This window comes from Vicia villosa, linkage group LG5, assembly GCF_029867415.1.
Source record: "Vicia villosa cultivar HV-30 ecotype Madison, WI linkage group LG5, Vvil1.0, whole genome shotgun sequence".
Lineage (NCBI taxonomy): Eukaryota > Viridiplantae > Streptophyta > Magnoliopsida > Fabales > Fabaceae > Vicia > Vicia villosa.
In genome coordinates, this window is record NC_081184.1 from 45,750,443 (window position 1) to 45,822,531 (window position 72,089).

The following is a 72,089-nucleotide window of genomic DNA, read 5'->3' on the forward strand; positions in this document are numbered from 1 at the left end:
ATTGCATCTTTGTTGGAAGAAATAGATGTTGCTTTCTCCTTACTATTTTCCTTGTCCAGGAAAAGTGCTTGGAATTTAGTTCCAGCAACTTCTTTTGGTTCTATGTCGAAGGATGATGACAGACCACTAATGATCAGAGCTCGTTCTCCACATATGGTTACCAATTTGTCATTTTGTATGAATTTCAATTTCTGATGGAGGGTTGAAGTAATTGCCCCAGCTTCATGAATCCATGGGCGACCTAGCAAACAACTGTATGCTGTTTGGATAACCATAACTTGGAAAGTGATTTGGAAAGTGTGAGGCCCAATAGCTATGGGAAGATCGACCTCTCCAAAAACTGACTTTTTAGATCCATCGAACGCCTTGACGATGACGTTACTGTCTCTTAATGGGAAATCTTTGAAGGATGACCTTAACAAGGTTGATTTGGGCATGATGTTGAGAGAGGATCCATTGTCTATCACGACTCCTCTGAGAACATCACCCATGCAGCTGACTGAGATATTGAGTGGCAGGTTATGGCACACTCCTTCTTCAGGAAGATCTTCTCACAGAAACCAAGATTAGTTCCCGCGGACATGTTGGCAACGATGTTGTTTAATTGCCATATGGTAACACCAGGTTCTATGAAAGCTTGTTCCAAAACTTTCTGTAGAGCTTCCCTATAAGCCTCAGAACTTAATAGTAGGGAAAGTACAGATATCCTTTTAGTTTTATATAATTATTTGTAGTTTTATAATTTCAGCTTTTGTTTCATGTTAATATGTTTTTAAGTTATGATTTTGCAGGTCTTGGCAATTTTTGGAAGCTTTGAGCTCGATTTGGCAGGGATTGAAGTTTGGCTGGCAGAGCTTTGCGCGCGTCGCGCGGTATAAGGGCGCGTCGCGTCCTGTCTTAGATATTTTGTGAGGGTTCCAGCAGAGAAGCGCGCTAGAGGGCGCGACGCGCCCTTGACAGAAAAGAGAAATGCTATATAAGGATCAAATCAGATATTTTGTGGGAGATTCCAACTTTTGAGAGCTCAATACACCATTGTTTACTGTAGCAACTGAGAAAGTGAAGATTCGAAGCTTTGATCGTCGATTAATCGCCGTTGATGCATGTTATTCTTCATCCTTTCCTTGTTGAGCAAGCTACCATGTCTATGGATAGCTAAATCTCTTTTGTATCAAGATAAGATGTAATCTTCCTTTACTTTTGTATGTTTTTCTTGTGAATGTAATGTATGAACAAGTGATGATCAATATAGATGGTTTAGTTTGTTAATTAAAGCTTTTCTATGGTATTAATGTTTGAGACATCAATGTTTGTGCCTTGACCTAATTTCATCATCTATCAAACTATAAATTGCAGACATGGATTTAACGTTTGATATTTACTTTGTATCGGTTTATAAAACGTTATTTGTATTGTTTAAGCGGTGGAGAAATTGGCGGTTAAACAATACGGTAAATCTAGCTATATCGTTGCGGACACGGAAGGTATAGAAGTCGATATGTAATTATATTGATCGTTAACAAGTTCATATATATATATGTATATATTTATAGGTTGACATACAAAGTTAGGTCGGTGAAATCGAATCTTGATACATTCTTTTAAACTTAGAACTTTCCTAATTTTACTCTTTGCTACTAAATCGTTGAATGATCTTAAACCAAACCCAAAGTAACTTTAACTCAAAAACAACATAAACTATAGAACGGCGGTGATATCGCAATAATCCCTGTGGAAACGATAATCTAAAAGTACTCCAAAATAATTTCAACAAAAATGGCGCCGTTTCTAGGGATTGTTGTTTAGATATTGCAAGCATTGCAATAGTTTTTTTGTATTGAGTCTTATAATTAATCTCTTGTTTCTAAATTCTTATTCCTTGTGTTTGTTAATTTGCTTGGTTAGTTTTTCAGAATACAGTTTATGCGAGGACGTGTACCTGCAGATCAACTCCTTTTTGATCCTGAGATTGAGAGGACTGCACGTAGACAAAATAGCAAAACTCGTAGACGAAGACAACTAGCTAGGGAAAGAAGACAACAACAAGAAGCTTCTTCTTCTTCAACTCCGGTTGAAAACTTAGTTGAGGGAGAAATGGCAGGAGAGATCCCTAATGTTCCACCTCGAGCGCCTTGTGTTAATAGCCCTCGTTTGAATGCTCAATTTGCTCGTGATTAAAACAATGGAAGGAACTCCGAGATGAAAACGGGGTTACTTCAATTTTTATATCAAAATCCTTTCACGGGATTAGATCACGAGGATCCTTTTACTCATCTCACGAAGTTCTATGAGATAGCCGGAACCATTGGTGCTCCGAAGGCCGAAGAAAAACAACTGTTCAAGAGACTATTTCCTCATTCCTTGATAGGAAAAGCTAAGGAATGGTATCTTGATCAACCAAACAATGTCATGACTAATTGGAATGAGTTAGAGGAGAAATTTATTGATCGGTTCTTTCCACACAATAGGTTCATGGAAGCGAAAACTTCCATTTCGGTGTTCTCTCAAGGTCCTAATGAAGCTCTCGATGAAGCGTGGGAGAGGTTCAAATCTATGGTTCGAAAATGCAAAGGGCATGGATTTGATGAATTGACTCAAATCCATATATTTAGAAATGGACTTCAACCACAACCGAAAACACTTTTAAATGCTACCGCGGGTGGGTCTTTGATGTCAAAAAGTGCTGAAGAAGCAATTGCTATCATAGATAGAATGGCCTTGAATGATCATCAAGGGCAACACAACCGTAGTACATTGCAAAGAAAGCCGGGAGTTCTTGAGTTGAATAGGAGTGATGCAATACTTGCTCAAAACAAGTTATTGACACAACAAGTAGAATTGCTTAGTCAACAAATGACGAAACTCCCTCAACAAATAAAATAGATACATGGGATCCCTACTAAAAATCACCAAGTGATGTGTTGTGAATTGTGTAGGGGTGATCATCAAACTGGTTTTTGTCCTCCACCCGGTGAAGAAGTGAATTATGTTTCAAATCCTAATCAAGGCTATGCTGGGCGACAACAACAACCTTACAACAATAACCAAGGTTACCAACAAAGAGGTAATCAAGGTTATCAACAAGGATGGAGGCCGAATGCGTGTCCTTCAAATCGTCAAAATCCTTATCTAGGTGGTTACAATCAACAACCTCAGCAAACAAAGCTTTCAATGGAGGACACTCTTAGTCAATTCATGCAATTTTCAATTGCGAACAACAAGAGTACGGATGCAGCCATTAAGAACCTTGAGACACAAGTCGGGCAATGGTCAAAACAACTTGCCGAACAAAACAAAGGTCCTTTTTCGGCCACTACTCAAGAGAATCCTCGAGAACGTTGTAACTCCATTCTAACTCGTAGCGGTAGAACTATTGATATGGGGGTAGGAGAGGAAATTGAGGAAGATATTGTTGTAGGTGAAAAAGATAAAGTGATTGAAGTAGAAAAAAATGTTGAGGGTGACTTAGTTGAAAATGAGAAAGAGAAAGAATTAGTTGAGAAACAAAATCTAGAGATAGAAAAGAAAAAGAAAAAATTGAGTGAGAGTGAGAAAGGGAAGAAGAGAGAGGATTCAATTCATGTAAAAAATTGCCTTACCCTCCTGGTCTGTCAAAGAAAGATGATGCCAAACACTATGCTCAGTTCTTGGACATTTTCAGTAAATTGCAAATAAATGTTCCTTTTTCCGAGGCATTAGAGCAAATGCCGATGTATGCTAAATTTATCAAAGACATCATCACCAAAAAGAGGAGATTCTTAGATCTTGAGGTAGTAACGGTGAGCTCTTGTTGTAATGCGTTAATTCAACGCACTACACCGATTAAATCAAATGATCCTGGACGGGTAACGTTGCCGGTGTCTATTGGCAATGTTCGAATAGGCAAAGGGTTGGTGGATACCGGTTCTAGTATTAATTTGATTCCATTGACTACGGTGAGAAGGTTAGGAATTAATAATTTGAAGAAAACTCGAATGACGTTATCATTAGCTGATAAATCTACAGCTCATCCTCATGGAGTTGCGGAAGACTTGCTTGTCAAGGTAGACAAATTTTGGTTTCCTGTTGATTTTGTTGTCATAGACATGGAGGAAGATCCAGATATACCGTTGATCCTAGGAAGGCCTTTCATGAAGACGGCCCGAATGATGATAGACATTGACGATGGCTTAATGAAATTGCGATACCAATACGAGGAATTATGTCTTGATCTCTGTTGAAAGTATTTTTGGGTAAATATTTTCGGTAATATATCGTATCCACAGGGATTGGTTAATATCACTGTCGTTCTATAGTTGTTTATTTTGAGTTAGGAAAATTGAGTTTGGTTTGTTTTATACTTCTAATATCAAAAACAAATAATAAAATAAAAGCAAGTAAAGGACTTTGTGTTAACAATTAAAGAAAGATGTTGAGCCTTTAGGGTTCATCAACCTAATCCTATACAATTATTAATTATTCACAATAGAACAATCCTTTGAATCATTATCTTCACTTATCCTCAAATAAGATTCCATGTCTGCAAATCAAATTAGATAACTTTTACCGGTATGAGATTCGATCTCTCCAAATATCAATAACGATAATAGTAATTAAGAACGATAATTATGAAAACCCAATTACAATTCCATCTCTGCAAATTGCAATTGAATCAATATAGTAACCTAGGGCAAAAGTTAAATCCTTTCTTTCGATCAAAGATTCAACGATAATTTAAGAATAAAAACAAGGTTTCTTATTGATAATGAATTCAAATAATTGTTCACAGGAATTAATCAATGGTATTGTATATTCATAGGTTAACTATTACCTTAGACTCAACAAGAGGGATTTAGCTCTCCATAGACATGAAGAACACACAAGAATTAATAGAGGGATTCATCTTCATCAATGGAATGTCTTCAATTGGTAAAGAATTGGCCTTCAATTGTTGTTCTTGATTGCAAACTCAGAATGCTCTCCTAATTTCGCTCTTCACAAAGTTCTCTAACCACCCTTTTTCTCTTGGAAACTAGGGCTTTTAAACAGAATTTTTGGGCTTTTAACGCCGAGACCGCGGCGCGGCAACGGACTGGCGCGGCGCGCTCACAAACAGAAACTTTGGCGCGACGCGACCTTTGCATAAACCAACTTTTTCCTTTGCCTTTGAGACTTCAAGCTCTCTATCCTCCTCATGTTCTTCTTAAGTTCCAATTTAGCTCAAAACCTGCAACAATAACACCCACAAGTGATTCGATTTGCTTTATACATGAACTAAACTTATTCAGTTCAATTCTTCATAAAAACCCATGGATTCATCACATTTTGCATTGGTTTGGAGACTAAATCACTTCTATTAACACCTGAATTTACCATTAATTTACTCCTAACAAACTCTCCCCAACTTAGAGTTTTGTTTGTCCCTAAACAAAATTACTTACCTCCAGCAAAGTTTACCGACAATCATGCAACAGGTTTTTCAAAAAGTTTTTCTCAAGTGGTTCAATCCAGTAACCAAGTCAAATACTCTTCTTCTACCTGCAAACTCAGAACATCCACATGAAACAAACGTTGAAAGCAAATTACCTCCAGAAGTTCAAAACACTACACAATTGTAATTGAATCAGCACTAATCACTCTCATAAAAAAGTATGATGAATAAAAGAGGGGTTAAACACTCATCCAAACAATTAAATCAACAAAGATCCATATCATACGTTCACCAAATTGCTCGCATCAAGTCTTGTGGAATCTGAGAATCAAAAGGTCTTTCTATGGTTGTAATGTGGTTTAGATTCAAAGAAAAGAAGATAATCAAGGGTTGTTCCTAATATAGGGAAGCATCCAATTCATAACTTATTTCTTTTTCTCTAAAACTCTACTTCCTTTACCTGTCCATCTTTTTTCATTCGTAGCTTGGTTTTTCTTTTTCACTTTTTTTTTTCAACAACCGTTATATTCTAACGTTGTTACTTCTCTTTTTTTTTTTTTTCAAGCTACGACTTTTTTATCTTTCACCGATTACCATAAGTACTTACTCTTCTTTTGAATGTGACTCTCCCCAACTTGGAGATCAACCTGTATTCAGATTATATGAATGCTCCCCTACTTTCTAAAAAGGTCAAAGAGAAAACACATCACCAAATTTTATGGTTGATGGTCCAAAACAAAACTTTTTATTGAGATCAAACCTCACCAGCTATTTTCTTGGTGCATATTATGATACTTACCTTGACCTCAGGCTCAAAGAATGGTTAGCAAAGGATCACACTCTCACAGAAGAAAATAATTTTTACGGTGGAGTCGGCTCAAAGAACTCTAAAATTCAAACAATTGCCTAAATCACTTCCACAGATTTCCACAGACGATGCAACAACCGGTTTAGCATGATACGAACAAGTCAAAATAATTGATGGTCTCCTGCATATAGTTAACAATGGAAAGCTTTCCTCACAATGGTTAAGGCTAAGCTGATCCAATAAACAATGTACCATAAAGAACTTCTGACAGTATTTACTAACACCTTAAGTTTCATTGCACACATTAGGAGTTTGAGTTCAAAAAATCATACCTGCCTTGTTACTTATTGAAAAAGAGAGTGAAACTGGAAAATTTTGAACATTCACTTCCTACCACTTTCATACATGTTGCTTCATTGTTGATACTTTGCTTGAGATTCTCGTTTTGTTACGGGACTACTTACTCTAACTAGGAGTACATAATTTTAAAAAAAAAAACAGAAACTAGAAACTTTGAACAATTCAAAAATAAATAGCTCCACCCCCCAAACTTGAACTAAACATTGACCTCAATGTTTCGTAACAAGTCCGAGAGGGTGACTTACAGAGAGTAACGCAATATCAATTGCTGCCTCCTAGCTTTCACCAGACGGGTTCCCCGATTTTTTTCTGAAATAAAAACTAAACAAAACAAAACATTAGAAGTGTGGGTTACCTCCCACAAAGTGCTTCGTTTAACGTCGCATGGCTCGACGGTTCATGCTTTCAAGGAACTGAAAATTGTGCATGTTGCTCCACTCCCCCGAAGAAATCTTTTAACCGTTTTCCATTAACGGCGCCAATTTGTTGAAAGTATTTTTGGGTAAATATTTTCGGTAATATATCGTATCCACAGGGATTGGTTAATATCACAGTTCTAGTTGGTATGAGTTCATTCTTGTCATTCCGGATTACCGTCATGCCTCCCTTCTTTGGAACAACTTGTACTGGACTTACCCATGCACTATCAGAAATTGGGTAAATCATTCCTGCTTCTAGGAGTTTGATCACCTCTTTCCTTACTACCTCTTTCATTGTTGGATTTAGCCTTCTTTGTGGTTGGGCCACTGGTTTGAAGTCTTCTTCTAACATAATCTTGTGCATGCAATATGCAGGGCTGATACCTTTCAAATCTGCCAATACCCATCCGATTGCTGCTTTATTCTTTTGAAGGATTTGTATGAGTCTTGCCTCTTCTGTAGCATTTAACTTTGAGCTAATAATGACCGGCTTACTTCCCTCTTCATCTAAAAATACATATTTCAAATGAGTTGGGAGCAATTTTAATTCTAGCTTTGATTCTTTTACTTCTTTGTTTAGCTCCAAATCCTCCACTTTGTCTTCTTTGTTGGATATGTTGCCACCTTTCTCTAATTCTTTTAGAAACAACTCAATTTCTTTTTCTTCTTCTTGAGTGAGTACATTAACTGAATCAACAAGAGACCTCTCTAAAGGGTTAGAGAGATGAATTTGGCTCGCCACTCCTTCGACACTTGCTTCAGTTACATCCATGCGAAAACAATCATTCTTGTCTTTGGGTTGTTTCATAGCATCAAAAAGGTTAAAACATACCTCTTCATCTTGGACTCTTAGCTTCATTATACCGTCGTCGATGTCAATCATCATCCGGGCTGTTCTCATGAATGGTCTTCCAAGGATGATAGGTGAATCTTTATCTTCTTCCATATCAATCACCACAAAATCCACCGGAAACAGAAATTTGTCAACTTTCACTAACATGTCTTGTGCAATTCCATACGGGAGAGTGGTAGATTTATCTGCTAGTTGCAAAGTCATTCTTGTTGCCTTCATTTCAATATTTCCCATCCGCTTTACTATTGATAAAGGAATTAAATTTATGCTTGATCCGAGATCAATCAATCCATTCCCAATATCTTGATTTCCTATTGTGACCGGTAAAGTAACTCTTCCAGGATCTCTCGCCTTTTGAGGGAGGCGTGATATGATAGCACTACATTGTGCATCAAGTATAATAACCTCTTCTTCTTCCGGTCTTTTCTTCTTTGTCAAGATATCTTTCATAAATTTCGCGTATTTTGGCATTTGGGCAATAGCTTCAGAGAATGGGATATTAATTTGTAGTTGCTTAAAAATTTCCATAAACCTGGCATATTGTCTCGCGTTGTCTTTCTTTGAAGGAGCATGAGGATATGGCAAATGTTGACTTGGAATCGTGTTGTTCGCCATCTTATCTTTAGCACTCCTTCTTTTTAATTTCTCCTTCTTGACTTCTCTACTCATATCTTCCTCTTCAGCCCCCTTGTTAATAATTTCGTATTCTTCATCTTCTCCATCATGTTTTTCATCTTCCTTTTCTTTATCGTCTTCGACCTCATTATTTTCCGTCTCATCCTTGCCACCTTTTTGTCCAGACCTTGTTACCACTGCTTTGCAATGTTCCCTTGGGTTCTCTTGAGTGTTGGCCGAGAAAGTTGCATTTGATTGATTAGTTGCAATCTGCTTAGCAAGTTGGCCCACTTGAGTTTCTAAACTCTTTATAGCTGCTTCTTGATTCTTTTGATTTGTCATGGACATTTGCATAAATTGTGTCATAGTTTCTTCTAGCTTTGATTGTCCTCCTTGTTGCGGTGGTGGTTGAGTGTACGGTTGGAATGCTTGTTGTTGATACCCTTGATTCGGTGGCCTTTGTTGGTACCCTTGATTGTTATATCTTGGTGGATAACCTTGTTGGTATGGCTGATTTTGATATTGATTCGGCCTTTGTCCTTGGTTATTATTCATGTAATTCACTTCTTCTTCTTGCACTGGTGGACAGAATCCTGTTTGATGATCTCCCTTGCATAATTCGCACTTAGCAACTTGATATGAATTAGATACCCCGTTCAGCTCCTTGATCTGTTGTGGTAATTTAGACATTTGTTGTGTCAAAAGCTCGACTTGTGAAGTTAGCAATTTGTTCTGAGCAAGTAGAGCATCACTGTTGTTCAACTCTAACATTCCGGGTTTCTTATCTCTTACTGTTCGATCATGATTGCCTTGACGATCATTTAGAGCCATTCGCTCTATTATCTGAGTAGCTTCTTCAGGTGTTTTGGACATGAGAGAACCACCAGCTGTGGCGTCCAAAAGTGTCTTGTTTGTAGCTGTGAGACCGTTACGGAACATATGGATTTGATCGACGTCTGTAAAGCCGTGTCCTTTGCACTTTCTCAACATAGCTTTATACCTTTCCCATGCTTCATTTAAAGATTCATTACTACCTTGAGAAAATACTGCTATTGCTGTTTTTGCTTCGAAGAATCGGTTTTGAGAGTAAAACCTTTCCAGAAATTTTTCTTCCAATGTGTTCCAATTAGTCATCACTGCTTCGGGTTGATCCAGATACCAATCTTTTGCCTTAGATAGCAAAGAGTGTGGGAACAACCTCTTAAATAATGCTTCCTCATCAGCTTGAGCGACACCCGTAGTACCTGCTAACTCATAGAATCGAGTAAGATGCGTGTACGGGTCTTCATGGTCCAATCCGGCGAAAGGACTTGCACAAATCAATTGTATGATACCGGTCTTCAGTTCTGCCGGTCGCCCGTTGGCGGCAGTTCTAGCGAACTGAGGATTGAGTCTTGAACTATTAGCACATGGACCATTAGCAGCCATGTTGACAATAGTAGGTTGTATAAAAACTTCCGGTTCTTCCTCCGTGAATAGTTCGTGAAAGAAGAATCCTTCTTGCGACTCGTCAATCGTTTCAAGTTGTTGTGCCGATGTCGCGGTTGCGTTGTCTCTTGCTTTTGCTATGTTTGCTCTTCTTCGTGCTTTGCTATTTAACCTCCTAGCGGTCCTTTCGATCTCGGGATCAAAAAGAAGTTGATCGCTAGAAACTTTGCTGCGCATACACGATCTTCTGCAAAAACTAGCAAACACGTGAAACAACCAAATAGAGAAAATAAAACTTAAAACTCAAAATAAGAACTATTGCAATGCGTGCAATATTGACACCAATCCCCGGCAACGGCGCCAATTTGTTGAAAGTATTTTTGGGTAAATATTATCGGTAATATATCGTATCCACAAGGATTGGTTAATATCACTGCCGTTCTATAGTTGTTTATTTTGAGTTAGGAAAATTGAGTTTGGTTTGTTTTATACTTCTAATATCAAAAACAAATAATAAAATAAAAGCAAGTAAAGGACTTTGTGTTAACAATTAAAGAAAGATGTTGAGCCTTTAGGGTTCATCAACCTAATCCTATACAATTATTAATTATTCACAATAGAACAATCCTTTGAATCATTATCTTCACTTATCCTCAAATAAGATTCCATGTCTGCAAATCAAATTAGATAACTTTTACCGGTATGAGATTCGATCTCTCCAAATATCAATAACGATAATAGTAATTAAGAACGATAATTATGAAAACCCAATTACAATTCCATCTCTGCAAATTGCAATTGAATCAATATAGTAACCTAGGGCAAAAGTTAAATCCTTTCTTTCGATCAAAGATTCAACGATAATTTAAGAATAAAAACAAGGTTTCTTATTGATAATGAATTCAAATAATTGTTCACAGGAATTAATCAATGGTATTGTATATTCATAGGTTAACTACTACCTTAGACTCAACAAGAGGGATTTAGCTCTCCATAGACATGAAGAACACACAAGTATTAATAGAGGGATTCATCTTCATCAATGGAATGTCTTCAATTGGTAAAGAATTGGCCTTCAATTGTTGTTCTTGATTGCAAACTCAGAATGCTCTCCTAATTTCGCTCTTCACAAAGTTCTCTAACCACCCTTTTTCTCTTGGAAACTAGGGCTTTTAAACAGAATTTTTGGGCTTTTAACGCCGAGACCGCGGCGCGGCAACGGACTGGCGCGGCGCGCTCACAAACAGAAACTTTGGCGCGGCACTGACTAGAACTCTCGCGGCGCGACCTTTGCATAAACCAACTTTTTCCTTTGCCTTTGAGACTTCAAGCTCTCTATCCTCCTCATGTTCTTCTTAAGTTCCAATTTAGCTCAAAACCTGCAACAATAACACCCACAAGTGATTCGATTTGCTTTATACATGAACTAAACTTATTCAGTTCAATTCTTCATAAAAACCCATGGATTCATCACATTTTGCATTGGTTTGGAGACTAAAGCACTTCTATTAACACCTGAATTTACCATTAATTTACTCCTAACAATCTCTTTGAAGCCATCAAGCATCCGAGTGATGAAGATGATTGTATTAGAATTGATGCTATAGAAAAAGCTATTATGAAAGTGGAGAATCAAATTCATTTGTCTAATCCTCTTGAGAAAACTTTGATGGAAGCTCTTGAAGTGCTTACCAAAGATCAAGAGATAGAAATTGAAGAGTGCTTGAGAAATCTTGAGGCATGTGATGAAATAAATCCATTTGAAGCTCAAATTGAAGAATTGAAAGATGAGCCTAAAGTTGAAGAACCAAAGGTGGAGTTGAATGTGTTACCGTCTCATTTGAAATATGTGTTTCTCGGTGACAATTTTACTAAGCCGGTTATCATTAATAGTGGCTTGTCTAGCAAGGAAGAGCATCGATTGAAAGAAATATTGACAAAGAAACAAGGAGCAATAGGATGGGTTTTATCCGATTTGAAGGGTATTAGTCCGGCCTATTTGTATGCATAAAATTATGTTGGAAGATGATTTTCGGCCTGTGGCACAACCTCAAAGGCGATTGAATCCGACAATGATAGAAGTTGTTAGAAAAGAGGTTGTAAAGTTATTAGAGGTCGGGATGATTTATCCTATCTCCGATAGCGAATGAGTGAGTCCGGTGCATGTAGTTCTGAAGAAGGGTGGATTGACGGTTGTTAGAAATGAAAATAATGAATTGATCCCTTTGAGAACGGTGACCGGGTGGCGTATGTGTAATGATTGTTAGAGGTTGAACCAAGCTACAAGAAAAGACCATTTTCCATTACCATTTATGGATCAGATGCTAGAAAGGTTAGCCGGAAGAAATTTCTATTGTTTCCTGGATGGTTATTCCGGATACAATCAAATAATAGTGAATCCGGCGGACCATGAGAAAACTGCTTTTACATGTCCCTTTGGCATTTTTGCTTACCGAAGAATGTCGTTTGGACTATGTAATGCTCCTGCAACATTTCAAAGGTGCATGCAAGCTATTTTCTCAGATTTGATCGAGAAGTGCATCAATGTATTCATGGATGATTTTTCTGTGTACGGGTCGTCTTTTGACTTGTGCTTGAAGAATCTTGACGTGGTGATGGAGCGGTGTATTGAAACAAATTTGGTTCTCAACTGGGAGAAATGTACTTTCATGGTGACAGATGGGATAGTTCTCGGCCACAAGGTATCTTCAAAAGGCCTTGAGGTTGATCCCGCAAAAATCGAAGTTATTGAGAAGCTTCCTCCTCCGGTGAATATGAAAGGCATAAGGAGTTTTTTGGGACACGCTGGGTTCTATAGACGATTCATCAAGGATTTCTCTAAGGTCGCAAAGCCGTTGAATAATCTGCTCAACAAAGGTACGGAATTTATTTTTGATGAATCATGTTTAAAAGCTTTCCTAGAACTCAAAGAAAAGTTGACCACCACACCCATAATTGTCGCTCCAAATTGGTCGCTTGATTTTGAACTCACGTGCGATGCGAGCGATTATGCGGTTGGTGCGATTTTAGGCCAAAGGAAGAACAAAACTTTCCATGCTATACATTATGCGAAGAAAGTTTTGAATGAGGCACAGGTTAACTATACCACTACTGAAAAAGAGTTGCTCGCAATTGTATTTGCATTGAAGAAGTTTCGTTCTTACCTTAATTGTTCTAAAGTGGTGCATTATACTGATCATCCCGCAATCAAATATCTGCTCACCAAGCCTGATTCAAAACAGAGGCTTATACGGTGGATTCTTTTGCTTCAAGAATTTGATCTTGAGGTGAAAGATAAAAAAGGGACAGAAAATTGGATTGCGGATCATTTATCTCTGTTAGTGAATACCGAGGTAACGAAAAATGAAAAAGAAGTGAAGGATGAGTTCCCAGATGAAAAACTGTACATGGTACAAGTTAGATCCTGGTTTGCGGATATGGCTAACCACAAAGTGTCCGGGTGGATACTTGAGGATCTAACTTTGAATCAAAGAAAAAAGTTTTTAAATGATGCAAATTTTTATGTCTGGGATGATCCTCACTTGTTTAAGTTGAGTAGTGACAATCTGTTGATAAGATGTGTCGCTGATGAGGAAACAAAAAGCATTTTGGGGCATTGTCACAATTCGCCGTATGGTGGTCATTATAATGGTTTGTGTAACTGTTAGCTGAAGATTTCGTTTTGCAAACATGGTTCGAAGGATAAAAATTCGAAGGAAGGATGGTTACTGATGACCATCTTTGAAGATAAAAATGGCTCCTGATGGCCATGCTTCGAGAACGAAGATTTCTAAGTTATAACGAAGATAGTGAATGCTGAAGCTAGTAGGAGTATATGTCTTCGAAGACTTAGACAGATTTCGTGAAATATGTTAAGTATTGACACTTAGCGTGCTTTTGTAGTGTTTTAATGTTAAATACACTGCCACGCGTCGAAGAAGGACTTAGGCAGGAGGATTTGAAATTCGAAGACGGTTTCGTAATTGTCTAAAGACAGATGGCGTTCCCGAGGGTCTTATGAGAAACGTGGCATTAGATTAGCGTAGGACCGTTAAGGTCGAAACTAGTATAAATAAGGGTTCTAATGTTAGGATTCAGTGTGTTCATTTTGTACAGATCACTCACATATTACTCAAGTATCAAGTGTTAAAGAGAAAGAATTCGCTGAGAAATGTACGTATGACACCACCATTTAAATACATGTGTATTTTCCCTTTATTTTCAAGTATCTTTCAATATTATTACATTCCATTTACTTCTTGCAATTTAAGTTTTCGTACTCATTATTTTCATGTCATTTATCTTTGAAGTATTTAACATTTCTGCACTTTAAGATTTCTGCACTTTTACAGTTTTGTCTCATATTTTATCTTGACTTACCTTTCGCTGAAGTTATGCTCACGTGTATAACGAAGTGATTGCTAATTTTGTTTGTTTCGTTCGATGTAATTCTTATTGACAAGATGAATCATAGATATGGTTCGAATGACCATCAATAACAATCTTTTTGACTATGTCCTAGGATCAATCTAGTCGATCCTGCGAGTAACCAAATCATATTTATTATAGTTTGGAAGACTAGCGGTTGTTTACCGGAAATCACCGTAAACAAATTGGCACGCCCAGTGGGACAGTGTCAAGCAGATTGTTTTTAATCAATTGTTTTATTTTTGTCTAGACAATATCAAGACCTTGTATGAACCTTAGGAACGGTAAATTAACAAACAGTGCACAACCGATTCCCAAACGAAGGTACAACAGGAAAATGGTCATCACGACCAGTGCAGGGGGAAATCAAGATCCCCCACAAGGCTCAGGATCAGGAGCGGCAAATTCTGCGCACGTTTCGACTTCAACTCAAGGAGCGCGGGATACACCGGGTCCGAATGGATCGAGACCCACCGATAGTTCCCAGGCTGTACCTGAGAATAATACAGAACCATCAGGGACTATTCCAGTTTCAGTGTCGACTACCGCACCTGCATCTACAAGCGCAAATGAGATACCACTTTTCTCGACAAATGCTGCAAATAACTTATTCAACTCAGGGTCAAACTCTGCGTTCGAATGGAGGCCAAACTACCCATACAGAATGCCATATCCATACGGAACAGGCGTACGAGGAGTAGGACCTACATATACTACAACTAACAATGCGACGTTTTCACCAAATGTCGGTTCAGTGGGTCGAAGTGCGCAAAATACTGGCTTCTCTGCCTAAATACCCAATTTCACCATAAGTAATCAAGCAGCATTCCGACAAGAAATGGATGCAAGCAACCATGATATGTTAGGGGTCTTGGCCAAGGAACTGGCTTCAATTTTGAATCCGTTAGCAACAAATATTACTAGTACGAATCGAGAGAATGTGGAGATTTTCCAAAAGATATCATCTCAAATGAATCGAATGGCAGATTTCATGGGAGTTCCACCACCTAGACGAAGAGACAAGCAGCCCTTGTATCGAGAAGAAGGACCCATTCTGGAACGTATTCAAGATGTGGTCCCTCCGTCTAGGACAACTACTAATAATGTAGTTGCCCCACAAAGGACAGCGGCAATCGAAGGGAACCAAGTAATAGATTTGGAGGCTGCGAATCAAAGAGCTGTTCCTGTTCAACAGGAAATGGAGGAAGATTGACCCAGATTAAGGATAGTGGGTAGGAACGAACACCCAGATGAAATCGTCCAGAGAGTCAGAAGAGAAAATCTGGCTACAGAAAATAACCTAACTGCAATGATAGAAAGGGTTATGGCCAATAATGGCCTTAGTACTGGACTTCGACGTCCAAGTTATACATCCCCTATATCAGATTATATCATGCAAACAGAGTTGCCTAGAGGCACTAAGGTACCCAAGTTTACAAAGTTTTCAGGCGAAACTAGCGAGTCGACTGTGGAACATATTGCCAGATACCTGACAGAGGCAGGAGACTTAGCGGGCAACGAGGATTTAAGGATCAAATATTTCCCTAGTTCGCTAACAAAGAATGCTTTCATTTGGTTCACAACTTTTCCACCAAATTCGATAGATGCTTGGGCACACTTAGAAAGGTTGTTCCATGAACAATTCTACATGGGTCAAACCAAGATAAGTCTGAAAGAATTGGCCAGTATTAAGAGGAAGTTTACAGAACCAATTGATGACTACTTAAATAGGTTCCGACTGTTGAAATCAAGGTGTTTCACAACAGTCCCAGGGCATGAACTAGTCGAAATGGCTGCGGGTGGTCTAGATTATTCAATTAGGAAGAAATTGGATACTCAATACCTTAGAGATATGGCCCAGTTGGCAGATAGGGTTCGACAAGTCGAACGCTTGAAGGCAGAAAAGGCTAAGGCAAATAAAAACTATAAAAAGGAAAGGGTAGCGTACGTCGAAGCGGAGGACGCTGATGACGAGTCTTTTAACGACTCATACAACCCTGAAGAAGTCGAAATAGATTTGGCTAAACTGAAGGAAGCACCACCTTATGCCTGCAAACTACTCAACCCTGCAAATGGAAAAAACCCAGTAGAAAGCGATAAGAACGATAGATTCCCTAAGAAAACTTACACATTCGACGTCACCAAGTGTGATGAAATATTTGATTTACTAGTAAAAGATGGCCAAATGATACTGCCTCCAAATTCCAAAGTTCGTCCGTTAGAACAAAGGAAGAAGAGAGGCTTTTGTAAATATCATGGTTTTTTGGGCCATAAAACCTCACAATGTTTTCTTTTCAGGGATCTAATTCAAAATGCTATCAAAGATGGGAGGTTGAAATTTGCTGACAAGACCAAGAGCCACATGAAGGTCGACACAAATCCTCTGAACATTGCTGACACTAGCCTCTGTGAGCCATTGGATATCAACATGGTAGAGGCATCTGAAGTCCAAGTTACGGGAACTAAAACGGTGTTCAATGCAGAGCAGGCCACTGAAAGCCTAAATGATGACGCAATCTTCAATACTGATGTTGAAGAATCTTCCAAGACAGAGATAACTGAAGGTTCGAGGGGAGAGAACAGCGAGGCCACTGAAGACCTCAGGATGAAGCTCCAGAAAATCCAGATCTCTGAAGTTCCCCCAGCAGTTGTTAACATGGTCAGCGCCAGACGTCCAGTGTCTGAATTTGGCGAATTGGAGACATGATTGGCAAGGCAAAAGAGGGGCATTGAAATTTCTCCAAAAGGAGAAAGCCTCAAGGACTACCTCTGGAATTGCCATGAAAGGAATGGCGGAAAACGATGGATGTGTCCAAGATGTTCGATCATGCTGAATCGAAGGGTAGAAGCTAACTTCGAAAGGGTTCGACGCGAAAGATGGGAACACCCTGGGAGAGAACCAAACCCTCTGCTACAAGTGTACCCAAAGATGGAGGAAAGTTTAGTGGGATTTTTGGTCAGATTTCACAAGGAAAACACTGAAGTTGCACTCTGTCCCAGACGTGGGGCAGTCTATGATGAAATGCTGGCACGGTCATTCGAACGTGTGTACTGCTACATGGGTCGAGAAACTCAGGGATTGCGTCCTAGAGCTCGAAGGGTAACATTCAAAGTTCCTGCGGATGTACCCAGGGACAGATGGGTGCAAGCTGGTGCAAGAACCGACAAATGGCGAAGTTGGGACCAAGGAGGAAGGACTGCAATGGCATATAGGAAGCAATTCCAAAAACCAAATCGAGAGATGTATCGATTGGAGAATTACAAAGGAAAAAATCCTATGTCCCGATCCCAATGGAGAAAGCACCAGAAAATGAAAAAAGCTCAAAGGGAATATAGGCCAAGCGAAGCTGGAGAGTCTAGTAGCAACCAAGTCCCACATCAGGGGGCAAAGTCAAGCAAACCTCCGGTGGAACGCAGGCTATTCGAAGCTGAAAAGATCTTGGTTGAAGAAGAAAAGATGCGTTCCAGTTCTTGGAAAGAAGAAGATAGAATGACGAATGATTTCGATTCTGATGGCGTGTCATCTATAAACCTCAACTTCAACGTTGTATCTATGCTCCCTCATGAGTTTAATCAAGAAACTGAAGTCTAAGACTGCGAAGAGGCTGATATCGAAGAAATGGCGAAACACAGACCTGTGTGTTATTATGTGCTGAATAATGGTGCAGTTGAAGAGCAGAACGCTTTCTTCGAGAGGCCCGATGAAGTGAACCTAATGCCCCAATACATTCTGAAAAGAATTGGTATGTTCGATACTGATATAAGGCCACACAACATGGTTTTATCTAACTATGAAGGCAAGATAGGACAAACACTAGGAGTTGTTCAGGTGAATTTAACCGTGGGGTCAGTCACGAGGCCAACTATGTTTATGGTTATACCAGCAAGAGCAAACTATAACCTTTTGCTTGGGAGAGAGTGGATCCATGGAGTTACAGCTGTGCCTTCAACAATGCATCAGAGGGTAACCATTTGGAGAGATGATGGTATAGTAGAGAATATCGAAGGGGATCAGAGTTACTATATGGCTTAAGTTAACCAAGTTAATAGAACTAACTTCGATAGAAACTTGGCAAACATAGGTCCTTGTCATGCTGCGGAGGAGATGTATACCCCAAATAAGAATGCGTTGTACTATTTAACTCTACACCCAAATGGATTCCAGTGGGACAGAGAAATCATGGATGGCCCAAAAGATACAACACCATTGGAGAATTATCCACCAATACGGCCAACAGGCTGGGACGATGACATTAATAATGTCTGAGTCCTCCTTCTTCGAAAAGATTTCGGCTTACGTAGCCGAGAACAAAAGAAAGGTGGCTCTCAGAGCCGAATTATCAAATGTAATGATTAACACAGTTCTAACCAAAAAAGAAGTGACAGATCCAGAGATACATACGAGTTCTAAATCCTTTGGAGATCCGGTTCAAGTCGAAGAGATCATAGGAGAGGAATCGAGTTAGAGGTTAGACGCAATTTACGATGAAGAGCCTCTGGGATTCGAAAAGGACCCAATGGCATCAAACATAAAGATGTTAGCCCAAGATCCACTCGAAGAAGTAAATCTTGGAGACGAAGGTCAAAAGAGGATAACGTACGTCAGCGCGAAACTAAAACCAGCACTAAAAGCAACGGTCATCAAAATGTTAAAAGAAAACAAAGATTGTTTTGCTTGGGATTACGATGAGATGCCTGGGCTAGGAAGAGATTTGGTCGAACTAAAATTACCAATAAAAGAAGGGAAGAAACCTATAAAGCAGACTCCCAGGAGGTTCGCGCCGGATATTCATTCAAAGATTAAAGCAGAGGTCGAAAGGCTTCTACGTTGCAAGTTCATCCAAACTACAAGGTATGTTGAATGAATTGCTAATATAGTACCCGTAATTAAAAAGAATGGTTCATTAAGAGTATGCATAGATTTTCGTGATCTCAATGCAGCCACTCCTAAAGATGAATATCCCATGCCTGTGGCAGAAATGCTAGTAGACTCAGCCGCAGGCTTCGAGTATTTGAGCATGTTGGATGGATATTCTGGATACAATGAGATCTTTATTGCAGAAGATGATGTATCCAAAACAGCGTTTCGTTGCCCAGGGGCAATAGGTACTTACGAATGGATCGTAATGCCTTTTGGTTTAAAAAATGCCGGGGCAACCTATCAAAGAGCAATGAATTCTATATTCCATGACTTTATAGAAACATTCATGCAAGTATATATAGATGACATTGTAGTAAAATGTACCTCAGATATCAGTCATCTCGATCATCTGGGCCAATCATTCGAAAGAATGAGGAAACATGGCCTGAAGAAGAACCCCCTCAAATGTGCCTTCTTTGTGCAGGCAGGTGATTTCTTGGGTTTCGTAGTCCACAAGAAAGGGATAGAAATCAACAAAAATAAGACAAAAGCTATAATGGAAACCAAGTCTCCATCCACGAAGAAAGAACTGCAATCTTTATTGGGGAAGATAAACTTCTTAAGGAGATTTATCTCTAATTTGAGTGGACGCACGCAAGCTTTCTCACCTCTACTACGACTTAAGCAGGGAAGATTTGCTTGGCGTGCTGAACATCAAGAAGCTTTTGATAAAATCAAGCAATACTTAATTCATCCACCAATCCTATCTCCCCCAAATGGGAAGAAACACATGCGCCTATTGTGGACCTCCGTTTTTTATCCCGGGCCATACCTGTGTTCTGGAGAGATACGTGAACTGACTCTTTTTTTATCGCTTAATGCTTTCGCATTTTGAAAATTCACAGAGTCGCCACCGACCTTTTATTTTATCCAATTAAGGAAAGGTTTATAAAAGAAACAGAAAAAAGACCTTTAAGAAATTCTGGGTAAGGGGGTAGGTTATACAAAGGGAAGGTGTTAGCACCCTTTGTATCCATGGTTATCCATGGGCTCTTAAGTTTGCTTAGCTCACTTGTTTTTCGATCACTTTTCAATTGCTTTAGAATGCTCATATGTGGTTTCAAATACTTTTGTAAATTGAATTTTGTAATGATCCGTGTGTGGATGTATACAAAATGCTTGTTTATCTTTCGAAAGATGTTTTGAAAAGAACGTTAACTTTGTAATAATCCGTGTTTGGATGTATACAAAGTATTGTCTTTTTGGAAAGTTTTGTTTTAAAAAACAACAGTGTGTGAGAATTTTGTTTGTTTTGATTTGAGCAAGCAAACTAGGAAGTCTACCCTGAGTTGTAAGGTCTTTATCCTATTTCCTTTAAAAATCTATCCTTTCACCGGATATAAACGCAAGGTTCGATTTTGTACTCAAAATAGTAGAATTTTGACTTTGATTTTGAAAAGAATGAGAAGGGATTACCTTAAGAGGTGCAAGTGTGATTGTGTTTGTATTCAGATATTTTATCTTTGAAGTTAGTGATCTAACGGTTCAATTTTATCTTTGACATACACGCAATTTATATTTGCTGGAAATTAAAATGCGGAAATGTAAAGTGCGGAAAGTAAATCTACGCTATTACATCGATTGTGCAGGAAATGTAAACTAGCCTATTTACATGAATTTGACATCCTATACATTTATCTAGGAATTTAAATTGCAAGAAAAATAAAAGGCATGTTTTTGGATTTTTTTTATGATTGATTTTAATTATAATTAATGCATAATTAATTAAATTAAAATGAAGAAAAAATATGAAAATAGATTTAAACCTAGAAATTAAGTTTAAAATATGTACAAAATATTTGTCAATTAATTTTAAAATAAAACTAATTTTTTTTGGAATTTTTGAAATTGATTTGAAATTAATTAAGTTAATTAATACATAATTATGCAAATAATTACACAAATAATTAAAACTTAAAGAGAAAATTATTCAAAATATGTACAAAATTAGTTTATAATATATAAACAATATTTAACATAAAGAGCAATTTTTTTTATGATTTTTTGATTGGTTAGAATAATTAAAAAGCAAATATATAAATATATACTAATTAATTATACAAAATATTGAAATTTTGAAGGAAAATAAAATATTTTTATTTCAGAAAATAATATATTATTTTAGAAGTCTAAAAATTTTTTTTGTGTATTTTTTGGATTTTTAAAACTATTTTTAATTAATTTAACAAAGAAATTAAAATAAAAATAGAAAATAAAAGGATACTGATCAGGTGTGGAAATTCATGAGGGAACATGATGTAGCTGCATGATCTGGCGCGTTGGATTAGGAGATGGATGGATCGGATGGTGGAAAGCATGAGGGACCATAGCATGTGGAACACCTGCAAAACACTGAATTCAAGGTCAGTTTAAAAATCACGCGCGCGCCTCCCAGCGAATCAGAGGACGCCACGCATCATCTTCAACCTTCAGATGGGCTTTTACACCGTTCATTTGCAGGTGGTGTAAAAACTCCAATCTTTTACACCTGGTGATAATAGCGAATGCAAGCAAACATGAGTATAAATTTGGCGCGATGCCATGGTTGAGTTCGTATTGTTCACGCGAGTTTAATGGTGCTATTTAGAACTTGTAATTTTGCCTAATTTGGAAAGCCCTAATTTTTAGATTATGAACCCTAAAATGGTAACTTCGTATGTAAGCGTCTAAAACTCAATTAAAGTTCCAGAAATGATCTACACACCACACCAAGTTCAAATATATGTCTACATCGTGCTAGATATGCTTGTGTTATGAGATACAAGTCAGTTTTAGTTTGGACAAATCGTGACCTGTGTAGCTCGATTCAGTGAGGTTTAAGACTTGCAATTGATTGGAATAGTTTCAGTGAAGCTCAGAGATGATGTTTGAATGCTTAGTTTGTATTGAAATTGACTGAAATTAAAAACTCGAATTTGAATTTTCTTTGAAATTTTTCAAGTGGTTACAAGTGTATTATGAGTAAGGCTTTGTTTCTGAACTTGTCCCCCCTATTACTGAAGTATTGGAGTCTATTTATAAGCATTGAGGTGCTTAAAATTTAAGCTAGAAAGCAATAAGTGTTTTTGCTAGAATCTTGACTTTTCCACATATGTAGCTTGGCATTTAAGCCACTATGGCTTGATTTTCTTCTCTCCCTCTGCTGTACTTTGCTTTGAGACAGAGTTGAATGAGTCATATTGATGAGTCATGCTTGGAATACAAGCTATCCATTATCCTTTCATTTTTCCTTTTAATTTAATCTTAAAATAAGAAAAAATCAAGCAAAAATGGATGAAAAATGTTATGGGCTTAGTCTTGGTCGTGGGAGGCCCATAATATTATGGAAATGATGTTTGAACCATGAAAACTTGGCCCCATTTGGAAAAAATGCATTTTTGAGCAATGTTGATTTTATGCATTTTCCAAAATTTAGCCAACTTCAACAAGGTGTAAATCCCTCAATTTTTGTCATATGAAGGAGATCTTGCACTTTTTGGAAACCTCAAAGAGTCCTCTAACCAATGTATTTGGTCTCATGTCAAAATGATTTTTGATGCTCCTTGTGTGTCCTTTTGAAAAAAGTGTCTTTTTGTTGACTTTGAAAATGACCTGTAATGTCTTTGATCATATTTTTCAAATGGTGAATCCAATGACCATGGGATCAATGGCATTTGAAAGATAATTGAATTTCCTTCAAAATGAGCTTTGGTTTGAATTTTTTGGATGAAGGATGAGAGAGTTATGATCAGTCAAAGTTGAGTTGACTTTTCAGGCAAAAACCCTAATTTTGAATCTTAGGGTTTTGTTGATTTTTGATCTTTCCTTGATGAATTATGATCATCCAATGATCAAATGATCAATACTTTGACAAAATATGGACTTTGACAAAAAATTTCATTTTTGACTGTCTGTTGACTTTTTGGTCAAACAGGTCGTCTGTTGACTGTTTGAGCTGCTGACGGTGCGTCTGAGTGAATTGAAGTTTGAAAATTTGTATGATGGTACTTTGATATATATGGATGTGTATGAAATCCATTTGAGCTCTCAAAAACTTGTTTCTCCTGTAAAAACAAGAAAACCCTAGTCAGGGACTGTTTGTATAGGAGACAGTTAAGCGTACCTGATTTTTGTGCAGTGCTGAGTTTCTGCTAATCGCGTGATATTCAGAAGAATTCTAGCACAAAAATCTTGGAATTTTGAATTGTGAAAGATTGATTTGATTGATGGTACAAAACACTGAGAATTGTACTGCCAGCAGTTTGGCTGTCAACTGACTGTTCAGGTACTGAAGCAGCAGTTAAAGTGAAAAATCAACAGTCTAAATTTAATTTTCTTTTTTTTTGTTTGTTTTTGTTTTATGTGAAAAATGAAAGTTTATTTACATGACTTGTTAAAAACATAGACATAATAAATAACTAATATATTGTTACCAGTACAGTCTGAGTTTCCTGATTCTGCGCCTGCAAAAAGATTTTAACTCTGTACCAATTGTGTCAGTACTATTTATCTGAAAATAAATAAATAGCATGTGTGAAGTAATAAACAGTATTTGGCGTTTGCGTAAGAATAAATTCAACTGCAAGCCAAATTACTGTATAAGAAAAATTCTAAAAACTAAGTATTTCATATGTCAGGATATTTGTTGAAATAAAAATCCATCATTATATGAGACTCTTAATTTTCAGATTGGAGTTTTCTTGAAAAAAGATGCGGGCAAATTTTGGGGTATAACAGTTGCCCCTATTCAATCTTCTTAAACCTGAAGAGATTGTCTGAAATCTGAAGGTAGAAGATGATTGAATATTTAGATGCCCTGAAAATTTGCACTTACCTTGATCAGAAGAGATGTTGGAAGTTGCATTTGAATGTCGTCTGCGAAACGTTGTTGGCAGATTGAAACATTACCTGAGATGGGCTTTCAGATGCCACCTGGAATGAATTCATTGATTATATCTTGATGAAGGATTTGAAAGTCTTTGTGTTGACTGTTTCGGAACCGTCCAAGGTTACCGCTTTAAGTCTAGGAGGATGATTGCTACGGAACTTGCCCAAAGTTTTTCTGATTTAGCTTTTGGAAGTCGATCATTGTGAACCGCCTGAGGTATCAGCTTTAGATCTTTGATAGCAGATCGTTCTGGAATCGTCTGAGGTATCGCTTTAGATCTTTGATGCTAGATCGTTCTGGAACCGTCTGAGGTATCGCTTTAGATCTTTGATGCTAGATCGTTCTGGAACCGTCTGAGGTATCGCTTTAGATCTGCAATGTTAGATCGTTCTGGAACCGTCTGAGGTATCAACTTTAGATCTGCAATGTTAGATCGTTCTGGAACCGTCTGAGGTATCGCTTTAGATCTGCAATGTTAGATCGTTCTGGAACCGTCTGAGGTATCTCTTTAGATCTGCAATGTTAGATCGTTCTAGAACCGTCCGAGGTATCGCTTTAGATCTGCGATGTTAGATCGTTCTGGAACCGTCTGAGGTATCGCTTTAGATCTGCAATGTTAGATCGTTCTGGAACCGTCTGAGGTATCGCTTTAGATCTGCGATGTCTGTTTTTGAGTTGGTAAGTGATCAGAATGAATCTTCGGCTTGATTATATCTGAGAGAACCGTTCATGGAATTTAGGTGAACACTGCATGTGATTGAGAACATCTTTGTTGAAGATATTCGTCTACCTGAAAAATCAAGTTAGTGATATGCAATGTTTATGATGCATGTAATGTGAGATATTCTCGAGCTAAAGGAGAAATAGGCATGTTATGTTATGTATGAATATGCGTATGAAAATGCGCATGATGCATGATGTATGATGTATGAATATGATGTATGAATGTGATGTATGAATGTGAATATGTGATGTATGAATGTGAGATGTATGAATATGAATGTGAATGTGAATGTGTGATGTATGAATGTGAGATGTATGAATATGAATGTGAATGTGAATGTGTGATGTATGAATGTGAGATGTATGAATATGAGATGTCAAGCTTCTATTTGGGAAAATAAATTTCCGCCAGTCATCTGGATATGACTATATTGTGATCGTTGATGATCTTTTGTCTTGTTTGAGTACCCTCGGCTGGGGAAATTCTTTGAGAACCATGGTACTCTGTTGAAGGATCTTTGACTATCGCTTGGGAATGAAAGGTAACTGGAAGCTCTGATACCCTTTCAAATGGGAATGAGGAAGATGCATAATCCTCTGATGCACTATCTGACCAAGTCCGGGTGCGGGGATCACACCTTATGAAGATAGTAATCTGGAACAACCCTGCTGGGGGATAAGACTTCTTTTGAAGAGAAAATCTTTTTGAGGAATTTGCTGAGAAATGTTTCTCTTGGGGATTTTCTTCTGATGGGATGATGTCCAGATAATTGGGACATTTCCTGAATGCTATTCCTGTTTTTCCTGGTAAACATCAATCATATTCAAATGCACATGTTCATTCAAAAATATCATTGGGACGCTTACGTATTTAAAACAGAAAAAGTGAAAATAGTGATTTTTGAGCCTAAGCTGCATTGATTTTTGAAAAAGAGCCATGATAGGCTGATTAGCACAGGGAGACAACAATCCTAGAAGTAGGAAATTGTCAGAAAGTTTTGGAAAATATTTATAAAGATAAATAGCTATGTGAAAATGATCCAGTCAAGTTTCAACTCTGCTATTGCCAATCTGTCTTCGAGCATCTCATCCCTCACTTGTTGGAAGAAAGTGATTGGACTGATCGGTGTCTTTGAGGTGTTGAATCTTGAGGGTGAGTAGGCAGCTGAACGGAACATAGTTGTATGCTTCATTCCCTAACTTTTGCCTAGGCTGCCTTTTCAGGTTTTCAGCCTACCGGGATAGTATTTGTTTAGTCTCTAATTTTTTCCTGGACCGCCCTTTCGGGTTTTCAATCCACCGAGACGCTCATTTTTTTGCCTAAGTTGCCCTTTCAGGTTTTCAACTTAGCGAGCTGCTTTTTTCCTTTTAAGCGAAGTATTTTTTGACTATGTCAGCATTCACAGGGTGTGGGAAATCCTCGCCATCCATGGTGGTAAGCAACATGGCTCCGCCGGAGAATATTTTCTTGATTATGAATGGTACCTCGTAGGTGGGAGTCCATTTGCCTCTGGGGTCACTGTTGAATAGTATATTCAAGGCAAATATTTTTAAATCGTATCCACAGAGATTGGGTGATATTACCGCCGTTCTATAGTTACTATCGCTTTAAGTTTAAGTTGTAACAAAGTTGGTTTAAGTTGAGTTTCTATTTTTCTATTCAAAAGGTAAAACAAGTAATAAAATAAGATTTGTTCAAAGATAAAAGATTGACAAGATTGGTTTTGGTTTCACTACCCCTATCTTCTATGTGACTTTAACAACAAATGCATAACTTCATTAATGGTGAAATGCTCTAGTATCCTCCCAACAATGTTTATGTCTAAACAAAATTGTGAAAGTTAATATATTAATCTTTAGATGATCTCTCACTCTAACTATCAATATACTAATCTTGATTGTTTGATACAAATAGAAAAGTAGCAAATAAATCTATCTCTAGCATTTATTCACTATTTGATAAAATGTTGTAGACCAAGACTTGAAATATATTTCTCAATCATAAATCAAATCTAAATATAAAAGATAAAACAACAACATTCATCCATTTCAATACCAATGAAGTTCATACAAATGTGCTAGAGAAAATACATAGTTAACAAGGATAGCTACTACCTCTAATCTTGTCAAAGAGGGATTTAGCTACTCATCACCATGGTTGACAACAAGAAGAATGAAGAAGAAGCTATGAGCATCAATCTCTCACAAAGGTGCAAGCTTTTCTCTCCAAAACCCTAGTCTCAATGTGTGGTTTACAATATAATAGAATCCTCTAAATTCCCTTTTTTATCTCCCTAAATAACCCCTAATTCGTACTAACTTTTTATCTTCAAAAGATAAAACCCTATCTCATGACAAGTGGCAACCAAATAAAAGAACAAATTCTGCAGCGCACTATTTGCGGGGCAAACAATGTTTGCGGGGCAAACAGGGAATCTTTTGCCACATCAGTTTCACTTCAAAACTGGACTTGTTCAGCATCTATCAGTTGGCGGGGCAAAGGATGTTTGCGGGGCAAACAGGCTTCATCAGCACTTCTTTTGCTATTCCAAGTCTTCAAGTAATTCCTCTTCGCTTCCATGAGCTTCAAACCTAATTAAAGCACTACAAAACTAACAAACATGTGAAATAACAATTCAAATGAACTAAAACTTAACAAAATTGCAAAATTATTAAATTGTACAAATAAAAGTGTGATTATTGAATGAAAAGTGGTTAAAGGGACCAAAAACAATATATGAAAGTCAGTACTATTTGGTCCCTAACAACACTCCCCAACTTACCATTTTGTTTGTCCCTAAACAAAAATTCACAAGAGTAGCAAGAGCAACGCACAAGAGAATGATGACAAGGTAACCGAACACTCAAATGGCTCAAAAGTATAAGTCTTTCCAAAGTACACTCACCACAATGCTAAAACAAAGCATGAGAAAGAATGATGACAAAGTGCAAATTATTATCAAGAAATTCCAAAAGATACATGTCAAGATTGAATCAAACCTACACACACATCATAGTAATGATGAATACAAGAGGGTTCACTTTCACTCATCCGGGCATTTAAATCAACAACAACTAAAATCATGCTTTCACCATAACAAGTTCAAAATGATGTGCAAAGTGAGAATCAAGAGGGCTTTCATAGGTTGTAATGTGGCTTGGGTTACAAAGAAATGGTTTTATTAGGGGGAAATTAAACAAAAATGCTTATCCTAAGGGAGCATTCCTATCAATTCACTTAACAACAACACTTGCTTGAATCCCCTTTTCTTTCTTTTTCTCTTTTTTTTTTTTCATTATTTTTCAACAACACAAAACGGGAACGATTTTATTTCTTTTTCTTGCCCCATACTTTCAAAATGTGTTGTTCTTTTCTTATTACCACAAAACTCATAAGTACCACTTTTTCATTTGTTTTTCAATCAACTCTCCCCAACTTTAGGATTCAAACCATATTAGATACAACAATGCTCCCTACATAGACATAGGCATAAGGCAAAATTGCAACCATTGCGGTTGAAGGTTTTAATGAAAGAACAAAAAATTAGGATTCACATACAAAATATTTTCAATAATCACATGAATCCTAATAAGCTCAAAGGGGTTGACTAAGATTCACTCCTCACAAGGTTAATTGATCTAACTTTTTGGTCAAGTGGTTTTTCTCAAATTCAAACAATGCCTCTATCACTTTCACACTTTTCACAATCAAGAAATATGCATGGTTTTACATGATAAAAATGAGTTGAAATAAATTCCGGTATCCCGCATTTAGTGTACAATGGAAGGTTTCCTCACTTGGCTAAGTTCTAAATTTTTGATTCAAAAATGACATGCGACTCGAGGAATTTATGCTAAGTAATTTGCACACACCATCAACTAACCATGTTAAGTCTAGAGAGCGATAAAGTGTACCTTAATTTTTCTTGATACCGATTCTCAACATTGCCACTCGAAGTGTTAACAACATTCACTCTTGTCCGTGCCCATTGATTCCTCAAGCTCCCTTTGCAAAAGAACAATTAAACAAAAACACTTTGAAAAGTTGGATAATTACTTTCCACCCAAACACACAATTAATCCACAATAATAAAATTGCAATTTTTAAAGATGTTCAAATGGTGAAACGAGAGCCACCATAAAGTACATAATTAAAAACCAAAAAGTGAAACCATAAATAAATAAAACAAAACAGAATTACGACTAAAATAAAAATAAAAATAAACTAAAAAAAATGCTACAACACCACTTCAATCCTCTTCTTCATCACCACCACCAACTGTCCCGATCACATCCTCCATTGTATCGTCCTCATTTCCGGTACCATTGCCTCCTGCACCCCCCATGAAAAGTGGCCTGCCCACAGGCCAATTTGCGTATGCATCATACTCCGCTTCCAAGAAATGTGGGTGAAGATAGGGTATTAGAATGGGAGATGAGTTTAGTGAGGACGAGAGCGGTAGAGTGAGAGGAGAGAAGTAAAAATAAAAGATAAAAATAAAAAAAACTAGGTTAAATAAAAAAGCTAATTTTTTTTTTTTTTTTTTTTGAAAGTGGAATTTTTTTTTTTACTGAAGTGTTTGCGGGGCAAACACCTGTTCGCGGGGCAAACAAGAAAAATTTTCTTTGTAAAATTGGCTTACTCACTGTTTGTGCTCTGTTTGCGGGGCAAACAGTGTTTGCGGGGCAATCACTGATGAAAATTTCTTTTTCAAAATTGGCTGACCTGTTTGCGGGGCAAACACTTGTTTGCGGGGCAAACAGGAGAAATTTTCTTTGTAAAATTGGCTTACTCACTGTTTGTGCTCTGTTTGCGGGGCAAACACCTGTTTGCGGGGCAAACAGGAGAAATTTTTGAAAAATGCCAATTTTTACACTTAACTTCCACTTCCTTTCAAAAATAGTTACTAAATAAATCTGAAAACAAAAATCAAAAAGCATAATAGAATTTACTTACGACGTTGGGTTGCCTCCCAACAAGCGCTTTGTTTAACGTCGTTTGAGCTCGACGGTTCGATGGTGCACCAAGGCTTGACGAGCGAAATGACACACCATCGCGGTTTGCTTATCCATCGTGGTATCCTTTGATTCTTTGTTCCTTTACAGTCCAGCTTTCTTGTGTTTTAGGGTCCTCCACCACAATGGATCCATAATTTCTCACCTCTCTCACAACAAATGGCCCCGACCACTTTGACTTTAATTTACTAGGAAACACCTTGAGTCTTGAATTGCACACTAACACCATTTGTCCAACTTCAAAGTTTTTGTGATGAGTCTTTCCCTCATGATTTTCCTTCTCCTTGTCCTTGTGAAATTGATTCGCCACCTCAATGATTTCTCCTTTTTCATCATCGATTCGAAAGTTGTCATGTTCATCCTTAGGAGGCTTCGTAGACTCAAAAAGAGTAAAAATTACCTCTTTATCTTGCACCCTTACTTTCATAATCCCATCATCGATATCAATCATCATTCGGGTGGTCTTCATGAATGGTCTTCCAAGTATTAATGGAACATCACAATCCTCCTCCATGTCGACTACCACAAAATCAACCGGGAACAAAAATTTGTCAACCTTTACTAGCATGTCTTGTACAACTCCATATGGTGAAATGATAGACTTATCGGCTAGTTGCAAAGTTATCCTGGTGTGTTTCATCTCAATGTTCCCCAATCTCTTGACAACGGATAAAGGTATTAAATTGATGCTAGACCCCAAATCAACCAAACCATTACTAATGTAGTTACCTCCAATGGTGATCGGTAAAATGACTCGTCCCGGATCGGCTTCCTTTCTTGGGGGAGTTTTTTGAATAATTGCACTACAATGAGCATCAAGCATAACTTTCTCTTCATCCGTGTACTTCTTTTTCTTTGTGAGCATTTGCTTCATGAATTTTGCATACTTGGGCATTTTCTCCAATGCTTCGGAAAATGGAATATTTATGTGAAGTTGTTTAAATATATCCATAAATCGAGCGTAGCGCCTTGCGTCTTCCTTCCTTGATTGCACATGCGGGTAAGGTAGATGTTGGAGAGGAATTGTGCTCACATTCTCATTTCTCTTTTTATTCCTCTTCACTTTTTTGTCATTTTTCTCTCTTCCTTCTTTTTCTTTCCGCTCTTTTTCAACTAATTCTTCCTCCACTTTCTCCTCACTCTTTTCTCCCTCATCTTCAACTACCACCTCACCCTCTTGGTTTTCAACTATTATTTCCTCATCATCTTCCACTATAACACCTCCATCTATTCTACCATTTATCTCTTTACCACTTCTTGTCACAATGGCTTTGCAATGCTCCCTTGGATTTGTTTGAGTGTTGGCGGAAAAAGAAGATCCCGGTTGTTGTTCGGATAATTGCTTTGCAAGTTGGCCCACTTGGTTCTCCAAATTCTTGATGGCAGCTTCATTGCTTTTTTGATTAGCCATGGATGCTTGCATAAATTGTGTGAGAATGTCTTCCAAGTTTGAGCTTCCACCTTGAGATTGTTGATGTTGTGGATTTGGACTTTGATAAGGACTTTGTTGAGGGTAATTGTAATTTTTGAATCTTGATGGTTGATACCCTTGATTGTGTCTTTGATAATGGTTGTTGTGAGGTGGAGGTGTACTTTGATAGCCTTGGTTTGCATTATTCACATAATTCACTTCTTCACCTTCGGGGGGAGGACAAAAACCAGTCCGATGATCTCCATTACAAAGTTCACAAGCTGCCACATGGTGGCTAGTTTGAGATCCTTGAAACTCTTTCATTTGTTGTGGGAGTTTCATCATTTGTTGTGTGAGTAACTCCACTTGCTGTGATAGAAGCTTGTTTTGAGCAAGGATGGCATCATTGGTGTTCAATTCAAGAACTCCCGGTTTCCTTTGGGAAGGACTTCGATCATGTTGACTTTGTCGATCATTGAGTGCCATTCGATCGATGATAGTGATTGCTTCCTCCGCGCTTTTTGACATTAAAGAGCCACCCGCGGTAGCATCCAAAAGTGTCTTGTGCACCGGTTGAAGTCCATTGCGGAAGATGTGAATTTGTGTGAGATCATCAAAACCATGACCCTTGCATTTTCTAAGCATGGATTTGAATCTTTCCCAAGCATCATTTAAGGACTCGTTGCTTCCTTGATTGAAAACCGCAATTGCCGTTTTGGCCTCCATGAATCGGGATTGAGGAAAATATCGTTCTAAAAATTTTTCTTCCAATAGATTCCAATCCGTCATCACATTTGGTAATTGATCAAGATACCATTCTTTGGCTTTCCCAAGTAATGAGTGTGGAAATAGTCTCTTGAACAATGATTCTTCATTGGCTGCATCGACTCCCGTTGAACCCGCAATCTCATAAAATTTGGTGAGATGTGCGAAAGGATCCTCATGATCCATTCCGGTGAATGGATTTGCATAAACAAGTTGGAGGATTCCGGTCTTCATCTCCGTATTTGCTCCACCTTGAGCATTGCGTGCAAATTGGGCGGTACGTCTTGGACTATTGGCGGACATTTCGGTTGGAACAACACCCGCCATGTCTCCTTCAAAAGTCTCTACAACTACTTCTTCAATTTGATTGTTAGAAGAAGTAGATGACTCTTCTCTTTGTTGCTTCTCTTGGGCTAACTTCCTTCTTCTTCGTGTCTTGCTATTGAGCTTTCGGAGTGTTCTTTCAATTTCGGGATCAAAATGAAATTGCTCTTCGGAAGCTTTTTCTCGCATACACAAGAATCTACAAAACTAGCAAACCAAGTGAAACGAAAAAGCAATATTAACAAAGTAACAAAACTTAAAACAATGAACTATTGCAATGCTTGCAATATCAAACGCCAATCCCCGGCAACGGCGCCAATTTGTTGAATAGTATATTCAAGGCAAATATTTTTAAATCGTATCCACAGAGATTGGGTGATATTACCGCCGTTCTATAGTTACTATCGCTTTAAGTTTAAGTTGTAACAAAGTTGGTTTAAGTTGAGTTTCTATTTTTCTATTCAAAAGGTAAAACAAGTAATAAAATAAGATTTGTTCAAAGATAAAAGATTGACAAGATTGGTTTTGGTTTCACTACCCCTATCTTCTATGTGACTTTAACAACAAATGCATAACTTCATTAATGGTGAAATGCTCTAGTATCCTCCCAACAATGTTTATGTCTAAACAAAATTGTGAAAGTTAATATATTAATCTTTAGATGATCTCTCACTCTAACTATCAATATACTAATCTTGATTGTTTGATACAAATAGAAAAGTAGCAAATAAATCTATCTCTAGCATTTATTCACTATTTGATAAAATGTTGTAGACCAAGACTTGAAATATATTTCTCAATCATAAATCAAATCTAAATATAAAAGATAAAACAACAACATTCATCCATTTCAATACCAATGAAGTTCATACAAATGTGCTAGAGAAAATACATAGTTAACAAGGATAGCTACTACCTCTAATCTTGTCAAAGAGGGATTTAGCTACTCATCACCATGGTTGACAACAAGAAGAATGAAGAAGAAGCTATGAGCATCAATCTCTCACAAAGGTGCAAGCTTTTCTCTCCAAAACCCTAGTCTCAATGTGTGGTTTACAATATAATAGAATCCTCTAAATTCCCTTTTTTATCTCCCTAAATAACCCCTAATTCGTACTAACTTTTTATCTTCAAAAGATAAAACCCTATCTCATGACAAGTGGCAACCAAATAAAAGAACAAATTCTGCAGCGCACTATTTGCGGGGCAAACAATGTTTGCGGGGCAAACAGGGAATCTTTTGCCACATCAGTTTCACTTCAAAACTGGACTTGTTCAGCATCTATCAGTTGGCGGGGCAAAGGATGTTTGCGGGGCAAACAGGCTTCATCAGCACTTCTTTTGCTATTCCAAGTCTTCAAGTAATTCCTCTTCGCTTCCATGAGCTTCAAACCTAATTAAAGCACTACAAAACTAACAAACATGTGAAATAACAATTCAAATGAACTAAAACTTAACAAAATTGCAAAATTATTAAATTGTACAAATAAAAGTGTGATTATTGAATGAAAAGTGGTTAAAGGGACCAAAAACAATATATGAAAGTCAGTACTATTTGGTCCCTAACAGTCACCTTGTGGTAAGATGATGCGTTTGACAACCAAGCCACCAGTTTGGTATGCTTGACTTTTGACTTTTTTGTTGAAGGCTTTGATCATACGCTTTTGGTATAGCTGACCATGACAAATAGCTGCGAGCCTTTTCTCATCAATCAAGTTTATCTGGTCCAACCGTGTTTGAATCCAATCGTCTTCGTCTAGATTGGCTTCTTTCATAATCCTTAGGGAAGGAATCTGAATTTCAATTGGAAGAACTGCTTCCATACCATAGACTAAGGAGAATGGAGTTGCCCTTGTTGAAGTACGCGCAGATGTGCGATAACCATGAAGAGCAAAAGGCAACATCTCAGGCCAGTCTTTGTAGGTTACTGTCATTTTTTTGTATGATTTTCTTGATGTTCTTGTTGGCAGCTTCCACCGCGCCGTTCATCTTTGGTCGATATGGAGAAGAATTATGATGTTTGATCTTGAACTGTGTGCAAAGTTCAGTAATCATTCTGTTGTTTAGATTTGTGCCATTGTCACGGATAATCCGTTCAGGGATGCCGTACCGACAAATGAGATTGTATTTGATGAACCGGGCCACCACATTCTTGGTGACAGAAGCAAATGAAGCTGCTTCTACCCACTTTGTGAAGTAGTCAATAGCGACCAGGATAAAGCGATGTCCGTTGGAAGCAGTGGGTTTGATCTCTCCAATCATATCAATACCCCACATTGCAAAAGGCCAAGGAGCCGTCAGGACGCTTAATGGAACTGGCGGTACATGTACTTTGTCAGCGTATATCTGGCATTTGTGACATGTTCGGGAGTGATGATGGCAGTCTGTTTCCATGGTAGACCAGTAATAACCTGCTCTCAGGATCTTTTTAGCCATTGTATGTCCACTGGAATGAGTACCGAAGGTACCATTGTGTATTTCTTCCATGATCTGTTCTGCTTCCTTCTTGTTTACACAGCGAAGTAAAGTCGAGTCATGGTTGCGTTTGTATAAGGTTCCATTGCTTAGAAAGAATTTGGCAGCAAACCTCCTTAGAAACTTTTTGTCATTAATGGATGCCCCTTCAGGGTACTCCTGAGCTTCGAGATATCTTTTTACTTCATGGAACCATGGTTTTTCCTCGGTTCCCTCGGCATTGATCTCATTGCAATAAGATGGTTCATCTTGCCTGTAAATGGTGATCATAGGCGCCTCGTTGTCCCACCTGACTTTGAACATGGATGACATGGTAGCTAAAGCATCAGCTAGTTGATTTTCCTCGCGTGGGATGTGTTCGAAAGTGATTTCTTCGAAGTAAGGAATCAAACTCAGCACATATTCTTTGTAAGGAATTATATTCGGGTGCTTCGTGTCCCACTCCCCTTTGACTTGGTAGATTACCAAGGCCGAGTCTCCGTAGACTTCCAGGAATTTGATTCTTAGATCGATTGCAGCTTTAAGACCCAGAATACATGCTTCGTATTCGGCTATATTGTTAGTGCAATTGAAGCATAATCTGGCAGTGATCGGTGTGTAACTTCCTGCGGGGGAAATGATCACAGCTCCGATGCCATTGCCAAGTGCATTAGAAGCTCCGTCAAAAACCATAGTCCACCGGGATCCTGGCTTGGGTCCTTCTTCTGGTCCTGGTTGTTTGTAGTCATTGACTAGCATAATGTCTTCGTCTGGGAAGTCAAAGTTCAATGCTTGATAATCATCCACTGCTTGATGAGCCAGATGATCAGCTACCACACTTCCTTTGATTGCTTTTTGTGAAGTGTATTGAATGTCATATTCTGTTAAGATCATTTGCCATCTCGCTATTCTTCCAGAGAGAGCAGGTTTTTCGAACACGTATTTGATGGGATCCATCTTGGAGATTAGGAAAGTGGTGTGATTTAGCATGTACTGTCTTAGCCGGCGAGCTGCCCATGCTAAGGCACAACAAGTTTTTTCGAGTAGTGAGTATCTTGTTTCACAATCGGTAAACTTTTTGCTAAGATAGTAGATTGCGTGCTCCTTTCGGCCGGATTCGTCATGTTGTCCTAGTACACACCCCATTGAGTCTTCTAACACAGTTAGGTACATTATCAGAGGTCTGCCTTCCACAGGTGGCAACAAGATTGGAGGTTTTTGGAGATATTCTTTGATTTTGTCAAAGGCTAACTGGCATTTGTCATTCCACCTTTCCACTTGATCTTTCTTCAACAATTTGAAGATCGGCACACAAGTAGTAGTCATGTGGGCAATAAATCGGGCGATGTAATTTAGACGTCCCAAGAATCCTCTGACTTGTTTCTCAGTACGAGGTATAGGCATTTCTTGAATGGCTTTAACCTTGGCGGGATCAACCTCAATACCTTTGCTGCTGACGATGAAACCTAAGAGTTTGCCGGATCTTACTCCAAAGGTACACTTATTTGGGTTTAGTCGCAACTTGTATTTCTTGAGTCTGTCAAACAACTTGTGTAAATGACCCAGATGTTCTTCCTCGGTGTTGGATTTTGCAATCATGTCATCGACATACACCTCTATTTCTTGATGAATCATATCATGAAATAGCGCTACCATTGCACGTTGATAGGTTGCTCCTGCGTTTTTCAGACCAAAGGGCATTACTTTGTAACAAAAGGTTCCCCAGGGTGTTGTGAAGGTTGTTTTTTCCATGTCTTCGGGTGTCATCTTGATTTGATTGTACCCTGAGAATCCGTCCATAAAGGAGAATACCTTGCATTGTGCGGTATTGTCAACCAGTACATCGATGTGTGGTAGAGGGAAATCATCTTTGGGGCTTGCCCGGTTCAGATCTCTGTAGTCCACGCACATTCTGACTTTCCCGTCTTTTTTAGGTACAGGCACGATGTTAGCTATCCCAGGAGGATAGCTTACAACTTTTAGGAATCCGGCATTGAACTGTTTTTCAACCTCGTCTTTGATCTTTTTTGACATATCAGGTCTACTCCTTCGTAGTTTCTGTTTGACTGGAATGCTACCTTCTTTGATTGGCAGGCGATGAACTACAATGTCTGTGTCAAGGCCTGGCATATCTTCATAGGACCAGGCGAATATCTCGACGTAGTCTCGCAGCATTTGAATCAGTCTTTGCTTGATGCTGTGTTCTAAATCAGCCCCTATTTTGACTTCTTTCTTTTCTTCGTTGCTGCCCAAGTTGATGACCTCAATTGGCTCCTCGTGAGGCTGTATGGCCTTGTCTTCTTGTTCTAGCAGCCTTGCAAATTCTCTTGGCACTTCACAATCTTCCTCACTTTCGTCCTCAGTTTGGTAGATCGGACTTTCAAAGTCATGACGGGCAATAGCAGAATCGTTGTTGACTGGATCCAGAGTGTATGTGAATCTGCATGTTAGTTATGTGAATGTGTGTGAAGAAAAAACATAGCTATTTGAAAGCGAAGAAAGAAAGAAAAAGGATCATAAAATTTAAATATGCAAGCGTCCCATGATTTTATTGAATGCGCATGATCATGATATGATAAGCCCTTATAGAAGGACCAGTGTGCTAAGGCACACGGCTTTCAAGCTCATGGTTCGATTGTTTAGGAACCATTTTTATCTTTGCACAATATACACAAAGAAAACAGGAAATGGCATTTACTCCTGGTCAAAGGAGATCACATCCTCAGCTTTCCAGTTGTTCAATCCACTGTTGTGAGCAGGGAGTAACCAGCTGTTCCAGTTGCAGTTGTCTTTTTCATCTTCCACAGCATTGATTTCATTAGTGGGAAAATGAGCCGGTGATCCTTCGGGATAAGGGATATACTCTGCTGGATACGAGAGCCCAGGCTGAGATATCTCTGTTGGCTGAGCGAGATGCTCGATAAGGCCGTCCCATGAAGTCGGGATGATGTTTTGAATAGAGACTTGTGCCTCCTGGTGAGGAGTGTATGCTGACAGAAAGCAACCCTCGTTATTTGGTATTTCCCTGGCTTCTTCGAAAGCGAAATTGTCATCGTAATGTTCATTCCATCCAGTTGGGACAATGTCCTTCATAGCAATTTGTGAGCTTGGAGGAGCGGAATATTTCACCATATAGTCATATTTGCCGCTGGGTTCTCCTAGCGTGTCCCTGTCATACCCCAATTTTTGACCTAAGATACCACCTCATATCATCTGCATATGCATCATTTGCATCTCTAACAAATTGCATAGCTTGTGTTTGCTACTTGTGACTCAGCAGGATTTAATCAGGAAATCACTCATCAGTACAAGTAACAATCAATTAGGGTTTTGTTCTCCCTTCATTTCAAATGAATCATCTTCATCAACAATTAACATTTGGTCCTCAGAGATTCATTTCAACAAGCTCAAAGACTTTGAATCGACTGAATTAGGGTTTTGACTGAAGACAGCATACTCTTGACTTTTGCTCAGAATTTGACCTAATGGCTTGGGACATGATATCAAGACCTCAAGTGCATCATTTTGACCTAATCCATTGGCTCATAACATCTCCTACACAAAGATTGATCAGACAAATCCTCAGATCAGGGTTTTAAACTATCAGGGACTGAAATCAGGGATCACATTTGGGAAACCATAAAAACCCCCAGGAAGTCAATCAAAGGTTTCAATCATCCTCAAATAATCCCTATGACAACATCCAATGGAAATTACATCTCAATTCAAGATCCACAGTCATCAATTTCATCAGGTCGACAATTAGGGTTTTTGACCTGATTCACTGAGCAACTGACTTTTTAATCAGGACATGGTGTCACAACTCAAACCATGGCTCAATATCCTCTAATGCTTCAATATGATCCATTCATACCATTCATTTGATGAGGATAGCCTGTTTCATTTGAAATCTCCAGAAACGCGATTCGTCTGAAAAAGTCAACTGTACAAGATCACCATTGACTTTTGGGGAATTTTGGTCAACCATGACTTTTGAAGTTTTGAATCATCAATATATGATATGAGAAGTCATTTGATCAAGAAAAATCAAGAAAATCAATCAAGAATCAAAAAGTCAAAAGTTTGACTTTCATACTTAGAAAATTTTTCTAAGTGTTTTTCATGGTTTTTTCCAAACTTTGAAAGGGAATTTCTCAAAATTTCACCTACAAACTGAAAAAAACTTCCAACATGAAAGTTGTAGATTTTGATCCAATAAACAACTTTGACACATATAAATTTTTTCCATAAGATCAACCATTTAAGAGATATGGTGCTTCAAAGTTGGTACTTTTTGAAAGTTTCACTTGAAATCTCATTTTCTTCAAAGTTCATGGATCTTTTTCACCCACTTCCTTAAGGATCTTGAAGAAACTTTCAACTAAGCTTTTGAAGTGTGTAACATGAGCTTTCCAAAATGTCTAAGAGCATGAAAAAATATGGAGTGTAGCTATGGTTTTGAATTATGCATTTAGTGATCATTTTCACTTGAATTTTCACCATTTTTCACTAAGTTTCAAGACTACATGACTTATAATTCAAGCAATGATGCAAAGAAGCAATGATTGAGAGATATTTTCTGGTTTAAGATCAGATAGGAAAGAGATAAGAAGCTTGGCCAAAATAACCATGGTTTAGTTACTTTAACCATTTGCATTTAATGTGAAAGATTCCATTTTATCTCTTAAGCCAAATCATCATTCTTGAAGCCACTTGCAAGAGCTCTTCATTCAGAATCCTTGGCCTATAAATAGAGGTTCAAATCATCTTCAAATTCACACCAAAACCTCACAATTATAGGTTTTCTCCCTTCTTTCTTAAGTTGCAAGTTTCAAGTTTCAAAGTGAGGTAGAAATCCCAACCTCCAAACCTTTGAATTTCTGGCCAAAGTGATGGTTCTAACAACTCATAAACATCATATGGGATGTGTTTGAACCACTCACACACCCCAAAAACACCTAAATCTCAGAATCACTCTTCAACCACCATGTTTGCATAAAGAGAGCCTTATCATGCCAAAATCAAATCCAGGCCATTTCTGTCCAAACTATCACTTCTAACACCTTCCATATACTTCATATGAATGATCCAAACACTCACATATGACCTGTAACATCTCCATCTTCAAATTCGATTCATACTTGAAGCAACTGCAGTTCAGGTTCCATAGCTTAGCTCAGGTGAATTCAAACTGTTCCAAGCATTCAAACATGTTCCATAAGGTCCATTGATGCTGTCCAGATCAAGAAACAACATCTGTAACACCTCCAGGCACGATTTCAATTTCCAGTTTGGCCGTTTTTGAAGGTAAGCCTCATGAACTTCAAACTCTATCATACATGCATCATAAATGAAAAACTGCCATACTATCTTGTTTCTGCACTATCACTGATCAATAGCCCTCAATCAATTTCACAATTCATCAATTATACACGATTTCAGATTGAAACTCAGAATTAGGGTTCTTAGTGTTCATCACAAAATTGATCACCTTAGAGCAAAAATAAATGAAATTAAAGACCACCATCATGTTCGTCATGAAAAACCAAGTGGAATAGACCCTTTACCTGATCAAAACAACACAGATTTGAAGAAATTCAAAATTCAGTTAGGGTTGTGTTCTTGGCGCGTTTTTTGGTTTGGAAATTTCAAATATTTGTTTTAAAATATAATTCCTTGGAAGCGTATGAATAACAAGCTGCACGCGCAGCTCGCTTGGTTCATGTTTTGAGTAGTAAGCACAAGGGCGTGGGTTCAAGCCCTTTGGAAGACAAAACCAATTTTTTGACACTATTTTTCTCTATTTTCTTTACAACTTTAACCCATTAATTAACCAATCAAATTAATTTATTTTCTCTTCATTTTTTTTTTTACACTCTTTATTTAATATATATATTTTAAGAATATCAAAAAAAAATCATCAAAAAATATTTATTTGATACATTTTTAATTGGTTTTAAAATGACTTGTTTTTAAGTAATTTTAATACTTTTAAATATTATTTTTCATTTGATATTCAAATTTAATCACTTGTAAATATTTTTTGAAGCAAACCCTAATCATCTAAATGTTATTTGAAGACAATCTTCTTGTTTATCTTGATTAAATTGATTTCTTTCAAAATTCAAATCGTTTTAAAAACGAGCGATCACGATTCGTTTCAAAAACGGTAAACCATTTCTTTTTGATTTTCAAAGGAAACGATTGATTAAATCTTTTTAATTGATCGATTGATTTTCAAAACGATGTGGGGCCTCTCGAATATTAGAGAGTATAAGTCCCTTTCGTCTTTCTTTGTACAGTTTTTGTTTTAACAGAAAATTTTTTTTCAAATAAACTTCCAAACAGTTTTTTTAACAAACAAATCTTTCAACTCTTTTTTAAACCATCCACCATGTTTTATGAAAATAAAACATGGGCCTCTCGAATATTAGAGAGTATAAGTCCCTTTCCTTTTCTTTATACAGTTTTTCTTTGTACAGAAAACTCTTTCAAAACAAATCTTCAAACCGTTTTTTCAAACAACGCGTCTGTAAATAAACAGTCAACCATGTTTTGTACAAATACCACGGGCCTCCACGTAGGTATAAGTCCCAAGCCCCTTTTGTACATACCCATTCCTGTACATGAAATTAGGTATTTCATTGTACACACACATTTTTGTACATATCTCGATCAATTTGATTTTTAACTTTGAATAACAAATCAAAAATGAAGGTTTATCTTTAAATCTTCCAAAAAATATATCATGGGCCTCCATGTAGGTATAAGTCCCAAGCCCTTGTAAAAACCTGTTTACATAGCTTTGAATAAACTCAAGCGGACCTCTTCCCGAGTGTAAGTCCCGAGCTCCCGTGTATATAAATGGATCATGCTTACAGGTATATTTCCTTCATAAACTCCATTATATACACACACTTTGTCATATATAATTGTTCATACCTGTTCATGTTTGTTCATACTTGTTCATGTTTGTTCATATGTGTGATATGTGTGCTTGTTCAACTTAGTACAACACTAGGTTCCCCATAGCCTCCTATTGGGCTTCGTGCAAAGAATCTCCACTAGTTTAGGTTAGGACATAGAGTATGGTTTCCCGGTGAAATCGCTCTAAGAGCTCAGACCAACTATACCATGCCTCCCCTTGGGCTTTGTACAAACGAGTGACCCTCCCATAGCCTCCTCTTGGGCTTACAATGCAAGGACCCTGGATTGTCCCTCCCATAGCCTCCTCTTGGGCTTACAATGCAAGGACCCTCGGATAGCCTCCTCTTGGGCTTCGTACAAGGACCCACGGGCTTCTTATAAGCATCCCCAATATCCAAATCAAAAAACCCTAGGAGATTAGACATTTATCATCTCTATGATAGGAGTATCTCTTCTATACCATCACAAACAATCAATCAATCAATCAAACTTTTTGCCACAAGGCTAGCTAATCAATCAAACTTTTTGCCACAAGGCTGGCTAATCAATCAAACAGTTTTGCCACCGTACTGGCTGATTAATCAAAGTTTTTGTCACAAGGCTGACTTCATTGAAACTTTTGCCACGAGGCTGGTTGATTAATTAAAACTTTTTGTCACAAGGCTGACTTCATTAAAAGTTTTTGCCACAAGGCTGGTTAAACAACAAAAACATCTTTATCATTCTAAGCACCCTAAGTGGCATGGCCCCGGGCTTATAATGAAAAGATTTTCAAACAAAATCAAACAGATGTATGTGATGATATAGATTAGATACATCGAACATTTAGATGACATTTGTCTCTTTTCCTTTGCTTCCACTAGCATAAGTGGGAACTACGATTGCTCTGACTTTGTCAACATCCCTTTGAGAATACGTAGGCACAAGGTCGATCCTTGGCGAGCAAAACAAAACAAAAAAAACCATTCAAACCTTAGCACCCGTAGACCCCGAGCTACAGATGCTCTGATTCCCTCTAGGGGATATGTATGCAGAGGATCGCGATGATCTTTGCGAGCATAATCCAACAAACACCTTAGGTCCCACCTCTTTTTCACAAGAACCTCCACCACAACAAGAATGGAATAAAACATAACAAAGAAACCTATAGAGTACTATAGATACGTTGGGTGATAATACCTTCCCTTCGTATAACCAACCCTCTTACCCAAAGATCTCTCCCCCACTTTTAAGGTTATTGCAGCTTTTTTCCTTTTCCTACTTTGGAAATAATAAAAAGTTTGGTCGGAACAAAAGAAAAATCATTTTTATGAGCACTCGAGCCCAAAGAAGGCATCAGGTGTCTCATCCACAAAAAGAGGAACACAAAAAACGATTTTTCGCCCGCGACAGTCCCATACTTCTTTGGGTGTATTTTGATATTGCTTAGTGACGGGACTTGTGAAACTTTTGTCATTTTCAATTTGATCACCCCATCCAGTCGGGGTAATGTCTTCCATAGCAATATAAGAATTCTGAGGTGCGGCATAATGATAGTTATACCCGCCATTTGGTTCTCCCACAGCATCCCACATTCCAATGGAAATGGGTGGAATCTCATCTGGATATGGCTGAATGATATGGTTCAAGAACACTCCTTCATCTTCAATAGCGTTTACTTCTTGGCTGACGAAGTGTGACATTAATCCTCCAGAATGAGGACCTTGATCATTCTTTTGATTTTCACTATCATAGCCCAGGCCTAGCTTGTCAGACTTGTATGGTATATCGGGAAGCTGTCCCCATACTGTGCAATCACCCTGTTCAATCATGGCTTTGGCATCTTTGAGAGAAGCCATAGTTGTAGTTGGAGTAGCAGGAATATGCTTGGTGGTAGAGACATCTGGGGAGACCACCTCAAATGATTGGCATGGAGTTTCGATGAATTCGTCCTCCAACTCAACATATTTGGAATTGCTTAGGTGACTAACCACATATTCCTCTTCGCCATAGACTGTGACAATCTTTCCTTTTACTGGATATTTTAACTTCTGATGCAGGGTAGAAGTTACAGCGTTTGCCCCGTGTATCCAAGGACGTCCAAGTAAACAGGAGTATGCTGGGTGAATTTCCATTACGTAAAAGATAGAATCAAAGATCTGAGAACCCACTCTGATTGGGAGATTCACTTTTCCGTATACCGTTCTGGTTGACCCGTCAAAGGCTCTTACCACAACATCACTTGGTTGTAACACAATTGCTTCGAAGTCAAGCTTTTCTAGTACTGTTTTCGGTAACACGTTCAAAGAGGAACCGTTATCTACTAGCACATGAGATAGAGTGGTGCCATTACATTCAATGGAGATATGTAAGGCTTTGTTGTGATTTTTTCCAGCAGGGGTTAGATCCACATCGGAGAAACCGAGACCATTGCTCACGGTTAGATTGGCAACACAATTCTCAAATTGGTCGACTGAGATCTCTTGAGGTACATGCGCAGCTTTGAGGAACTTCATCAGAGCTTTGGCATGAGCTTCTGAATATTTTAGCAGAGATAGCATTGAGATTTTTGAAGCGGTGTGTGTAACACCCCTTTTCTAACCCCAAATATATCATATAATTAACAGAGTAAACATGCATAAAGGAAAAGGGCATCACATGTTATTTCCATCACAAATGAAAACCTAAAGCAAAACATCCAACATTCTTAATATGCAAAGATCATATTTGTAACACAATGTAAATCTCATACTTCCATACATATGCATAAACGCTTGCGGAAACCAATTGAATTGCTATTAAAATTTCAATGAATATATCCCATACTATATTCATCTACCAAATTCGAATTAACATCCAATCCACAATTTTGGCTACATCGCCTTAATCAACATATCCGAGATCTCAAACAAACATATCCGAATATCCAACAAAACATAGTAAATAGCAACATCCAAACATGAGTATAAGACTACGATAAAATCCCCCCAAGTGTTACATGATCAGAGCATATGACTCGCTACCTAATCCAATAACAAACTCAGGAGCTCCTCGGCTAATTCCTCGGACAAGCTACTACTCGTCGGAACCTGCACGTTACCAACGAAGGATAACATTCAAACAGAAGGGTGAGAATTCAACTTCTTATAGAAAACATAATAATGGGAAATGTAAACATAAACAAGCATACATTTCACTATTCATCACACTTCTCAATGTAGGCAATTCACATATCACATATTAATCATTATTCCAAAACAAATCACATGTATACAAGGCAATCACATAACACACAATGTGACTCGAAATGCAACAATGTGACTCAATGCATGTGGTACCCAATGTGAATCCAATGTTTCACCGCTTTCCGATTCAATGTTTAGAATCCAAGCCACGCTTCCGACCCGGACAAGATCAAAGCCAATACGCCTATCTCCAATTAAGGATCACGTCTTCTACGCCTATTTCCAATTAAGGATCAACGTCTCTTACCATGTGAACCCAAGTTTCACCGCTTCCACAATAAAGCCGACCATGCTATGAATGTATGTACAAATACCAACAAATTATGCAATTAAGATTATCTCGTCAATCTTAACTCACCGCATAACACCATAATCCAACTCTATGAATTATTCACCAATTGTACACAACATTCACAACACAATTAACACATTCAACAAGGCATAACAACCATCACATATCCAATCACACACATCATGTTTACATCTACACAAAGTGTTCCAACAATGGATATACATCATATACTAACATATTACACATAAGATAATTACACATCATTCCATATGATAACATCACAATTTATCAATCATGTGCAATTAGATCCTATACTATCATATAGAATATCACAATAGCTTTCTAACGCTTCGAACGGCACATAAAACGGAGTTTTGGATTAAAAGTTATGGCCTTTCAAAGTTTAGAAAAAGTGCTGTAAAACAGGTTTCGCGGCGCCAAAGTAGTTCGCGGCGCGAACTGAGTGAATCAAATGTTCCTTAGTTCTGCCAAGCAGTTCGCGGCGCGCACAGGGGATCGCGGCGCGGACTGAGCAAGTTCAAAAATCCCAAACCTTCTGCCAAGCAGTTCGCGGCGCGCACAAGGGATCGCGGCGCGAACTGTGCAGATCCAGTTTTTCCCAAGTTTCTGCCAAGAGGTTCGCGGCTCGAACAGTGGTTCGCGGCGCGAACTGGCGATTTTCAGAAAACCCCAAAGCCCAAAAACAGCATACGAAACTCACTCAAAATTCCCCAAACTTAACCCAATCATGTTGGCAAACATTGCATATTTCGAACAACCACAGAATACATGATATACACACAAATACAACACATATTACGGGTCTTATAACATCATACCAACACCAAACATCAACTAAGCACATTTCAATCCATCAATTTATGCATATGTTCATAAAAACCTAACCTTTCTATGTTTTTCCATGAAATTGCAAAGATGAAGAGATAATCACAACAAAACACATTACCCAATCATATAACCTATAAGAACTTGTATTCAAACCCTTACCTCTTGAATTTCTCCTCCTAACTTCAAGAATCTCACAATCCTCTTCTCTTGTCTCTTCCACTATTTTGCCTCTTTTCTCTTCTCTCCTCTTCTTTCTATCTTTCTATCTAATTTAGGTTAACTCACAAATTACCTTCTAACTCTCATTATTTCATTTGGGCTTAACCCACCTAATACTCTTTCTCACTCAACTAGGCCCATTTAGCTAATTCCAAATAAAATTCTACCACTCATTAATTAGGTAAATAACACATTACCACAAAATCAAATAATTATTATTCAAACAACAATTAAATAAACACATAAACAATGCCAATTATCAAATAATCCTAATTAATTAAAATGATAATAAAAATAGGATGTTACAGTGTGCCCCAGTTGCTCAACAATATTGTAATCACTTTTGCAGATGATTTTCAATATTTCCTCCATTTCTTGCTTTGATGGATCCTCAGCAGTGATCTCCACCGGGGTTTGAACTTGTTCAACTTGTGGCTCTTTGCCTTGAGCGCTGACATTTTGATTAGGAACTGGGACTCGGACTGGACCAGCAGCAACATTTGGAGAAATTTCTGGTGAAAAGATTCTTCCACTTCTCGTGATCTTGCTGGTACCCACAATATTACCCACAGTTGGAGTAGTTAACTTTGCGGTCTCTTCAGTCGAGGTACTCTGCTTAACTCCATGAACGTAAACATTAGCGTCGTATCCCCATGGGACAGCTTTGTCTGAGGAGTATGGAAATGGAGTTGGACTAGCAATGACTACTGATGCCACTTTGAGTGTAGCAGAAATTTTGAATGGAGCCTTGGCAGAGATTTTGAATGGTAAGCTGGAGATCACTGAGGCATCCTCTATTCTCATCCCGTTTGCAAAGACTTCGCACAGCACGTTGATCGGTCACCATTTCTAGTAAGTTTCCGCACCTTTTTCCGACCGAAATTCGTAATCTTGGTAATACTAAGTGGCATTGGCATATGTTTTTAAAGTGAGTTTCTTGTTTTTCGGTCGTATGGCTTTGTTGCATTTTAATGTGTTTTGAGTATTATAAAAGTGTCGTTTTATGCGCTGGTTGTTAGTTTGTTTTTGATCAGGTTGATGCACGGGAGAGATAGAGACTTATGGCGCGCACGAATGGAAAAAGAAGCCGAAAAAGCCAAAGCTGAGGGCCACACGGGCACCCATGTGCATGCACACGGTCCGTGTCAAAAAGTGGCTAGAAAAGCAAGTTTGATGCAAAGACAGAGGTTTCACACGGGCACCCGAGTGCAGGCACACGGTCCGTGTGAGAAGATGCAGGGAACGTGTGTTTTTTGGCCCAGGAGCAGAGAAACAACACGGGCGCCCGTGTGCAGCTACACGGCCCGTGTTGTTGAAGCGTGCTGATTTTATTTTCATTATTTTTCTCACCTGAAGGGGACCAGTAAGGGTATTTTTGGTACTTCAGTTTCAACCTGAATGGAAGCGAGTTATAAGAACAACCTTATGGCAAAGAGAAAGGGACTTTTTGGACGTACGAAAGAATTGCAGAAGAAAGAGGAGAGCTCTAAAGGGTTTTGGAGAACAGAGATCTTCAAGAGCAATTGCGATTGAAGATCAAAGCAATCCAATTTTCTTGTAATGTCTAATCTTCCTATTGTATTTTCTTTGAATATTATGAGCGGCTAAACCCCCCAATGCTAGGGGGGTGTCTCTGAATTGCTATTGTCATTGAACCTAATTTCCTTTATGTTAGAGAATATTTATGTGTGTGAAATTATTTGATTGTGCAAAGTGCTTATTGCTCTATCTATCTGACAAATAGATTTTTGATTTACGGTTAACGTTTAGGTCGGACAAACCACCTTATCGCTGTTTGCAAAATTATATTACGATTGCTATTGCTTAGGAATGAGGATGCTTCGTAGTAACCATAATAATCTTGATAAATTATATTGCGCTTGATTACTTCTTGAATTGCTAAGGAATTAGGATACAAGAAAGTATCAAAAGGTTTTCCTCTGAGGAATTAGGGAAGATAACTCTTGAGATTCGGTAATAGTTCATGTACATTGATATTTTATAACTAAGGATTAAGGGTCATTGCAAGGCAATTCATACACTCACCCTAGCATATTCTCTCGTATTGTTTTAAAGTCACATTTACGTCTCTTATTGATTTGTTGTCATTTATCATTATTTCTAGTCAAACAACAAAACCCCCATGATCTTTTGTTCAATTGAATCATTAAAATAACTTATATTTCCTACGCAGTCCACGAGATCGATATTTGGGATAAATCCTATTATTACTACATCGACACTACAACGCGCAGGGCTTTTAAAAGCGCTTTTTTTGGCCTTTAACAGCGCTTTAAAGCGCTGCCAAAGCCAGCGCTGGCGTAGCCTACAAAAGCGCTTCTAAAAGCGCTCTGGTAGGCCCCCCTTTAAGAGCGCTTTTTCCAGAAAAAGCGCTCTCGTAGGCCCACCTTTAAGAGCGCTTTTTCCAGAAAAAGCGCTCTCGTAGGCCCACCTTTAAGAGCGCTTTTCCCAGAAAAGCGCTCTTATAGCCCCCCCTGTGAGAGTTAAAAAAAAAAAAAGCAACATACGAAAGCGCTTTTGGAAAAGCGCTCTTATAGGGTGGCCTTTAAGAGCGCTTTTTTAGGAAAAAGCGCTCTTAAAGGCCACCCTATAAGAGCTCTTTTCCAGAAGCGCTTTCGTATGTTGCGTTTTTTTTTTTTTTAATTCTTTTTTATTAATCTTTGGCAGCGCTTTTACTAAGAAGCGCTTTAGTAGGTTTGTGAGGTTTTTTAATGTGCAGCCTGTAATTTAATCCTCCCAGTCGACCTGTAATATTTTCGACCTGTAATATTTTCGACCTATAATTTATTTTCGACCTGTAATTTATTTTCGACGATATTATTTCAGCCATCAGTAAGACAATATATATACCAAAATAATATCCAAAATTATATATATACATCATATATTACAACATCAATAATGTTATATAAAATTGTAAGTAAATCGACACAAATCCTACATGAAAAAGTGCTTAATATAAAAATGACTCAAATCCTCTTTTATTTCTTCCAACTTAAGTTTCGGGTATGTAGCGGCACGGAATTCGTCAAGGTACTACAAAACAAAAAAAAATATGAATGATACATTTAGTTAAATGTAATAAGTTATATGAAATTATCTTAAGTTATAAATTCATACCGTAAGCGGAATCTCTAATTGATTTGCCTGAAGGATTTCTTTTATATACCTCAATACAAAGTATCCGCAATCGTAACTGTTTCGCTGTTGCGGACACTACATAGAAAAACAAATAAGATTCTATAGTTGTGCATTGTTTTATCAAGTAGCATAAATATATTATAAGCAACATTGTGAAAAATAATTTACCTGCACTTGGATCCAAGTAATGTTGCTAGATTTAGTTCGGGATACCTGTGCGTCCCGTTGACTTCGGAACACTTGTATTGATCTAATTAACAAATATGTAAAAGCATATGTTTAGATCAATCCCACAAATAAGTAAATATATATATAAATATACACGAGTATATATTTAGAACGATCCCACTTACAAATCAACGATGTCCTTCATGGCCTGATAATTGGTCCATTCACCATTTACCGAATTCAGATAATACACGACTTCCCTTATAGGGTTGATAGCAAGCAGCAACCAGTGTGCTCTATAAATAAAAACAATAGGTTATATGAAAATTTGGCTATACACAAAAGAAACAGAAATTAGATGAACAAAGAATGAGAAACTAACCCTACTGGTCGGGTATTATACGCCCAAAGATGCAGACATTTTGTGTTGCCGGTGGACATGAATCTATCGACTAATCGCTGTCTAACTGATTCCCGTTCCGAAGCAATTGTCATTCCGCTGCAGTGGGCGGAAGACACGAAACGGAATCTGTTAGACAACGGAGTCCCGCGCAACACTCTGTCATACAACAACCTTAAATAAAAACATAATAAACATTAGATTATTTTCATTGAAATGTGTAAATAAATTATATTGTGGGACTAATTAAATAATATATCGGATGAGGGAATATTACCGGATGTATGAGTGCATGTTATTGACGCCTAGTTGATCATGCTTAAAAATCTCCTCCAAGTCACCAAGTTCAATAAATGGCTTGAATTCAATACTGAAGACACTCTCATCCATAACGATTTCACGTAACGCACCGTCCTTCAAATCGGACATATCAACCATTGTTGCGAGCGTCGACCGGTACCGAGGCACAAAAGAACCGCCTTTTTTTCCCGCTGGCTTCGGAGGACCAGTGGGTGGTACGGTACGAACTTGCTGCGTCACTTGTTGTGACTCCCGAGCGGATGCCTAAAAATCATATAAGTTAGGTAAAATATAAATTCATGCAGATTTAGATTCAGATTAATTATTAACACTTTAAATGTACCTCTTTTAGTGATGCAACAGACTCCCCCTCCTGGAAAATCCCTTTACCCTTATTTGCGGGTTTTATAGGAGCAATCTAAAATTAAAATGTAAAAAATAGTTAATAAACGGTTTAGAATTGACATTCGAAAACTAAATGATTTCTTAATCGTTTTCAATATACCTCATCACTAATGACAATGAGCTCCGAGGGCCATGCAACAAATGATCCTATTGCATCTCGCAGCAATGTCGTCTCTGAGACCAAGTCAGGTACCGGTAGCATCGCATCATGATCTACTACAACATCCACCGATACTTTCAGGTGTCCATCCGGGAGCGGTCTATGGTGAAGTAAATCTCCCACAGTGTTGTGCACTTTTCCCTTGCCAACTAGTCGATAACTCGGTTCCGATAAGTATAGTTGGCAAGATGAAATGCCCTAAACCAATAGTAAATATAAAGTCATTATCGTTAACAAAATAGAACAATTTGTAAGGAAATAGAACAATTTGTAAGAAATACCTCGGGAAATTTTCTTTGACCGTTGAAACTAGCTTTATCACTAGTTTCTCTCACCGATGCAGTATTGCACTTTTCTTTCATATACAAATCTTTATCTCTTTGCAATGCAGAGACTTGTGCTTGCAATTCCGCCAACTTTTGCAACACTTCTTCATTTGAAGGATTTCTTCTCCTAGGATTCTTGTAATAAGAGGTTGGAGTCACACCATGACCCTTACCCCTCACCCGACCGGGATACTCAGGAGCATGTAGGGCTCTACTAAGTATGCTCCTATCATCATGATCCTCACCGGTGGACACCGATTGCGACAAGGTCTCCTGTAATTCATTTATATTTCAATAATTATTAGTGGAGATAAAAAATCATTTATATATTAAAAAACATTTGATTTAAATAAAGACACAGTATTATACTTACACATTCAGTATACACTCTCTGAACTTCGGGATCGACGGCTTGATTCTTGCCCACCCGAGCTTCCCTCCACAACACATGCACAGGAAGTGAGGTTTCCTCACTTTTAGACTCCTCTAACTATGCATTGACACAAATCGCAAAATCGTCAAATAAAACACATTTAGACAATTAATTAAAACGCATTTCTATTTACTTACAATTTTATCCTCCAAGCGTGCATATCCCATACGCCCTTTTTTGTATGGATATGCGGGTTTTGATGCTCTCGCGCTATTTGTGACACTCCTTTTCCGGAAATCTTCATCTCTTTGATTTACAAACTTAACCCAATCTTCTTCATCAATGAAGGTCTTATACTTTAGTGGTCTTCCCGGCGCCTCTTCAAGAAAGTTTCCATCTTTATCCTTAAGATAGTTATTTGTCAAAAAAGCTTTCCACCCTCTATATCTTTTTCCGGCCAAACTAAGCATGTACCGTCTACGCTCATCTGGTATGTCAAAGGTCCTCTGCAAAAAAACATACGCATAGTGTGTTAGTATAAGTAATGTAAACAATTTATCGTCAATATAATAACAACAAACATATATGGTATATACCTGAAGCTCTTCCCAAATCGCCTTTTTTCTATTATCCAAGTCGTCACTCTTCATATTCCATTTAGCTACGGAGATTGGAATATGCATACGAACAAGTGTACCAATGTAACTTGTCAACTTTGCAGAATTAGGACCAATTGGTTGGTTTTCAGAATTCCATTCCAAAGGGTATACTAATCCTTGGTCTCTATGTCGTATGATTCCCTTCATAATCGTGATGCCTCGTGCAACTTCTTTTGCTTCAGTATCAGGTGGAGCATTTGTATCCGGAGCATATCTTTCTTGTGAGTTTTCTTGTGAGTTTGCAGGTGGAGCATCTTTATCTGAAGCCATTGAACCTGTATCAAACAAAGTAAAGCACATTAGTACACTATTCATAAGCTTACAATCTATACAAGTCAAACCATGCATGAACAAGTGTATCGGAAACGAAATCGGTACAAATCAAAATGAGCGTCAAAAAAGAAAGTTGTCGGAATTGAACGAAATTTACATGGCTATGGTAAAACGTCCCCACGGACTCAAAAATAAAGTCGGTTTTCCGAAATTCAGACCCTAAGCCCGACTTTTGATTACGGGCAGAAGCAAAACCGATAAAAAAACAGTCCCGAAATGTAAAGATAAGTGCATGAGCAGCTCCGGAATCGTCAAAATAGTATATTTACATGTAAAGAAGTCGACAAACGGATACATGGTTCAAAACAAATTAGTCGGTAAAATTTGAATAAAATAATCGGTACAAATTGAATAAAACAAATTGAATAAGTACTATACTATTGAATAAAACAATCGGTACAAAGTGAATAAAACTATTACCTTTATCACTAACGTCTCTTTCTTTTCTTGGTAGGATTGTGTTCAACGCGTCTCTTTACAACGCGGACGGTTGGATTAATCCAAATACCCTCATTATGATCATTTCTAGTACAAGATTCATTCTCATTTTGATCGCTTCTTGTACAAGAATCAATGCCAACACCAATATCACCTTGATCTTCAATGTTTTCATCAACTATTTTGTTAGATAAAAGCACTATAGACCATTTCGTACTTGAAGGATCATTGACATAGAACACTTGTTTAGCTTGAGAGGCTAGAATGAAAGGCTCATCTTTGTACCCTACCCTATTGAGATCCACTTGCAAAAATCCTGACTTATCCATTCGTATGCCACTATTATTTTCAACCCACTTGCAACCAAATACAGGAATCTGAAACTTCGCGTAATCAAACACCAAAATGCGCTCGATAACCCCAAAATATGACAAATTTGCAAATTTCGGATTTAAGTCATTCGCACTTGATATGTGCATTGCTTCAGCTACCAAGGTAACACCACTATTTTGCATAGTACTTTTATCATCCTGTTCTTTGGTATAAAATGTGTATCCATTAATTGCGTATGCGCTATAAGAAAGCACAATTACAGTTGGACCATAGGCTAAGCATCTCAACCTTTCTGTTACTGAAGCAGGATCTGAACGATACTTTGAATAAATATGATCCCTAAACCACGGTATGAAACTTCGATTGTGCTCTCGTACTATCCAATTCTCATTTCTATTTGGATTTAAATCTCGGAGAACAATCTTGTGCATTTCAACATACGGCTCAACCTCAATCTCATTGTGCAGAACATACAAGTGCGCTTGATCCCGTTCGACCATTGATACTGTCACAACTTTATTTCCAATTAGCCTTTTTCCTTCTTTTTTTTCGATAATATGAGACTTAGGGAGTCCAATAGATTGAACATTTGACAGATATTCAGTACAAAACTCAACCGCTTCTTCAACAACGTATCGTTCGGCAATACAGCCCTCCGGTCGACTTCTGTTTTTCACGTACCCTTTTAATATTTTCATATAACGTTCAGCAGGGTACATCCATCTCATATAAGCTGGTCCGCACAATTGTGTCTCTTTCACAAGATGCACGACTAGATGAACCATTATGTCAAAAAACGAGGGAGGAAAATACATTTCAAGATCACATAAAGTAACAACTATCTCTTTTTGCAATGTTGGTAAGATCGCGGGATCGACCACCTTACTGCAAATTGACCTGAAGAAGAAACACAGCTTAGTTATTGCGCTTCTTACTTTTTCTGGAAGAATAGAACGTATACCTATTGGTAAAAAATGTTCCATTATAACATGACAATCATGCGTCTTCAAACTCTTTAACTTGAGGTCTTTCATGGACACAAGTCTTCTAATATCTGAAGAGTAGCCTTCTGGAACTTTAACTTCACTGAGAAACTTACACAATGTTTTCTTCTCCTTTCTAGATAGAGTGTAAACAGCAGGTGGCAGATATGTTCGTCTTCCTTTCGTCACGGGTCCCAATTCAGTTCTCATTCCCATGTTTACCATGTCCTTCCTTATGTTAAGGCCATCCTTAGACTTTCCTTGTATATTGAGTAACGTACCTATGACGCTGTCAAATACATTTTTTTCAATATGCATAACATCCAGGAAATGTCTTACGTACAACGACTTCCAATATGGAAGTTCAAAAAAAATTGACTTCTTCTTCCACCCACCCTTGACAAGTGAATGTGCAAAAGGCTTGCCAAACTGAGTGCTCACATCTTTCACCTTTTCAAAAATTTGATCACCTGACAAAAAAGGCGGGGCTGTACCGTGTTCGGCCTTTCCGTTGAATGCTTTTCTCCACCCACGGTAGTGATGATTAGAATTTAAGAATCTACGATGGCCGAGAAAGACATTCTTCTGACAAAGCTCCAATCGTGTCGTATCGGTTTCATCTTCACAAACGGGACACGCCTTTTGACCTTTATTGCTGTACCCGGATAGATTTCCGTATGCTGGAAAATCATTAATTGTTCCAAACAACATCGCCCTCAAGTTGAAACTTTCCTTCCTATACCCATCGTAAACCTCCACACCGTTCTCCCACAAAAACTTTAAATCTTCGATTAAGGGTGCCAAGTATACATCTATGTCATTCCCTGGTTGTTTAGGCCCAGAAATTAGCATAGATAACATCATGTACTTACGCTTCATACATAGCCACGGAGGTAGGTTATAGATCATAAGAATCACAGGCCATGTGCTATGCGAGATACTTTGAATACCATGCGGGTTCATTCCATCAGTAGACAATGACAACCGAAGGTTTCTTGCTTCTTTTCCAAATGCAGGATTCAGTATCAACTTTCATCCATTGTGGTGAGTCTGCCGGATGTCGCAACTTTCCATCAATAATTCTTTCAACTGCATGCCAAGTCAAGTGTCTTGAATCGGTCTCACTACGATACATGCGTCTAAATCTCGGAATTATAGGAAAATACCATAAGACTTTAGCAGGAGACAACTTTTTCTTATATCGAGGGGCACCACATTTAGGACACTCATTCAACGCTGCATACTCGTTTCGAAACAAAACGCAATCGTTTGGACATGCATGTATCTTATCATAGCTCATGCCAATAGAGGACAACATCTTTTTGGCTTCATACGTTCGATTGGGAAGAACATTATCCTCTGGTAGCATATCTTTCATAAGGGCTAATAACTCTGTGAAACTTTTATCCGACCATCCATTGTCCGCCTTTAAGTTGTACAACTTTAACACCGCAGACAATCTTGTGAATTTTGAACAACCATCATACAACGGTTTCTCTGCATCGCTTACCAACCTCTCAAACATTTTGGGACAATCCGCAAGATCTTCTTCAAGCGCTTCTGCAATCTCTTCGACTCGATCGCAATCGTATGTGTCTGTGCAATCGTCGTTTGAAGCATACTTCCTATTACAACTCGACCCAGCATTCCCGTTCCTTTTCTCACCATGCATTGTCCAACATGTATAACTTCTATCAATTCCAAACCGTAGTAAATGGGATCCCAACTGTTTCCCGTCAACCTTATCCCCATAACAGCAACCCAAGCAAGGACACGGCATTCGAAGCGGGTCTTCGGAGTGCTTAACCGCAAACTCAACGAATTCCCATACCCCTTTCTCGTACTCTTTCGACAATCGGTTTGATCTCATCCATGTCTTATCCATGACTTAATTAAGCTAAACAAATGCTTCTTGGTTTCTCTATCAGGTACTAAGGAATTCTGTCAAGATAATAGAATACCTAATCAGAATACCTAATCAGAATACCCGATTTCTTAAAGAAGACATTACCTTATTTCAAGGTAATATAAGTCCACAAACCAAAAAACTGGTTGAGAGACACTAAATTGATATTAAATAGAACCATAAACAATAAACTATAAGCAGAAAATAACAAACTATAAGCAAGAAGAAAGGGATAGTAACCTGAGTTAGACTTGATGTGGGAGATGGGTAGGTTTGAATCGGCGTTGTACAAGTAGAAACCAGAGACTTCAAAGTAACTGTAAAATTAAACACACACACACGATGCAGTTAAATAATATGATTAAAATTATAAAGTCCAAGACCATTTTATAATTAACCTACTTCTACAATACAAAACTCTAAAAATAAGAAAAAGGATAATATAACCAGTAAACCAAGAAATAAGAAAACTCAACATCACTGAACCAATCTGAACAGCATGTTAGAGATATTAACCAACAAGGAGTTCCACTAAACAATTTAATTTAAGCATTTAATTGAATATCTTATTGACAATGCATAGCACTGTCATTGTATCGGAGCTTGACAAGAGGTAATAAGTTCAAATTGTTCCACCCAAAAGCTTCTACTTAAATTATATTTGATAAACTACAAAACAATGTGATAAAAATAAGGCAGGTACCGTGAAAGAAGACGGCGGCGTTTGAAACGGCGAGGGGAGTGCAGGAAGAAGACGGTGGCTTCAGCTTCGTGAATGAAATCGGATTCTTCAAAGTAACTGTAAAATTAAATAAAAATATACCAAAACAAATCAATAGACCTCCAGTAGAATAATAATATGATTAAAATCATAAAGTCCAAGACATAAATATGCTACAAATAATACTTCCTTGTTTGCCTTTTGACAGTTAAGGTCATTTACATTCCTTTTACATGAAATTCTGAAGTTCGTGTTACTAGTTTTCTCCTTTTGAAACATAAAATTAAGCATAGTTGCATAGTAAAATAATAATGATAATGCAAAATTCTTATCACCAAACTATTTCTTAATTTAACATAACCTTGATAATAACGAAGATATGGGCAAGGTAAAATACAAATACCATAATCATATAGCTTACAGGTGGCGAAAAAAAGAGGAAAAATTACTATATATTGCACCATTTGAAAGAAATCCTTTTTATAGAAATCCAAAACATCAGCAGAAACAGAATTCACAGTCCAACTATTAAAGAAAAACCTGAACACGTAGTTAACCGGTGCTAAAAATCCTAAAGTGCAATCGATCCGGTCCCAAGATTCAAACCTCTAAACTTAATAAAGAACACACAGTACAGGGGCTGATTTAAACAATCTCTAAACTTAATAAAGATCACACAGGATGAGAGAACCTTAATAGAACTTCAAAGAACATTGCAAATGAAACAAGAATGCACTGCACAAATTCTAACCAACCAAATATCCCTAAACCCCTTTCCATCATACTATCAGTTAAAGGAAGCACTTTTTCCTGCTCAACAGAATCAGAATTTGTTAAAACCGGAACTGAATCTTCAATTGCCATAGCTATTTAAATTAAACTAAACTCAAAATCAAAATCAAAACCGGAACTGAATCTTCAATTCCCTTTTACATCAACGAAATTAAACCGGTTAAGTGTCTAACTATGTTTAGAATATTCTAATACATGATGAATCTTTAAGACACAAAGATTTAAGAGAGAACAATAAAAACTTAACAAAACTTCAAAATATATAACACTCTAAAGACATTTAATCAAACATGTAATATGCTTCATTCTCAAATTGCAATGCAACCCTTAGTTGAAACCCTTAAAACTAAACCCATCAATCATATTACCTTGCACAGTCAGACGGAGGAGAGAACGACGGTGGTGGCTGGCGACGGAGGGACGAACGTGGTGGCTGGCGACGGAGGGACGAACGGTGGTGGCTGGCGACGGAGGGACGAACGGTGGTGGCTGTGGCTGGCGACGGAGGGAGGGTTTTTCGGTTGCAGAGAAAGTGAGAAACAGTAATAAAAAGAAAACGAAAGGGAGAAAGTGAGAAAGTGAAAGCGTGTTTTTGTTTTTAATTTTTACTAATAAAGGCTACTAAAGCGCTTCAGAAAAGCGCTCTCATAGCCTGGTCTATACCAGCGCTTTTTAGCAAAAAGCGCTCTCATTAAACCCCCCTATAGCAGCGCTTTGAAAAGCGCTCTCATACCCCCCATTACCAAAGCGCTTTTCAAAAGCGCTCTCATACCCCCCCCTTACCAAAGCGCTTTTCAAAAGCGCTCTCATACACCCCCCTACCACAGCGCTTTTCAGAAGCGCTCTCATACCCCCCCCCCCTTTAAGAGCGCTTTTTTAGCGTGTTTTTTTATTTTGTTTTTAGTGCAACCTATAAGAGCGCTTTTTACCAGAAGCGCTTTAGTAGGGGTGCTGTTAAAAATTAAATTTGGCGTAGTGATCGGTAAAAATAGTACACTTGCTATTTTCCGATCACACGTCCATAGAAGGGAGTCTCTCAAACATAATGATACGGCGATCCATCCATTTTTGAATTCCCATCCTCAGATTTTCACAACCATCGGGCAGGGAGGAGCAGTAAAAGCAGTCGGGGTCACATCCTGGGAAGTAACCAGCTCGGATTAACTTTCCTTTGACTTCGCAGAGTGGAGTTGATAATTCGTTCACATCATAGATGTAAACAGTGTCCAGGATAGCGTTGACAGTTTTGTCATGCTTTGGCATAGGTGCAGTGATGACATTTGGAGTTTCTGGAGGATCGAACTCAATTTCACCAGCATCTATCATATCTTGTATTTTATTTTTCAGGGCCCAGCAGTGATCTGCGTCATGTCCTGGACAGTTTGAGTGATAGGCACATGTCGCATCAGGGCGATAATTTGGAGAGGAAGTGTTGACGTTCTTTGGAGGACCTCTTAAGGTGATCAAATCTGCTTTTAGCAAGTGCTGCAATGCCTGAGAAATTGGCATGTTGATTCTGGTGAAATTTCTTCTTGGTGCATCTGGTCGATGCGTATATTTTGGCTGCTGATCTTTTTGAGGTGCAGATGCGGAGATCAGAACTGCCCCTACAGATTGATGCTGCTCACTTTTGCGACTTTTCTGAATTTGTGTTGCATTGACCTCATTTCTCCCGCTGATGGGCCTTTTTGTAGTACAAGAGGAGGAACCTATTTGAATTTTTCCATTTTGATTGCCACTTTCGACACGTTCTCCAGTCAGTATCAGGTCAGTGAAACCTGATGATGAGCTTCCCAGCAAATGGCTATAGAAAGGGCCAGTTAAAGTGCCCATGAACATGTCGACTAGTTCGCGATCAGATAAGGGTGGTTGAACCCTTCCAGCCATATCTCTCCACTTTTGTGCATATCCTTTGAAACTTTCTTTTGGTCCCATAGACATGCCTCTTAGTTGAGTACGGGTTGGTGCAAGATCAGCATTGTATTGGTATTGTTTGTAAAAAGCAGCAGCTAATTCTTCCCAAGTATGAACCTTGGTATTTTCCAGCAGGTAGTACCATTCGATTTGTGTACCCGACAGACTTTCTTGGAAGAAGTGAATCCACAATTTGTTATCTGTTGTATGAGGTTGTATCTTCCTCACATAGGATCTCAGATGTAGTTTCGGGCAAGAAACTCCATCATGTTTTGCAAAGACAGGAACTTTGAATTTTGGAGGGATAACAACATCCGAGATGAGCCCCAGATCATTGAAATCTAAGCCAGGTACTTTTTGTATCTCCATAGCTTTCATACGGTCTTCCAGCTGTTGGTATTTTTCATCATCCGGTTCGTCCCTAGAATGATCATCTACTTCATTTGAAGAGAGAGAGGGTTTAGCAGAACCCTGGTTGCTTTGATTGTCTTCTTGTTCATCATCACCGACTGTTTCAGGGATCGGTGGCTTTTTGAACTTTTTGACTGGGATTTTGATCTTCCTTTTCAGGTGACTCAAGCCTCCAGATCCTTTGGGCTTCTTTTTCTTCTTGATTATCAGGGCTTTCAGTTCTTGTTGCCCCTTTGCCATTTCCAGAATTGCCACTTGAACTTGGGCATTCTGTGCTTCGAGATTCTTGATGCTCATTTCAGATTCCATCTCTTCTGACTGAAATAAACAGCGAGAAGATGAGAAATCCGTCATGAGAACCTGTTATGCAATGTGTATGACTGGATGCCATGTGTATGCAATGTATGAAATGTATATGCAATGCATATGAATGCAATGTATGAAATGTATATGCAATGCATGAAGTGAAATGTGTGTGCAATGTTTTCAAGGATCTTAGAGTTTAGATTTGTTAAAGAAGAAACAAACGTTAGTTAATCAATTTATTTCTTTTTTTTTTTTGCTTCTTTTTTCATTGCCTCATTTGGGCTTACAAGACAGAAGTAAAATAAATGATCCTTCAGGTCTCCCGCGGACGCTTTCTCTTTGCCCCCAGGAATGTGTTGATCTGCTGTTCTTCTTGAAGCTGTCCGGTGAGCTCCAATATCCTTCTTTCATAGTCCTGACAGTGTACTTTGAAGGTGTCTCTTTCCTCTTTGAGTTGAACCCAAGATTTTTGCAACTCTTCTAGGTCAGTTGGCATATCCGGGTGTAGAATAACTTGAGGTTCATATCCTTCGACCTCTGGTTCAATAGTCACAGGTAGAACAGCGGGATATGGCATAAGGAGTTTCTGAGCATGAGTGCGGACCCATCTGAGGTAAGGTTCCATAGGAATAGAATTCCATTGCCCCAAAGTTTTGCTTTCTATTCTATAGACACTGTCCCATGCATGTATGAACCTTCTTCGGTGTCTATGAGAATCATTCTCGTAATCAAACACAATGCCATGGATAATCATGTCATGAGGACCGTTGCTCCTTGCATATCCGAATTGGCGTAGAGCTAAAGAGGGATTGTAAGTGATGCCTCCTTTGATGCCAAGGAGTGGCACATTAGGGTACTCTCCACAATGATCAATGATAGTAATGTCTCTTTGAAAGAAGTTGTTCCACCGGATATCTGAATGAGACAAAGACATAATCCTGCGAGACCATTGCATTCTTTGTTCATTTCTCAACACTGATCGGGGAAGATGAAATGTAAACCACCTAGCCAGTAGTGGTATACAGCACATGAGAGTTCCTCGTTTCTTCATGGTACGAGTGTGTAGAGAATGTAGAATGTCTCCCAGCAATGTTGGTACCGGGTTACGGATTAGGAAAAGGTTGATGATGTGTACACTTATGAACTGGTCGGGATTAGGGAATAAAACCAACCCATAGATCAAAAGTGCCATAACTTCCTCAAAAGCTGGATAACTTTTGTTTTCTAGCAGTAGTCGAGCCTTTTCCAACAAGAACTTGGCAAGCAAACCCTTAACTCCACTCTTTGTTTCCCAATTGGACTCGATTTCTGATTTCTGCAGATGTAAAGCAGCAGCAATGACTTCAGGTTTTGGAATCCTTTCTAAACCAATGAAAGGTAATTGATTTCGAACAGGCAATCCCATTAGTTTAGAGAATTCTTCCAAAGTGGGTACCAACTGGTAATCAGGAAAGGTAAAGCAATGATGTTCGGGGTCAAAGAACTGGAACAGGACCTGCATCATGTCTTCTTCAAATTTTGAGGTAACCAAATGGAGTAGGTGACCATGCCTTTCGGTGAATTGAACATTCCTGGGGAATTCTGACACTAAGTCTTTTAGTTCAGATGGTACCGTTGAGATGTTGATTCGGATGTAATCTTTTGTGGCAGGAGCCATTACCTGAAAAAACAAAGGTAAACTCTTTGATCCTTGAAGTGTTTGGTGCAAAAATGATATGCTTATGATGCAAACATGTGGCACACAAAGACAAATCAAACAATAGCCTTAGGTTTAAAGGCTTGCATGGAGCTGATAGGTGATACCCTCCCCACTGAAGTTGAGTTGGTTAAAACCTGTCCTAGAATAGTATTCGGGTTCTATGATCCTTGGAAGTAACATCTCAATGCGGCACTCGAGCGGCCGATCAAAATATTCCTCGAGGATAACTAACTTCGATCAATTTCAAAGCTAGCCACTTAATAGGCCACAAGTCAAGTTCAACTAAAAAGGTTCTAAGACAAATTAGTGTTTAATGACATTTCGGAAGCCTAATATACTCCTTGATCGTTTTCAAGGGACATCAGTATAAACCAAAGTATCGCACTAACGATGACTACCAGATCAACCGTATCGGTACATGCCGTACAGTTTCCTTGGTCTATTGTCATATACTTAAGGTATCTCGAGATTCGGGTTAGAATCTTTCACACAAGCAAAATACCCAAACAAACCTTTGAAAAATAGAGCAATCAAGTCAAACAATTGAAAACATCGACCTATTCTCTTAAGGTAACCCCTTTTGAAAACATTTTGTTTTTTGAAAGTATCTCCCCAGCAGAGTCGCCAGTTCTGTGGACCTCCGTTTTTTATCCCGGGCCATACCTCTGTTCTGGAGAGATACGTGAACTGACTCTTTTTTTATCGCTTAATGCTTTCACATTTTGAAAATTCACAGAGTCGCCACCGACCTTTTATTTTATCCAATTAAGGAAAGGTTTATAAAAGAAACAGAAAAAAGACCTTTAAGAAATTCTGGGTAAGGGGGTAGGTTATACAAAGGGAAGGTGTTAGCACCCTTTGTATCCATGGTTATCCATGGGCTCTTAAGTTTGCTTAGCTCACTTGTTTTTCGATCACTTTTCAATTGCTTTAGAATGCTCATATGTGGTTTCAAATACTTTTGTAAATTGAATTTTGTAATGATCTGTGTGTGGATGTATACAAAATGCTTGTTTATCTTTCGAAAGATGTTTTGAAAAGAACGTTAACTTTGTAATAATCCGTGTTTGGATGTATACAAAGTATTGTCTTTTTGGAAAGTTTTGTTTTGAAAAACAACAGTGTATGAGAATTTTGTTTGTTTTGATTTGAGCAAGCAAACTAGGAGGTCTACCCTGAGTTGTAAGGTCTTTATCCTATTTCCTTTAAAAATCTATCCTTTCACCGGATATAAACGCAAGGTTCGATTTTGTACTCAAAATAGTAGAATTTTGACTTTGATTTTGAAAAGAATGAGAAGGGATTACCTTAAGAGGTGCAAGTGTGATTGTGTTTGTATTCAGATATTTTATCTTTGAAGTTAGTGATCTAACGGTTCAATTTTATCTTTGACATACACGCAGTTTATATTTGCTGGAAATTAAAATGCGGAAATGTAAAGTGCGAAAAGTAAATCTACGCTATTACATCGATTGTGCAGGAAATGTAAACTAGCCTATTTACATGAATTTGACATCCTATACATTTATCTAGGAATTTAAATTGCAAGAAAAATAAAAGACATGTTTTTGGATTTTTTTTATGATTGATTTTAATTATAATTAATGCATAATTAATTAAATTAAAATGAAGAAAAAAGATGAAAATTAGATTTAAACCTAGAAATTAAGTTTAAAATATGTACAAAATATTTGTCAATTAATTTTAAAATAAAACTAATTTTTTTTGGAATTTTTGAAATTGATTTGAAATTGATTAAGTTAATTAATACATAATTATGCAAATAATTACACAAATAATTAAAACTTAAAGAGAAAATTATTCAAAATATGTACAAAATTAGTTTATAATATATAAACAATATTTAACATAAAGAACAATTTTTTTTATGATTTTTTGATTGGTTAGAATAATTAAAAAGCAAATATATAAATATATACTAATTAATTATACAAAATATTGAAATTTTGAAGGAAAATAAAATATTTTTATTTCAGAAAATAATATATTATTTTAGAAGTCTAAAAATATTTTTTGTGTATTTTTTGGATTTTTAAAACTATTTTTAATTAATTTAACAAAGAAATTAAAATAAAAATAGAAAATAAAAGGATACTGATCAGGTGTGGAAATTCATGAGGGAACATGATGTAGCTGCATGATCTGGCGCGTTGGATTAGGAGATGGATGGATCGGATGGTGGAAAGCATGAGGGACCATAGCACGTGGAACACCTGCAAAACACTGAATTCAAGGTAAGTTTAAAAATCACGCGCGCGGCTCCCAGCGAATCAGAGGACGCCACGCATCATCTTCAACCTTCAGATGGGCTTTTACACCGTTCATATGCAGGTGGTGTAAAAACTCCAATCTTTTACACCTGGTGATAATAGCGAATGCAAGCAAACATGAGTATAAATTTGGCGCGATGCCATGGTTGAGTTCGTATTGTTCACGCGAGTTTAATGGTGCTATTTAGAACTTGTAATTTTGCCTAATTTGGAAAGCCCTAACTTTTAGATTATGAACCCTAAAATGGTAACTTCGTATGTAAGCGTCTAAAACTCAATTAAAGTTCCAGAAATGATCTACACACCACACCAAGTTCAAATATATGTCTACATCGTGCTAGATATGCTTGTGTTATGAGATACAAGTCAGTTTTAGTTTGGACAAATCGTGACCTGTGTAGCTCGATTCAGTGAGGTTTAAGACTTGCAATTGATTGGAATAGTTTCAGTGAAGCTCAGAGATGATGTTTGAATGCTTAGTTTGTATTGAAATTGACTGAAATTAAAAACTCGAATTTGAATTTTCTTTGAAATTTTTCAAGTGGTTACAAGTGTATTATGAGTAAGGCTTTGTTTCTGAACTTGTCCCCCCTATTACTGAAGTATTGGAGTCTATTTATAAGCATTGAGGTGCTTAAAATCTAAGCTAGAAAGCAATAAGTGTTTTTGCTAGAATCTTGACTTTTCCACATATGTAGCTTGGCATTTAAGCCACTATGGCTTGATTTTCTTCTCTCCCTCTGCTGTACTTTGCTTTGAGACAGAGTTGAATGAGTCATATTGATGAGTCATGCTTGGAATACAAGCTATCCATTATCCTTTCATTTTTCCTTTTAATTTAATCTTAAAATAAGAAAAAATCAAGCAAAAATGGATGAAAAATGTTATGGGCTTAGTCTTGGTCGTGGGAGGCCCATAATATTATGGAAATGATGTTTGAACCATGAAAACTTGGCCCCATTTGGAAAAAATGCATTTTTGAGCAATGTTGATTTTATGCATTTTCCAAAATTTAGCCAACTTCAACAAGGTGTAAATCCCTCAATTTTTGTCATATGAAGGAGATCTTGCACTTTTTGGAAACCTCAAAGAGTCCTCTAACCAATGTCTTTGGTCTCATGTCAAAATGATTTTTGATGCTCCTTGTGTGTCCTTTTGAAAAACGTGTCTTTTTGTTGACTTTGAAAATGACCTGTAATGTCTTTGATCATATTTTGAAAGATAATTGAATTTCCTTCAAAATGAGCTTTGGTTTGAATTTTTTGGATGAAGGATGAGAGAGTTATGATCAGTCAAAGTTGAGTTGACTTTTCAGGCAAAAACCCTAATTTTGAATCTTAGGGTTTTGTTGATTTTTGATCTTTCCTTGATGAATTATGATCATCCAATGATCAAATGATGAATCCTTTGACAAAATATGGACTTTGACAAAAAATTTCATTTTTGACTGTCTGTTGACTTTTTGGTCAAACGGGTCGTTGTCGCACGCTCGCGAAAAATGAACAGAGTCGCCACCAATATATTTATCCCATAAGGGAAAGGGATATCAGAAAACCTAACAAAGGGAAGGAACAGGGTCTTGCGACCAGAGAATCTAGGTGCGGGAGTCGGTTACGCGAGGGGAAGGTGCTAGCACCCCTCACGCCCATCGTACTCGATGGTATCCACCTATGTCTGTTTCTATCTAATGGGTGTATAACTATGTCTATGTCTAAATGCGAAATGAATGCAAAATGTAGGGAAAATAAAGAATTGTACTCGCACGGGCCCTACCCCGCTGCCTACGTATCCTTTTCAGGAATCAGAGTTACCGTAGCTCGGCTAAAGATTTTCTTTTTGTTTTTGTATTTTTTAATTGGGCGGAGTCAACGTTCACGTTCTTGCATAAGGGAAGACCTACGATGCGTACGAACGGAAATGACATTGCCCTTAGGTGCCAACGAGGCAAAAGAAAAAGAAATGATTGGTTTGTGTCTTTTAGGGTAGATGAGTGGTGAACAATTCCCAATACCGGGCCACTCACCACTTTCTCTACTTTGCTTTAGTCTGAACCTTTATTAGGTGTTTTAAAGTGTTTTTGGTTGTGTATTTTTTAAGGGAATTTACTTCACGATTTGAATCACATAAAATGTATAATGATCGAGAAGCAGATTAGGGAATGAATCCCACTCACTTCCATCCCATTATGTAATGTTTGAGAAACAGATTAGAGAATGAATCTCACTCATTTCTCTCCCATTAATTAATGTTTGAGACACAGATTAGGGAATGAATCCCACTCATTTCTCTCTCATTAAGTAGTGATCGAGAAACAGATTAGGGAATGAATCCCACTCGTTTCTATGCCACTAAGCGATTGAGAAATAGATTAGGGAATGAATCCCACTCATTTCTCTATCACTTTCTTAATGTGATTCGCATCTTCCTTTTATTAATGTTTTAAAGAGTTGAAAAGAAAAAGAATGCAACGGGGAACTATTTCTAAATTCTAATCTAAGTTGCTATACAAGTCTAAATCCTAATGTCAACATGGGGTAGATTCTAAAAGAAGCATACAAGTGGTATAACAACATAGGCCTAGAATAAGGCCAAAAATACAAACAGTGAAATCACACAAGCATCATACAAAAGTAACATGAAACTAGCACAAAACAATTCAAGTACTAATGCAAAATTACACTAAAATACTACTATTTTTTATGAGTTTTTTATGAAGGAAATTAAATGTCAAAGTTAACCTAAAAATTCTACTAAGTTTTAATTGATTTTATTGTGTCTTTTATCATCTAAAAAATTAGAACAAAACTATGTCAAAAATCCTAAATTCTAATAGGAAAAATATGTGATCACAGGTGTATTAGTGAGACAGTGGTGTAGGAGAGTAAAACGGGCGCATCCCAATGACTGGAGGCCCATCAGATTTGTTATTTTTTGGATCACAGTTTCGTTCAAAAAAAGGTGTCATGGGCCAAGGGGGTATAATCAGTAATTCGGTGATAAGGCCCAAAAGCTTGTTTTTTGTTTCAGATTTTTGGGAGAAGAGAACGACATGGGCCAAAAGGGGTGAGATAGCAATTCGGCCCAGTGCATATTGTTGATCCAGATTTTATTATATAAAAAAACAATTAATTAAAATAACCAGAATAAAAGAAATAATCTGAAATTGGGGATTAGGGTTTTCTTTTAATGTGACGATTCAAATCACATTTTCACTCAACCTCCCTCAGCGGCGCTCCCTAACCTCTCCGTCAAACTCTCCCTCTCTCCGGTCGGTATGCGGCGCCGTGAAAAAACTTCCGGCAACCGCCTCTATAAGCTTCTTTGTCCCCTCTCTCGTCAAGAAAACCCTCCGTTCTTCAATCTCATAACTAAGAGTTCTGATTTTAAACCAAAGCGGAACCCTAGGTTTCGTCATCGTAAATTTATGTCGAGAGAATAGGCATTACGTTCAAGCATCTACGTAACAACAACAACAACGAAGCTACGGACACGAAGAAGCAAAAATTTCGGAGGACTTACCTGAAGCGCGAGTTGAAGATGACCGTTGAAGAAAACCAGAGGGGAGAAAATAAGGTACGATTTGATCTTCCTTTGCTCTTCAATTCTTCCGCAATTTCTTCTTCTTCTTCTTTTTTCTCATTGATTTTGTGAATTGTTACGGGAGGGCGAGTGATGAAGGTAGCGGTGACTTGAGAGAAATTTTTGAAGGTGCGAAGGTGAATTCTGAGATGGTGATTTGGGACGGTGGTGATTGATTGAGAGAGTAAGGTTTAGCTCAACTACTTAGAGCTTCAGAGGTTGAAGTTCTAAGAGTCATGGTGGAGAGCGTGTAGTAGAGGTTGGGAGAGATGAAATTGCAGAGAGAGTTCTGAATTGAGAGTGAAAGAGGATGAAGATGAAATGGAGTATGTGTGTTCAGAGGGGAAGTGAAGGGAATGGCGTGTGTGGAATGAAGGTGTGTGTACGTGAGTGTTTGAATTATGGAGGGAGTAGAAGTTATATAGAGATTGCGAGGGAGAGAGTCAGTTAGAGAGTGAGGATAAGAGCCTTTGGATTGTGAAAGTTTGTTAGGGATTTGGAGGGTGAGGATCTGTCGGTTATGGAGGTTATGAGTTGGTTATGAAGTTATAGATTCTGTTATCAATTCTGTTATGTTGGTTAGTTCTGTTAGTAAATGATTGTAACAAACTTGTTTTTCTGTTATAACCGTTAGGGTAGTTATATGATTGTTAGTTATGCTGCCGTTTTCTCTGCTTCTGAAATTTTCTTCTGGTTTTTATATGCTGAACCGATGTTTACTTTTGGTTTTGGCTTGAACTTGAACTGCGACTGATGCGTTCTTGTCTCTATTTATGAACCCTGTCTTTGCAAACTGAACCGGTCTTCTTTCTCAATTTCTGAACCGATACGGTTTTCTTTGTATTTGCACTTATTTGAATGTGACTTGATGTGGATATAGCTGAAAGTTTGAATGTGTGGATTGATATAACCTGTGTTTTTTCTTTTGGTATAGCACTGTCGGTTCTGAGCTTGTTTCTATGTATTATGCAGGCTCTTGATGGTATTGGTTTGAATTTGGCTTAGTGTAGAACCTGGCTGGATTATATGATTTGTGAATGGATGTATGCAGTAAGAGATGCTGAATGGTATGGACTGTGCAGTAGGTTATTGTCTGGTTTTTTTGTATGAAACTTGTTTAGAGCTTGATGAATATGATGGGTCATGTGTAGAACTGTTTCGATATTTAGTGATGATAATGGGGCTTGTTTGATTGCAGGGTTTGATGGAGTTTTGTATGATATGCAGGGATGTTGATTCATGGATGAAGGTTGCAGAATCTTGGCAGGGATGTATATGTATGGATAGGATGGTTTTATTGTGAATTGGTGAGCAGAGACACATGATAAAGAGCATGCTGTTAGGTTTGTCATATGTACATAATAAACTTGGATGATTTTGACACGAAATGAGTATGTATTTGTATGTTATGGTTGAGACATTGAATAGATGGCTGAATGGTATTTAGATATATATATGTCTCTGAGTTTTTGTATGGCTTTTATTTTGGTTTTCTTTGGATATTGGCAGCATAGCAAGGTTTTGAATTGCTTCCCTTTTTGAATTTGCAGGTTCAATCAAGTATAAAATGGAGGCTTGGAGTTGATGTTTGCACATGAGGGACTTGTAGGAGCGTAAGACCTCTCATGTTTATATTTCTGTTTGTAATGTGACAACATGATATTTGGACTCTTGGATAAGTATATTTTGTAAAGGATTTTCTTTTTCTATTCATGTTGTAATAGCTTTTGAACAAGAATATTAAACATGTAATATATCGGATGTTGAATGGAATTGGAGTCAAGATGATTGTCTCGATTTTTTTTAAATGCCTTGCCTTCCAAAACGGAATGAATCTTTATAGACTTTGAATGAACTTGAATGGACGTCATTGAATTCAAAATTGAATCACTCTTACATGATGCGCAATGCGTATGCATAAGATCAATGATACCAAAATAGAACCACAAACTCGAACCATGTTGAAAGCTTATCGGATACTCCAAGAAAAGCACATGAATCTTTTTTGTTTCCAGCAAACTAGAATTAATTCTTGATGAATGAACATACTTTCCATGATGCTTAAATATCCTTGTACATGCCATTTTCCTTTAGTTCCAAGTACCATGTTTCTCAAGGACTCACCCACAAATACTTAAGAACTTTAATCATCCCTGAATTCAAATCCACTCTGCACATCAATGAATAATTCCAATCAACTTGATCTTCAATGAACCTTTTAACTCAATGTAATTCGCCAATTCAAACCAACTTGCATATCAAGCAACAAGCGTTAGCACGAATGATACCCTGAGTACAATGCGATTTTCAAGTTCCTCCTCTTGCACCATGGTTCATCAATGATCTCAGAACAAAAATCACAATGCCCTGAGGAAACCACGGATGAGAGAACCTAATTTGACGATCCTCAGTTGGAAGCTTCCTCAAGCCCAAACACAGCATGTGAAAGCCTTACCTTTGGTCAACCCTAGGGAAATAAACCCTAGGTCAAAACATTCCATGTGAATATAATTCCTCTCATCAAGTGCCTTTCAAGATTTGAACTAATCATAGTCTCGATCATGTGCAAGACGCCGTCCTTGAGGAGATAAATAACCTTGCAAAGACCTAAGTGAAACCTCAACTTGCTTTATCACCTTTGATCCCATGCTTTTAGATGCTTTATTTAATGAATGAATGCAAAGCCGTGCAAATGCCCTAATGAGGGTATGCAGATGAAATGGGAAGCTTAAGCCAGTTAAAAGTAAAGGGGTAGGACAAATTTGGGGTATGACAGCTGCCCCTATTTAATCGTCTTAAACCTGAAGGTGAGATTGGCGCTAGCCTTTCGAACATTCGAGGTAGAAGAAGATTAAATATCAAAGTACCAGAAATTTGTCCTAAAGAGAATATGGTGTAAGTGTTATCCTTATTTTTTCTTTTTGTTTTGATATCTGCTGGGGAAAGAGATTTCTTTGTTTTTTTCTGGTGGAAGAATTCACGGTGAGTAATGGTTGAATGGTGATAGCTGGTAACGTGGTAACGGTGCCAATACAGGGTTTTCAAAGGGAATGGTTGTATGAAACAATGATTGGAAAGTATGGGTCCGATGGGATGATAGGATCTACTGACTCAGAAATTGAAAGTAAGGGTAAATGGCTCGAAACCGGGGTGGGATCAACAAATCCACGACTCAAATCTAGGGAGAGTATAACAGACTCAAGACTCAAATTCAGGGTAAGATCAACGGACCTACGACCCACTTTGAAAAAGATGAGGATAAGGTCAACGGACCTACGATCCACAAGAATGAAAAAGATGAGGATAAGGTCAACGGACCTACGATCCACAAGAAAAAAGATGAGGATAAGGTCAACGGACCTACGATCCACAAGAAAAAAAGATGAGGATAAGGTCAACGGACCTACGATCCACAAGAAAAAAAGATGAGGATAAGGTCAACGGACCTACGATCCACAAGAATGAAAAGATGAGGATAAGGTCAACGGACCTACGATCCACAAAAGATGAGGATATGGTCAACGGACCTACGATCCACAAGAATGAAAAAGATGAGGATAAGGTCAACGGACCTACGATCCACAAGGATGAAAAGATGAGGATAAGGTCAACGGACCTACGATCCACAAAAGATAAGGATAAGGTCAACGGACCTACGATCCACAAGGATGAAAAAGATGAGGATAAGGTCAACGAACCTACGATCCACAGGAAAAGATGAGGATAAGGTCAACGGACCTACGATCCACAGGAAAAGATGAGGATAAGGTCAACGGACCTACGATCCACAAGAATTGAAAGAGATGAGGATAAGGTCAACGGACCTACGATCCACAAGAATGAAAAGATGAGGATAAGGTCAACGGACCTACGATCCATAAGAAATGAAAAAGATGAGGATAAGGTCAACGGACCTACGATCCACAAGAAATGAAAAAGATGAGGATAAGGTCAACGGACCTACGATCCACAAGAAATGAAAAAGATGAGGATAAGGTCAACGGACCTACGATCCACAAGAAATGAAAACGATGAGGATAAGGTCAACGGACCTACGATCCACAAGAAATGAAAAAGATGAGGATAAGGTCAACGGACCTACGATCCAAAAGAATGC

At 37.9% G+C, this 72,089-nt stretch overlaps 2 protein-coding genes across 2 annotated transcripts; one reads left to right on the plus strand and one right to left on the minus strand.

Annotated features, from left to right (window-relative positions):
• The first annotated feature begins 12,508 nt into the window (after positions 1–12,508).
• LOC131604595 (uncharacterized) lies at positions 12,509–15,534 on the plus strand. Its single transcript, XM_058877027.1, has 2 exons — positions 12,509–12,770; positions 15,308–15,534. Exons 1-2 carry the CDS (start codon positions 12,509–12,511, stop codon positions 15,532–15,534), a joined length of 489 nt encoding a protein of 162 aa, XP_058733010.1.
• A 14,363-nt stretch (positions 15,535–29,897) lies between these two features.
• Positions 29,898–31,583, minus strand: LOC131604596 (uncharacterized). The gene is made up of 2 exons (XM_058877029.1): positions 30,882–31,583; positions 29,898–30,701 (listed from the first exon to the last, which is right to left on the minus strand). The coding sequence occupies exons 1-2, from the start codon at positions 31,581–31,583 to the stop codon at positions 29,898–29,900; spliced, it is 1,506 nt and encodes a 501-aa protein (XP_058733012.1).
• Positions 31,584–72,089: the final 40,506 nt, after the last annotated feature.

Excerpts from the sequence above, each read along its gene's own strand:
- LOC131604595 (XM_058877027.1), top strand. The coding sequence starts at position 12,509 with ATGGAGCGGTGTATTGAAACAAATTTGGTTCTCAACTGGGAGAAATGT. Across the intron at positions 12,771-15,307 it reads GAATAATCTGCTCAACAAAG|ATTTCATGGGAGTTCCACCA; the intron begins GTACGGAATTTA and ends ATCGAATGGCAG.
- LOC131604596 (XM_058877029.1), bottom strand. The coding sequence starts at position 31,583 with ATGAAAGAGTTTCAAGGATCTCAAACTAGCCACCATGTGGCAGCTTGT. Across the intron at positions 30,702-30,881 it reads ATAAAAAGAGAAATGAGAAT|AAAAAGAAGTACACGGATGA; the intron begins GTGAGCACAATT and ends ATGCTCACAAAG.